General features: G+C 37.2%; 2 protein-coding genes and 2 non-coding genes across 8 annotated transcripts; 1 reads left to right on the top strand and 3 right to left on the bottom strand.

Moving 5' to 3' along the window:
• The first annotated feature begins 24,386 nt into the window (after window positions 1-24,386).
• NET4A (Kinase interacting (KIP1-like) family protein) lies at window positions 24,387-28,822 on the top strand. 5 transcript variants are annotated; one of them, XM_078996835.1, is made up of 5 exons: window positions 24,387-24,599; window positions 24,748-24,836; window positions 26,383-26,440; window positions 26,565-26,676; window positions 27,185-28,822. In XM_078996835.1, exons 3-5 carry the CDS (start codon window positions 26,426-26,428, stop codon window positions 28,582-28,584), a joined length of 1,527 nt encoding a protein of 508 aa, XP_078852961.1. In that variant the 5' UTR covers window positions 24,387-24,599; window positions 24,748-24,836; window positions 26,383-26,425; the 3' UTR covers window positions 28,585-28,822. The 5 variants fall into 5 exon arrangements, with proteins under 5 accessions (XP_078852961.1, XP_078852962.1, XP_078852960.1 ...); XM_078996836.1 differs by lacking the exon at window positions 24,748-24,836 and having other exon boundaries at window positions 24,387-24,603; XM_078996834.1 differs by lacking the exon at window positions 24,748-24,836 and having other exon boundaries at window positions 24,388-24,599.
• Window positions 28,823-30,994: 2,172 nt separating this feature from the next.
• On the bottom strand, window positions 30,995-35,986 carry LOC145048371 (DEAD-box ATP-dependent RNA helicase 20-like). The gene is made up of 14 exons (XM_078996833.1): window positions 35,593-35,986; window positions 34,399-34,491; window positions 34,124-34,288; window positions 33,905-34,000; window positions 33,526-33,600; window positions 33,158-33,319; window positions 32,847-32,927; window positions 32,556-32,654; window positions 32,340-32,435; window positions 32,137-32,268; window positions 31,979-32,053; window positions 31,801-31,890; window positions 31,592-31,666; window positions 30,995-31,502 (listed from the first exon to the last, which is right to left on the bottom strand). The coding sequence occupies exons 1-14, from the start codon at window positions 35,878-35,880 to the stop codon at window positions 31,320-31,322; spliced, it is 1,710 nt and encodes a 569-aa protein (XP_078852959.1). The 5' UTR covers window positions 35,881-35,986; the 3' UTR covers window positions 30,995-31,319.
• A 13,170-nt stretch (window positions 35,987-49,156) lies between these two features.
• Window positions 49,157-49,297, bottom strand: LOC144999316 (small nucleolar RNA snoR74). The gene has a single exon (XR_013660828.1). It is a non-coding gene; the product is annotated as a small nucleolar RNA snoR74 (small nucleolar RNA).
• A 145-nt stretch (window positions 49,298-49,442) lies between these two features.
• Window positions 49,443-49,550, bottom strand: LOC144999313 (small nucleolar RNA snoR100). The gene has a single exon (XR_013660825.1). It is a non-coding gene; the product is annotated as a small nucleolar RNA snoR100 (small nucleolar RNA).
• Between the last annotated feature and the right edge of the window lie 22,539 nt (window positions 49,551-72,089).

The raw sequence follows: 72,089 nt of genomic DNA, 5'->3' as shown, positions 1-72,089 counted from the left end.
CAAAATAAGGGAAATAAACTTCAAGATCCTTGAAGTCTAAAATTAAATCCTAACCTTTTTTAATCCATGTTTTGGGCATGGAATTCCCCTCAGGAATCAAGTCACATCTCACGAAGAAGTATTTTTCCTTCCAAGCGCCATCATTTTGTTTAGATTTCAGAATAAGGTGGGGTTCGTTTGTCTTAGCTCTTAACAGGAAATGGGAAGAACCAAAAGTAGAAAGATCATAAATGAGAGCCAGCTCAGGCGATCCAATGTCCATTTTCTTGGACTGATTCAAGCGATCCATCCAAAATAGGATCCTCCAAACCACAGGCATAGTTTGGATATAAAAAATTTGGGTAGTTGAAAAGAAATCATGAATGATACCAGTAAATGATAAGTTAAACCTAGAGTAAATGGGTATTCAGGAAAATAAACCCACGTCGGAGACACAAAATCAAGTTGAACGGTAGCCTCGAAAGGATGAAAAACTACATCAAAAGGGAAAGCCCCAATGGCTTTCAAAGATTGCATATCCTCATCTTTGAAGTAGCAAACCTCGTCGTAGGTTAAGATTGCCTGATCACTGAAATCATTCTCGGGAGAGGTAACAGCACCAGCTCGAGAACGACTAGTTTTCTTAGCCGGAACAACAAAAAACAAGTAAGAGGAAAAGAGTTGCCCTCATAATAAGATGATGATGACTTGAGAGAATAAAAAATAAGTTACCAAAAGCCCTTATTTGTAGCACAAAAGAGATAAGAAAGATGATTTGACTGCTTCTCGGTTACCTCGATATGGATAAAACTTATTCATTGAGAAGTGATTTTTAAACTTTCCTTTTATCTCTTTAATTTAAGTTATTGCTTTAATATTTTCGAAAAAAAACACTCTATTTTCAAGAATAACTTGGGGGCAATTGTTAGGTCCAAGATCCTTAAAGCCTTTAGGATCCTCAAGACCTCAATCCTCATCAAATATTCAGGATCCTCATCTACCTCAGGATCCCGACTATTACCGTTATCATTATTTACTAATATTTATAACGGTTATATTTTGTTCTTAATTGACAAATGTGTTTTAAATAGTCAGGAGAAGACTTATTCTCAACATAGTTTCATCTCAACTATGCTAAAGACCCCAAAATACTAAGTTAAATAACATTCATGAAGCTAGTCATGGAGGATCCCGGAAATATCCGACATCTTGTTAGCTAGTTTGGACTATAAATTGACACTTGTACTTCATACACAACACACGGTGTTTTACCCTAAGCATACTCTACGAAATTATTCACTTGTTCTTACTAACATATTCTCTGTAATCACCATTTTACATTAATAAAATCATCAAGGCAGATGATAATTATCACCTCCGAAGGTTTTGTGCCGGAGATCCTAGCAAGGATCAAGGGCTTTCCTTGTAAGCCATTGTGTCACTCTCTTTTATCATTTACTATTGCACAATTCGAACATCACAACCTCTCATTCAATTTGGTTGACCAGTACTTGCGTAATTTTTTACCAAAACACTAACGATGTTGGCTACTCGTGTGAAACATCCCAAAAATTTCAACAAATTTTAACTTTCCAAAACAACCCATTCACTATAGAGGTATTTCCAAAAACCATTATTTCCAAAACACTATCAGAATCGTTTACAACAAAGTTTTCATAACATTTTCATTATCAGAGTTTCCCAGACATCATAAGTTCCAAAAACACAAGGATGTGTACGATCATGCCTTTACCTTGCCACGGTCCACTGAAGTACCTGAAACCATAAACCCAAAACTGTAAGCACGAAGCTTAGTGAATTCCCCCAATGTACCAACACACAACAATAAAACATATACAAAACAACATACTATGGGTCCAGTCATCCTCGGGATGGAATACCCCAAGCCCCTCAACCACCGGGTTGGAATGTCAACATACTATGGGTCTATTCAACCACCGGGTTGGAATACCCCAGACCCCTCAACCATTAGGTTGGAATGCCAACGTACTATGGGTCCAATCAACCATCAGGATGGAATACCCTAGCCTGTTGGCTTACGCACAAAGCAGAGAAGCCTCAGCGACCAATCGCACATGTGCACATATAATAAATAACCATATAACAGTCTACAACCAGTCAAACAGATCTAACAGATCACTGAGCATAGTAACATCCTATCTACTAGGATACCGATCTAACAAATCATAACAACAAGCCAACATCCTATTTACCTGGATACCGATCTAACAAATCATAACAACATAACAACATCCAATCTACCAGGATACCGATCTAACAGATCATAATAACATAGCAACATGCATAACGAGATATCAATCCAATGGGCCGCCATTGGTGCCTTCGACACGTAAAACTCACATCTCGATCTGATCCATAGCTGAAGAGGTCCATACTCTTAAGCTCAGCTCGAACCAATACCTATACATCCAAATGACCAATAACCATCAAAATCCCAAAATACCATAATACCTAAAATACCCCTCAAGGTCAAACTTGGTCAAAGTCAAAAGTTAAATTCAACAATCCATGTTGACTCCAACATGCCGTGTTGTCTTGTAAACACACCATTGTAACCCCCAAAAAACCAAGACATTAAAAAAATTATTTTTGGATTGATAAATCGTTAATAAATATCTTTCCTATAAATCCAGAGTAATTAAGTCTCAACTAAACATCATTAAATCAGAGTAATTCATGAGTAAGGAACATGTGGTGGGTGCTCTACAATATTTCTGAGCCCTTCCGTTTGGAAACCAGATTACCTGAAACATAAACTAAAAATCGTAAGCACAAAGATTAGTGAGTTCCCTAAAATACCATATAACATACAACCAACGAATATCATGTAACATACTTGTAATTGCCATGAGCTCCCCCACATGGTATTTATCTAGAATATCATGGGCTTCCCCGATGGTCTTTTCCTGTAATGCCATGTGCACCCTCCATGGTCTGATATTGAAATTCCTCGGGCACCCCCCGAGGTCTTCCATGCAAGTATCACAAAGACAATTAGCATACCACATATCACAGAACAACTAGCATACCACATAACACATAATGGGTCGACATTGGTGCCTTCAACCCATGGATATAGTGAGGAGACTCACCTCGCACTACTGAATCATACAACATCACCCTTGATTGTTGGTTGGCAGATCCATGAACTATCAATAACAAAACAACACCCAATTAACAATTGGGTCCCAACTCATAATCGTAAATCCATGTATGGGGTAAAAGGACCATTTTACCCCTAACCTAGCCTTATCCATAACTATGACCCAACTACAATCTGAAAGGCCCAACGGCTCACAAATCAACCATTAGCCTAATTTTCCAAATTGGGCCCAAACTCCTTACACAACCCATTAATAACTCAAGCCCAAAATACTAGAAACTACTAGATTCGTCAAAGCCCACTAATGGCCCAACTTTCCAAATTAGGCTCATCCCCATACGGGCCTTATACTAAGCCTATAATTCCCTTAATTATAAGTCAAAAGTCAAAGTTAATGGTTCGAGTTGACCTAACTCACCAAGTTGTCCTTCAACCCATCGAGTTTCTCCATTAATTGCATAGATCGGCAAAACTCGCATCAACTCGCCGAGTTCTCCTAATGAATCCTTTCCATCGAATCTAGAAGCTTCCATTATTATATCTCTTCCCAAATGATGACTAGAAGGGTAAAGTTTCCAACTTTACCCTGAAAAATAACTACAATGAATCCTTGACTTAATAGAGTGAGGCTTAACCCATTAAGCCCTTAAACTCTCAGAACATAGTCCAAAAACACAGATCTGGCATCCCAAGGCTGGATTATCACGTAAAGTTTTCAACTTTACGTACATGCATGCAAGAAAGGAACCCCATAGCCCAAAATGGCTTAATAAAGGACTTAATGCATGGATGGGACTTAGGACTTAGCAAAGCTTGCAACTTTATGCCAATAGAGGTCATAAAAGGGTCAGATCTAACATAATAACCCCTAGAACCCTTAACCTTTGGACAACCCAAACATACACCCAAAAATCAAGCTAAAACATCCCATAAAGAGATCTAGAAGATAACAACACAAGTTTTCGACTTTATACCTCAAACTGACTACAACAAATGGAGAGATCCAAAGCCTTCCTTCCAAACTAATGATGGGTTTTAAGCATGCTAACACTCTTATGGTGTACATGCAACCCTATAAACCTTGGATCTATGTTTTTTCTATTATACATGCAAATATTTAATATTCCAAGGTTTTAATCCTAACTAGCATAATATGAAGCAACTATACTACAAAGCCTAGTTAGATGACATACCTTTTTATGAGCTTAAAGTCTTGAACCTTTAAGAGCTTAGTGCCCCAAGTGTTTCACCTCAAATGGAATCACACAACACCAAAAACAACTTAGAATAACTTAAGAATAAAGATACTTAGGTTCACACTTGAAATTGATTCACTCTTGTTTTCTCATACACTCTAGTGTCCATTTCATGAACTAAAAACTACTTTATATAGTGTGGAGGATTAGGGTTACATTCATGTAAACCCTAATACCCATGGCCTTTCATTTCCATAGGATCCATGGGTTAAAAACTCCATGGACTATCCATGAAAGCTTAGCCCAACCTAAATAAACTTGGTCCACCATATATATTAGAGTCCATATTTAATTAGTTCCTTTTGATCACTAAATTAATTCTTGATCAATACTAATTAGGTTGGGCGAGGGTGTTACCATCACTAGGGGAAGAGCTAGGTACAGGGAAGAGTTAGGTCCACTAAATTAATTCTTGAACAAATCAAAGAAACAATGATGCTCGTGGGAGAGGGTGTTACCATCACCAGGGGAAGAGCTAAGTCCAGTACCCGATCCATCACCCTGAGTGTCTTGTCAAAGGTCAGGAATCCTAGCCATATCCAAATCACCTAGGCGAAGATAGCCATCATAGTTTGTCTCAGTAAAACCATTCAGGAAATCTTCCATCTCGTGAACCTTGGTGGCCACATTCACCACCAACTCCGGGCTAAATTCCCCAGTAATCAACGCCTCCTTAGCAACCTTCTTCCTCTGCTCCACCCCCACCGCTACACAAGCTACCTGCACATGCACCAAACCCTGTAGAAACTGGAGGCTCTCAATTACACGGTCCACCACCCGGCCGAGCCCGTCCTTGAAGATCCAAGATATATCCTTTTCCAACGCTACCCTTGGGTCATTCTCAGCAACTAAATTAACCTCCAGTTAATCCGTCCAACAGCTCAGACCGGCATTCTCCAAAGTTAGGACCCCCCACACGATCGTTCAGGCGCCCTACCTCTTCCTTCAGCTTTGACGCTTGATCCACAAAGCTTACCCTCTCGAGCGGCACCGCCTCCTGCCTAGCCTCCAAGCTGCTCTTATTAGCTTCTAACTTTTCCATTTGGGCCTTCATCTCTTTGCACTCAATGCCCCTTCTGTCAAAATTAGACTGAAGGGACTCCATTTCTGAGATATGTTCGGCGGCCGTGACCAAATAAGATAACACTTGGGCAGCAGCGTAGCGCAAGCCGCCGACTATATGCTCGTTGGATATGATAGTCAAGGCCTCATCCGTGGCAGGAGGAAATGCGTGCTGACACCACTCGAGAGTGGTGTCGTGGTCGGAGACAAGATCTTGAGCAGTTAGTCTCTAGGTTGGCTTATAGGCATCCAGATGAGAACTCACCAAAAGGGGGTGGTTGCGGTTTTACCCGAAGAAGTTAAAGAAACAACATAGGGTGGCGGAGACCAAGTCTCCGCCTCCCCCCCCCCCCCAATAGTTGTGGCAGTTGGGTTGGTTTTCTCGCTACCTTTTTCTCCTATATGACAGGGTGGTTCAATTGCCCTAGTTGATTCCCCCTCCCGGCAGTTTTGTAGGACCTTCATCGGGGGCACGGGTGGAATCCTTGGTACCATACAGTAAGAAACTTAGATTGCGTTTCTTACGAAGAGGAGGACCAGCACGAGCTAACTCGGCTCGACCACCGGAAGAAGCTTCCAGGAAAGCAAAATCCCTCTTGACACGGCGAAGACTCCTCGGAGACCCGGAAGGTGTAGGATCCTTTTGAGAAGCACCGGTGACAAAAATATCCTACAAATCTAGGTCATCGACGGCGCCAGTGGAACTGTTAGAACCAACAGTTTCCCTAATTCCTTCTCCAGAAATAGGGAGTGGAAGAGCTTCCACAAGATCAATGTCATGTTACTAAAGATCATCGCCGACCTGACCCTGAAGAGCTCTCTTTAAAGAAACGACTTCCTTCACACCTGGAAACAAAGAAACAAATAACAACGGTAAAACAGAATGCCAATTTAAATGGACTTTGCAAAAAAATTTAAAAAAAAGGGGGGGAGGGGGGGAGGAGCAAGATAAATACCATTTTTCTCAAAGAAAAACTTGGGCATCTTTCTGCATACCCTCCAAGCGGCGCTCATTCCACCGGCAGCCAAGAAGCAGTCAAGCCAATCTTCACCATTGATGTTGATCTTCTCAAGGACGTTGGCCAATTCCTTGTTAGCACCAAAAAGCGTTGGAGCACGGTCGACATACACTTTAGCCCTCAAATAACTGAACACCACGAGATCGTTCTTCACCCACAAGAACTTCTCCTGCCAATTCTTCTTCGATTTCTTATTATGGATAAGAGTAGGGACTCCCCACCATCGGGAGACAGTTCGAGTCCCTGACTGGGTATAGGCATTAAAGAAGTTCTTGAAAGCTGTAATAGTTGGGAGGCGGCCCAAAGCACGGCAGAGTAGTTTGAAGCCCACTATCTTGTTTATAGCGATAGGGGTCAATTCTCTCATTGAAAACCCGTATTCCCAGATGATCAGGTTGAAGAAATCAGTGGTGGGAAAGCACAGACCTGCCATGAACGAGGCGATTGGGATGCCAACTTTGGCCGCATGCGAACTATAGAGAGAAGCATCGAGCAGAGGGATTTACACTCCGTGTTCAGGAATGAACCCGAACCAAAACTCAAAAGACTCCTATTATTCAGTGGTCAAATCTCTCCCCAAAGCACGAGTGGCAGCCATGAAAAATATGAAGAAGGGACTGAAAGGGTATTTTATCAAGAATAAGAAGTCAAAGAGAAACAAGTAGAAGGTAGGAAGGAAATTCCAGGGAGAACAGAGCCTCAAATACCACAAAAGGGGCAGCGAATCGTCTTCATGATGAAATCACCTAACAAATAGCGATTTCGTCTTGCCAGCTATATAAGTTGTTGTTGGCTTTTGAGCAATATAACATCCCTATGGTGCATATACAACCCTAATCCTTTGGATCTAAGTTTTCTCTAGTTATTCATGCAATATTCTTTTTCCAAAGCATGAAGCCTAACTAGCATACAAATTTGATATTTGAATCATAAAAACTAGTTAGATGATTACCTATTGTTGTAGCTTGTAGAAGTTGGCCTTTCAAGAGCTTAGCACCTCAAGTGTGATGCCTCAAATGTTTCACAAAACACCACCAACAATTGGATGACAATGAGAGAGAGCTTGGAGCACCAAAAATCGGCTATATCCTCTTAGAATACTCTTGGTTGTCGATTTTAGGCTATAGGGGTTACATATATAGTGTAGAATTTCAAGAGTCAATTGTAAACCCTAATTCTTACACTAAGGATTATGATACAACAATTGATTTGGTCTAACACTTCATGGACTATCTCATAAGCTTAGCCCATCATAAATCAATCATGAATCATTAACCTAAACCATATGTATCACTGATTTACAATATCAATCCCCGTTAATTTAATCAGTATCTTTTGATCACTAAATTAATTTCAAATTAACTCTTGATCAATACTGATTAAATAATATAATTTATCAATTAATATATTATACTTATAATATATTAATAAATCACAAATAACCTCTTTCTCAAATATCCATCCTATCAAATTGTTCCAGTGAATGCAACCCAAAATGGACCATGCTACTATCGGGTCAAGTACATACCAATTATAATTATGGGCTTAGACACCTAATCCAATAGCTGCCAATAGTAGTCCTCCACGTGCCTATAAATAGCCCATAACAACTCTAGTATGTCACGAATGCAAAAGCCTACTAGTCTAAGGGACTTTTTAACGTTACCATAAATGGTCTCGTTAAATGTAACAAATATCATAAACGAGACGTTATCTCATCTAGACTTTGGCTAAGGCCCAGTCTTGGCCAAGGCAGTCTAACACCGTGGCGACAATTTGTTTCCCTCCACGAAGGATGGATATCCCCTGCAATCTACTCATGCTCTCACGACTAATCAAGACATTACAGAAAGCTTAAGTGACGCTCAGAGCTGACGTCACCAGGCAGTTAGTTAACGTGGGCATTATTCTCCTAGTCAGAGGATGCCACGTTTCACGCTCATCGGACGAGGTCCCCGCGATCCTTAGAGGCATGTATAAAAGGATTTCTTCTACCTCAAGGAAGGGATCCCATCTTTCTCTCAAAAAGATTGCCCTAGAATTACCTATCTCATAAATCTAACTTGATCGTTGGAGCGACGTCCCGGGTGAACACCCGGACGTCCTTTAACGATTCTTCTCTGTGTTATGTTCTCAGGAAAGCTCTAAAGGCAGATCCATCATCCGACATCTAAACCCCCTGTAACATGTCACAACACCAGTCTGTTAGTTGTGGAGCCAATATGCATGTTGTTATATGTTTGTGTGGTGGTACTTTGGGGAAAACTCACTAAGCTTTGGCTTACGGTTTTCATCCGTATGTTTCAAATACTTCAGATAATCGGAGGAAAGCAAAGGTATGGTTGTGCACATCCTGCTGATTTTTATGATTTTGGATTTTGAGATACTCTAATTTGTAATTAACACTTTTGAGAACAATGTTTTGTAAACAATTGTGATCATTTGATTGGTTTTGAAAAATTGAAAATTTTACTTTGGTTTTTATGACGTTACAGAAAGCCCATTACATAAAATTATGATACTCTGAGAGATGAACTAAGGAAAACTGAGTAGGATCTACGTAAGAGTTCAATTTAACCAAAATGTTTGCCGATTGGGATCATATATGGAGACCACATTAACTTTTTGCCTAGTCGATAAGTGAGAACAATGAAACACCTGAAACAAACCGTCGATTAGTTAAATTTACAACAAAATTGTAATTTAGTGACTTAATTGATAAACTATAAAATATGGTATCAAATTCAAAATTTTGTATAAACTTAGGTGCTATTTGTTTTTTCGAAGCAAAAATATCTGAAGTCTGTGGACCACCTCTGCAACCCTCTGTAGCAAAAGAGGTGGAACAAACGGCTGCAACATTTAAAAAATATATGTTTATTTTTTAACGTTTGCAGACTGCTGCAGTAAGTTAAAATAAGACGTGAAGAGGTTTGAAGCAGTTGGTTTGGTGTTGCGCCATGCAGCACACACGGAATAGTTTTTAAGTCAGAAGTCTTCTGAAAAACAAACAGCTGCGAAGGGTCAAGTGTTGCATGTGTGTTGCGTGGTGCAGCAATAAGAGGTCAGAAGAGGTTTTTTTTTTTAAAAACAAACAACACCTTAGTATCTTTTATGCAGTTTTCCTTTATTATTATAATAAAACATAAATATATAATACAATTGATTTCCAAATATGATTATTTTGATGAATATTACTTTGGTAAAAGGGCTTTTAGTTCTATACCAGTAGTATAATAGTATAGATGTTATTTCTTTTTTAAGAAAGTTTAAGTCTCGGACCTAAATATTAGGTGTTAGTTTAAAAGTAAATTATATTTACCAATTAAAAAAAATACATAAATCTTTGCACCGTAAAATCTGTGAATGCACGTTCGGTCTTGTCATGTGATGCTAACTCAAATATCAATTAGGACTAGGCTAATGTTATTTTATTGTCTTTTTTATTAATTTTTATCTATTTCCAAAATCATCCATTAATTTTCCTTTGCATTTAAACGAGTGTGATAATTTGACCTACACTACATGACTATGTTCGGCACCACCACAACTTTAAATCTGGACCGCGTGTAATAAGTTTATATTATAGATGGTTTCTTGGCCCATCAAACCCTAACTACCATGTGGTAGCTTTTTTTCTACGTTTTTCCTAGAGTTATTGTCAAACCAAATTTAATATATTTTCGATTTATTTATGGCCAAAGTTATGGTTTTGTTTTAACGAAGAGATACAGAAATATCAAGTGTTTATAAATTAGAGATCTATAAAGAGAAAAATATCGTTTTTTCTAATAAAATTGAATGTCATTTGAATAAAAATGAATTAAAGATTTTTTCTATAAATGACCATTTTATAATTTTATTTTTGATCTTATTTTATTATTTAGCGTAATTTTAATGACTTCTCTTCAGTTGATCAAAATAATCATATTAAATTTTTACTTTGTTGCGCTCTTTTGTCTATCCTAATAATCCAATCAATCCTAACACCAACATTGAGCACAAGTCCATAAGTCTCACTATTGGTAACAGGTGATGTGCGCCTATTCTCCATGATCAGGTTCAACCTTTCATGCTTCACTTCCTCACTTTCTTTTAGCCCATGCATATCGAAACAAACGTGAAAACCACATCTCATATCAAGGACCCAAAAATGAGATAATTGTGTTATTGATTGGTATAATGTGTATACCTGACAAGGAGCCAGATAGCTTGATATTCCCCTCTTTCAACTCTTGCAGGTATTTCAGGCAACTTCTTATCCAATGCCCCTTTTCACCACAGTGAAAGCAAGTGAACTCCTTTGGATCACTAACAGTAGGAACATCAAAGATAGGCTTCCTCTTTGACCCACTGCTAGACTCTCCAGCATAGGCCTTACCCTTCCAATTTGGTTGGGATGTGGCCTTCCTCTTCCTTCCTCTACTATGACCAATGGTCATAACAACAACACGTGTCACGGAAGGGATGTGATTTTTCTTCATTCCCGACTCAGTAGTTTGCAACAAGTTGTGAGTTTGGGTCAATGCGGTCTCTGTGTTGTTCAAATGATAGGACAAGATAAATTGATCATAACTGGGCGGTCGAGAGTTAAGGACCATATTAATGGCTAACTCCTTATCGAAAGACAAATTTTCCTTCATTTAGCTTACATGCCATAAGGGACTCGACGACTTCATACCTTTATTGTCTTGCTTTCTTGTGAAACTTTTCAGCAAGATTCAAGCATATTGTCCTCATAGAATATTTGTAGCTCAGGTGCCATGTTGCAACCATTATGCAAGCGACATTAGTGTATTTTAAAACTTTTTAAAAACACAAGGTTTACATATTAATTGTAACACCCAACTCAGGTATGACTTTATAGCCCTTGAAGTATCTTGATTTTGGCATAAGAGACCCTTAAGTACACTGGGCGTACTTATGAGTATGCTTAGCATACTTGGTGAGAAGGAACGCAGAGGAGCAACACGTACGCTGGGCGTACGTGCCAGCATGTTTAAACCCTAAAAACCGGACTTGAGACCTATATAAACATCCTTAACTCCTTTAAACCTCACCCTTATCTACCTCCTTCACCTTCAAACGCCTTGAAAAACCCTAATATCATTTGTGAGTGTAGCTTGAGCTTTAAGAGTGCATTTGTGGTTCTCTTAGTGTTCATCCAAGAAGAAGAAGTTACCAAGAGAGTTGGAGTGTCACTTGGCTTCAAGAGTCTGCTTATTTTCGACCTTGAGGAGCTCCTCAAGGTATAAAGCTTGTACCTTTCCATTTCAATCACTAGATCTAGCAAGGTTTATAATCTTGTCCCTTTAGTTGGTTTTGGCCCCTTTTCTTGTGAGTAAGTAACTCCAGAGGATGGAGATGACATATCTGAGGTCCCTTAGTCCTTTTCCAACATAAAAATGGAGTCTTGGTAGGAGTTTTGACCTCATGCATGGGTTAAGAGCTTCAAAATGGTCTTAATGAGGGTGTTGGGATCATTTGGGACATGCAAAGGCATGAAGTTGCGAACTTTATGCCTTGGGTCGTCTAAATAGGCCTAGATCTGACTTCTTGACGTATAATAATCAAGCATTAAGCACTTAATGGAAAAGTGCTTAACATGTTAGTATCTCGGGCGTAGATCTGAGTACGCCGCACGTAAGTCCGCGAGCCCCAGTACGCCGCGCGTACCAGGAGGTACGCTGAGCGTATGTATCTCAGATGGGCTTGGGCCTATTTTGGGCTTTTGGAGCTAGTGAACCTCACTTGGTTATTGGACTTGGTTGCATTCTGTGAATTATGGGTCATTACATCTGTTTTGGGCCTTGGGTATATTTGTTGGGATTTAATGGACCAAGAGGCCCATTAATGAGATTGAACTTAGACTTTGGGCCCATTAGTTAGGAAAGGATAAATAGGTCGCCTGAAAGGGTTGAAGTTTGGGTTTCTTTTGACTACGTAAGATCTTGACTTTAATTTATTGTTATCTCTCAGCACGTGAGGTTTCAAACTGTTAGGAGAGCAGTGTTTGTATTTCAGCAGTTAGAGGTGAGTCTCCTCACCATACCAATGGGTCTAAGGCACTAAGGTCGGCCCATTATGTAACCATGATATATGTGTTAGATATTTTGTGTTTGATATACTATATGATTGTGTGTTTTGCATGAAAGACCATGGGAGAGCCCATGACACTTGGATGTAAGACCATGAGGAGAGCCCATGGCTTTCCTATCAAAGACCATGGGAGAGCCTGTAGCACTTAGGAGTAAGACCCTGGGGACGAGCCCATGGCATCCTGGGTTACCAAGTTTTAATGGTTCAAACTTTAAGGCATTTATAATATAAAGTAAGGAAACTAGAAACCCTAAGAAAACCTTAGGAATTTTTGAAAATAGGCAAGGAGGCTAGGGTTTGAAGAAACCATAGCAATAATCGAAATTTGCAAGAGGCAACGGTTTATTTCCGATAAACCCTACATAGATTGGTTCACCTCATGCACAGTCAATTGTGAGACCAAGTATCTAATACCATTGATAGGTTTTATAAGTTATAAAATTACATGTGAATGCGGAAAAATCACTTAACACTTAAGGGCACATGCAACCTATATGAATCTACGTCTTCACAATTAATAGCAACATAATATGAATATCAAGAACCCTAGAGAACCCTAATATAATTGAAAAATACAAGAGTTAGGGTTTACATACCTTAGATTTATTATAGCAAATAATTCTCTTGATTCATTTCCTTTGATCTTTAAAAAGTTGACACCAAAAGTTTGATGCCTCTAATGGCTTACACCCTAACCCTATAAATTATAAGACAATAGAAGATGGGAGAGGGGATGCAAATTTCGGCTATCCTTCTAGTATATGGTGTGGACGAAAATAGGTTACACAAAGGATCCTATTTATAGTTGATATGAAAACTCTGGAAACCCTAAATTGGAATATGATAATAATATTTCAAATCCAGGTGGTTTCCAATTTCCTTATCTTCATGAGGCTTTTAGAATGCCGTAATAGGACATCCCCAAAACCGTCCACAATGGAAGGTTTTGGAACCCTTCCATTTTTCAACTTTTGAACAATTACAACTTAAGTCCTTGCATCTCTTATCAATTATAATTAATCCAAAAATTAATTCCAATTCATTTTAATTAATTCTTCATTAATTATTAATATATCCAATTAATAGATTAATAAATCATTTATTTCAATTTCCAATTAATTTATTACTCACATAATAAACTAATAAATTGCTTATCTCTAAATGTCATTCTATTCAGTTTCTAGTGTATGAAGGCAACCCAAAAAGGACTTTGTTTTTAATTACAATTATATACCAATTTAGTTATGAGCTTAGACACCTTAGTCCAAAACATTTCACCTCTAACTTTTATACATACTGAATCAGTTATTTTCTGGTTTTCAGTCTAGTTGAAGTCGGTTTTCCCTTGAACCGACTCGGTTGAACTAGGTTAGGGAACCACGTGGTTTTATATTCTAGACTCATCACTATATGAAACGTGTAACGCCCTGAATTTAGAAGGCCGAAAAAGAGAAGAAAACCTCAAATGAGGGAGTGACTCGTCGAGTAAATGGGTGACTCGACGAGTAGGAGCGCGATTTGGTCGCGGGTTTAGTGACCTACTCGATGAGTCGGAAGACTGACTCGGCGAGTTGGCCAGGTTTGGGGAAAACCCTAAATGTGGGCCTTGCACCCTATTTAAGGAACATTATAGCCTTCATCATCCCCCTTGATACTCTCTCAAGTCCAGAACGAAAACCCTAGAGCCTCCCTTGAGTTGTGAGTCATTTTGAGAGTTTTGGAGCATTCTTGAAGCTTGGAGGAACAAGAATAAGGTTGGAGGTTCAAGGAGGAAGGATTAGATCCAGAAGATTCACTCCATTTGTTGCTCATTTTGGTAAACAAGTTCCTTCCTTGACTTCTAGTTTTTTTAATCTCCTTATGTCCCTTTTTATGGAGTTTATGGTCAAGAAGGATGTCTTGTGGGATTTGGACGTCCCTAAGCTAGATCCTTCCACATTTAGAGGTGTTCAGAGTAGTAAAGACATAAAGGTGGGAAAATTATGCCATTATACCTCTCCATGCATAGATTAAGCGGTTGTTATGGCCTTTTGAGCAAAAAGGGTCATGCATGGGTGCAAAGGTTGGAGCTTTGTGTGATATCCCGACCCTAGGAGGCCAGATCTGGGTCTTGGATGACTTGAGCTTATCTGAAATCATCTTAATAGTGTTGGAAATAGAGAGACCCGACGAGTCTGTTGTGGGACTCGGCGAGTCAGGCCAGTTCTTGCCCCAAAACCCTTCTGTTAAGGGTATAAGTTAAGTTTGGAAAGGGACTCAGTCGGCCTGAGTCCATGATGGTCATGAAGTTCATCGTACTTGACGAGTTCAAGGAAGGACTCGGCGAGTCTAAGACAATCTCCTTAGTTTATGGAGATAGACTCGACGAGTTGTTCATACAACTCGGCGAGTCACCGACTAGACACATTCATATGTGGATGATAAACTCGACGAGTTCAAGGATGAACTCAACAAGTCAGTTGAAGATGGTCCCGATAGTATGGTTAAAGGAGGACGCATCGAGTTCTTGCTAGACTCGACGAGTTGAGTCAAGGGATGTATTGGGTTGTAGGGGTATGGGCTCGACGAGTTGGTAGAACAACTCGGCGAGTCAAGTCAACTGGAGGTTGACTTTGACCATTGACTTTGACCAGGGTTGACTTTTGGAGTATTATGGCCTAAATGTTGTTTGGGTACTGATATTTCGGGAAGTCGAAGGGTTAACAGTTCAGAAGTGCTGGTTAGCAGTCAGAAGTGTTCAGTGAATCTTTAGCAGTACGAGGTGAGTCTCCTCACTGTGTGCATGGGTCTACGGACACAATGCCGACCTATCATGTTTATGTTTATGTTTATGCTTATATATAGAAGGAAGACCCAGGGGTTAGCCCTAGGTACTTATTGATATATGTTCCGAGTTATGACCTGATGTCGGGCGAGGCCTGAGAAATGTTAGGATGCTGGAGGTCTTTGTTATTCTTGCATGTATCGGTATGATAGGATCCGGATCGAGAGTCCGATCTTGGGGTAAGCCCGAAGTACGTTAGATAATAGTATGTTTTCGGGTCGAGGTCCGATGTCAGGGTATTCTCGAGAAAGATCCTTATGTAGTGTGTTAGATTATACTTGTTGTCTTCGTGATACTTGTATGTGCCTGGTAGGAAAGTGAGTGTGGGCGAGGTCCCGTATCTCATCACTAGCTGAGTATGGATAGGGTTCCATATCTCGATATTAGCATAACAGGGGCGAGGCCCGTGGTAGGAAGGATGTGAGTGTGGGCGGGGGCCTGTATCTCACTACTAGTAGGAGTGTGGGCGGGGTTCCACTACTTCATTAGCAGACCAGGGGCGGGGCCCAAGTTAGATGAGGGCTTAGATTAGGGTATGGTTAGGGAATGTTTATGTATGTTTTAGTATGTTATTTGATCGTATGTATATGTATGGTGGGCGAGGCCCAGAGACAGGCGGGGCCTAAGAGAAACATATATGTATACCGAGCGGGGTCGATGCTAGGCAGGGCCTGATGACAGGCGGGGTCCGAGGGCAGGCGAGGCCCAATGCAGTGGATGGGGGCCCAGTATGTGATTATGTGCTCACGGTTGTATATGGCATGTTTGGATCAGTAGATATGTATAATATGTGGTAGGTTGGGGAACTCACTAAGCTTCGTGCTTACAGTTTTCAGTTTTGGTTTCAGGTACTTCCGATTACGGAAAGAAGAGCTCGGGATGATCGCATGGCACACACCAAGGAGTTTAGCATGGGATGTTTACTCTGATCAAATGAATTAGTGTTTTGGGAAAAATACTCTAATTTGTCATATAACCCTTTCAGTATGTTTGAAATGATCTAATGCTATGATTTAGTAATATTTTTAAAGAAATTTTTTGTCATGATTTTTGAGATGTTACAAAACGTGAATACGAAATACATGTCATCACGAATAAACACACAAAAAAAAAGAATTATTGTCTGATGTGTGTCTTATAAGAGTTTATACGGATTGTATATCACACAATATTTTTTCCGTTTTTAAATGGGAAAAATTTATGTTTGACATGTGCAATACACAAAACAAGAATTTGAAATATAGGTCGACACAAATAAAAAAATGAATTTTTAAAATGTATACAGAAGAACGTATTTTGTGTTCGTGTTCATGCCGTGTAATGAATTGGCATATCTACCTCATAATATATTCCCGCTTTCATCTAGTCATCCTCTCCTCCCCGTACCCTCAATAGAAACCGACTCCACCCACCTAGTTGTAGTTGCGGTAACCTCCTTTGGACAAATACATGCCACAAAAATCTTTCCTCTTACAGTTTATTAATGATCGAAGCCACTCCCAACAATTTTCTTATAACCATATTCAATATTTTGTTATGTAATGTATTACCGCATATCCACTTTAACATTCTCATTTCCATCACTTCCATCTATCCCCCCCCCCCCCCCCCCACAATACTATTTCTTCATTAGAGAACATTTTGATTCATACTACATAATTGTCTTAAGTAAGACCTTATAAAACTTCCCTTTCGGTTTTAAGGGACCTTCTTGTCGCACAAGACGCATTTAGCTGACCTCCACCTTAACCAGCATGCCTTTATGTGGTGAGTAACATGTAACACAACCCTTCACCTTTATGGATCATAGAACCAAGTAATTACACTCGCATTTTAGGTGGAGGGCTTGTTATTCACAACTTATTTATACTTCTTATTCTTTACACTCTCGATTGAAGTTGCACCATATATACTTTATCTTAACCGTATTTATCTTTCACTCTCTCTTTCTTCCAACATCTTTCTCTAAGTGTCCAACTTGGCATTCAAATCATACCCATTCTTAGCTACAAACACATTGTCATCGTAAAAAAGCAAACACAAGGGCACTTCTCTTTATAAATCTCACAAGATATCTCATCCAAGATCTAGGCGAAGATATATGAGCCAAAAGTTGAACATGATGCCCAATTTCCACCGGGAGATATGTTGTGTCACTAATAGGAATTTGGACACATGTCAATAACCAAAAATTCCTATCATGAATAACCTCACATATTTCCTCATGACATTTTTCGTTTTTCGAGTCTTCAAAATCACCTCTTGCGTTACATTATAATACACATTCTCGAGGTTGATAAAACCATATGACATTCTATATATTTTTCTCTATATTTCTCCATAAGACATCTAAGGAGGTGGATCGTCTCAATACTCGATTCTCCTGTCATGAATCCCAGTTGGTTATCTGATATAGTAGTAACATGTTGCAACCTAGCATGTAGCACTCATCTGCATAGTTTCATATTATGACTATGGAGCTAAATACATATGTAGTTGTCATAACTTTGAGCATCACTAATGTTCTTGAAAATTGGAATGATCGTACTAGATCTTCACTCATCGGGTATCACAACACTCTCTAATATGATGTTAAAGAGGATTGTGAGACATTATACTCCCTCTCCTCCAAAACACACCTATACACTAATATGTATTTTGGTCTAGGCATGTTGCTTTGTTTCTCCCCATCTTCCTCAAAAGTGTTTTCACTTGATCACTACATATATCCATACAAGCATCCTCATTACAAGTTAGTAAAGTCTCTACGGGGCCTTTCATGTTCTCGCCACCCTAGGAAACTATGACATCCCCAAATTCACGTTCATTTTAAAAATTTTATTTATTCTTATTTAAAAATCAGAGTATCCATTTTAAAGAAATATGTTGCGGAATTTGTCCCAGAAAACATGATAAATATATTATCAAAGCATTTCCGAAGAAATGTATTTTTTTTATATTAAAAACATTGGGATTTCATCGTCAATACAGAAACATAAGAATAAACAGACCTTACATTCATTTACACTAATGATCTAGATCTCCGTTAATCTCTCAATGTAATGTGGCTTCGTATCGACACTTGTGATACAAATAAACTGAGTATGTAGGTTGGGAAACCTGGTGAGTACATAGGGTTTTCACCCCACAACAATATAGTTAATTTGTTTCTTCACATAATTTATGTCAAACAATTAACCTTACCCATCCCCATTTTCTTCATTTAAACTTCCCTAAAGACTCATCCTACGGGTCATCTCCTACATCGTTTTTACCTATCATCTCCATACACTGCATTTTCTTATATATTTGTTCCTAAGGACTTTTCCTAAGGATCATCGCCTACATCGCATAGATAGTACTGATTAAGGGGTTACTCCCTCAATACATGTTTGGTAAGGGTTAGAGTATCATCGCATGAATACGTAGTTACAACATCGCCTGAACTCGTAGGTCATAGTAAGGGTTAGAGTATCATCGCATGAATACGTAGTTACAACATCGTCTGAACTCGTAATTCATCGCCTACAGGTTATGAGCCTGTTGGTGTTTCTACATGACTGTCTAGAATAGTCTGTGGTCGCCACCTATACTCTAATAGATGACTACATCGCCACATCGTCGGTCAAGGTTATGGTATCTCCTCTCATCTCACATCACCTATTTATCATCACCCATCTATCATCACCTAATTGTCATAACCATTTTATCATCATCTATCTCTCATCACCCATCGCTACCCAATATATATTTATAAGTATAAAAATGCGTATATAGTTTAAATCACGTAAACATGTATAAATCGTTCATCTAGCATAGATATCAGGAAAAAAGATAATATGCATACATATCACGTAATTTATATCAAATACTTCATATATATGTGTAGGATGAAAGTAACTATGCACTCACTTGTTAAAGCGATGATTCCAAACTCGGACAACTCTTCGCTTCTAACAATTCTATTTTCCTTCGATGAAACCTAGTATCATTACCGCTAGATTTTAGTCAAATATTTATTGCAACAATTTATGAGTGCTATTATTTTATAAGTGTTAAACAATACTTTTCAACCACTATGTACAGACAGGGGCCAGACATGAAACACCGAAGGGCAAGACCATTTTGGCATTATAGCATTTCTGAAATCCAACAACCCTATGCGGCCTTTCAAACCAGGTTCCCCGTACAATGAGTAGTTAAAATATATTATAATAACACTCTGTATCTTATATTTTATAATATATTTATTGTTTATAAGTTCATAATAATGATATTGAACTTAAACATAAGCTATACTTGAAGTAGGGTAAGCATAACTCACTTACCGGGAGGTTTGGCTAGGAACCGAGCTCTGCAGGACAGAACTTCCAAGCCAAAAGCTCTCCTTTTCGGAGCCTTCTAGCGCTCCAGGGATTTCCTATAGCAATTAGGAGTTACTAGGGCTTTGGGAGAGGTTTAGAGAGAAGTTAGAGAGAATGCGAGAGTGAGAGAGAATGGTTATGGTGTGAAAATAGGTAAGCTTTGCATGGTATTTATAGGCTAAAAAAAGGACCAACCTGGTGATTTTGAGCCTCCAAATCATCAAGTTAAGCGTCAAGTGTCACCATCTAGTGGCAAGGCGTGGGAAGGAAGCAATGGTCCTGATTAAGCCACATCACCCTTCTGTCTTCTAAATTACGTAACTTTCATATACGAGCTCCATTTTCGACGTTCTTTATATCCACGTGTAGGTATTGACAAGATCTACAACTCTCCTTTTGACTTCATCGGCTAGTTCTTGACTGATTTTAAATTTAACGGTATGAGAAGTTTACACTGTTTAACAACCGTGTAAAATTCATAACTTCTACATACGGACTCCGTTTTCAACTGACTTTTTATCGTTGAACTATTAATGAGATCTTCAATACTTATTTAGTTTACGTCGGATAAAAATCGATCGATCTAAAATTCGAATTTCGGGTTGTGCATTGTTATGCTAAATCTTAGAAAAATCATAACTTCCTCATATCAAGTCGGATTTGGACGTTCTTTTTATGTACATTCTCGGTTTAACATCTACTACAAATTTTGTTTAGATTGTTAAGGCTAAAAAGTAATTTATCAAAAATTCACTTTTTACGTTATTTGGTGCCGTGTCGATGTAGCCGTAAAACTTCGACGGGTCATAACTTCTTCGTTATAACTCGGATTTCAATGTTGTTTATATGTACAGAACCCTTGTGACATATACTACAACTTGGTTAAGATTATTCATTCTAAATAATCTTATATCAAAAAGTCATTTTTAACGCTTACTGTCTCTAAATTGACTAGCCCGAATCTACGAGCGTTACAGAAACTCACCATCATTATATAAAGAAAGAAAACAACTACCCATTTCCTCATAATATATTCGTCTTTCACTAGAACTCTTCCGATGTCATCTTTAATATATATAACATTACCAAAGTCCTTTTGTCTCCTCCATATGGCTTTAGTTGGCTTGAAGATTCTACTCTCCCTTTCATTGGTATCTTTTTTTTAAACGGCGAATAAATTATATAAAAAGAGAGCCTCAAACAATTAGCAAGTAGTTAAGTTTGAGGGAACAGGAACAACATTATAGAGAGTTAAAATTATAAGAGAAAATTATCAAATGGAGAACAACTCCATTCTACCCAATTACCACACCCATTCCCTCTTATGTTCATACCATTCAAACGTTTAGGCAATTATAAGATCTGCAACTTTTGTCGCAAAAGGTTTAGCCTTTTCAAATATATTTCTATTTCTTGCCATCCATATGTTCTAGGGAGTGGAGTATTGAATCATCTTTAATATTTCTATTTTCCGAAGATAGTTAACCCATGAAGTTGTGAAGTCCAGACAACCTTTTACATTTTTATAAACCCTGTTTTGAATTCCACACCATCTGGATATCCAATATCCAACTGTTATTGTGAACTCACTCCCGACAGGAAGATGGTTTACTGTCTCATTTGAATTTTCACATAATGAACAAACCATATTTTGGACTATTATACCCCTGCTGTGAGAGTATCTGCGACTAGAATTCTACCGAGAACCACCCTCCAAGCAAAACACCTAACTTTTAGAGGGATGGTTTTTGACCAACAGATTGAGGGTCCGGTAGATAGGGTGATTGTTGATTCGATCAATTTTCTCATGATATTTACTGAATACTTTCCATCGGAGTTTGGATTAAATGAGAACCCATATTTTGAGGTGGAGCTGAAGTTTTGTCGACCAAAGAGAATGTAGAACTCCTGTAATTCTAATTGAGAGATTGTTTCCAATGTACCTGATTTCCATTGCCACATGAAACCATTGTTACACGAGGGAGCATCTCTTGATTGATTCCTGTTGGTATACATTGGGGAAACAATTTTGTAAAGTTTTGTCGCCACACCATATGTCTTTCCAAAATAACACGTGAACCTTTAAGTCTGGATTGAGTGAAAACAGTTTTGATGGATTCAAATTGTATTTGTCCAATCATTTAACAGCTTTTGATATATTCCCCCATACCACTATTGCGTTTTTCCTTTCCAGGTATATGGATGGATGGCATCTTAGATTATGTAATCTCACAATGACATCAGCCCACAAACAATCCTGCTCATTTTTCAGTCTCCACCACCATTTTGTTAAAGAGAGACATTATGTGCTTTTAAAGAGCCAACTCCAAGTCCTCCATTTTTTTTCAGCCACCACTTTTGACCATTCCACCCAATGTATTTTCCTTTTCTCATCACAGCCTCCTCATAGAAACCTACGTTTGAGTTTTTCGAGAGTATCCAGGATGCTTTGAGGGGCCTTGAATAGTGATAGGTAGTATGTAGGTAGGCTTCATAAGATAGATTTGATTAGGGTTAGCCTACCTCCGAATGATAAAGTCCTCGCCTTCCACGGGGATAATTTGGATTGGAATTTTTCCAATAAAGGCTTCCAATTACATTTTCGTAGCATGTTTGCTCCAACTGGAACCCATAGGTAGGTGAATGGGAATGAACCATTTAAACAGCCAAGTACCTATGCCATTCTGTTAATTTCCAAATTACTGATGCCAACACCAAACAAGCGAGATTTATGAAAGTTAATTTTCAAGCCCAATGATATTTGAAAGCACTTTAGTACGTGTGATAGATTTTTTATGCTATCTCTATCCCAATTGCATAGAAATATTGCATCGTCAGCGTAGAAAATGTGGGAGGGTATGGGTCCATCGTGTGGTAGTTTTATACCTTGAATTAGAGCCTTTTCACAAGCTCCTTTCATAGCTACGTGCAAGCCCTCCATTGCCAAGACGAAGAGAAAAGGCGAGAGAGAGTCTCTCCCTGTCTAACCCCTCTCGAAATGGCAAATTCCTCGGTAGGTGTCCCATTTACTAGTATTTACGCCCTTGCAGTAGATAGACATCCAAAAATCCATTTTCTCCATTTGCTTCCAAAGGCCACATGTTCCATCACCGATTCTAGGTAACCCTAATTAATCCAGTTAAATGCTTTTTTAAAATCTACTTTGAAAATGAATATCTGCTTTTTTGTTTGTTTTGCCCATGACACTATCTCATTTATAACGAGTGGTCCGTCTAGGATATTCCTTCCTTCTATGTATGAGGATTGAACTTCATCAACAATTGATCCAATGACTCCTTTCAATCTAAATGCTAAGATTTTGGCAAGGATCTTGTAAAGACATCCAATTAGACTAATTGCTTTGTAATGAGCAAGTGAAGTCGGATCAGCGACTTTTGGTACAAGTGTAATGAAGGACGAATTAGTCTCCTATAAATCTCCACATATGCTAAGGCTTTAGCATAAGCCACCCTTTGTATGTATCATTCGCAATGGTGGTTCTCTCCTCGTCCTTAGTAGACAGAGAAAACTCATTCAAATGACTTTATTTGGACCTTAACCTTAGACCTTCTCGCTCCATTATCACGATTCCCCCCAAATTATATTTGGTAACCCTAAAATCAAATTAAAATGCTCGACGAGTCTGGTCAAAGTTGGACTGTTGACTGAGTTGACTTCCGTTGACCTTAGGGTTGGTCAAACTGATTTAAGAGAGGTCAGGGAGGGGTAGAATAGTCTTCTACCCATTCTTAGAGAGGAGGATGTAAGGAGTGTATTGATTAGTGATGTTATCATTTTGATAGGCGGAGGCTAGATCGGGGATTTGAGCACGAGAGTTTTCTAGACATCTTACGAGGCGAGTCTTCTCACTATACATTACCTAGAGTGGTATCTATGTGTAGACCGGAGGGTCTTACGTGTTATGTGCTTGCTTGAGATTATGTGCTTTGTGATTTATGTATGCTATGTGATATTAGACCGGACCGGAGGGTCCAACGACTTACGAGGCCAGAGGGTCCTCAACCAGACCGGACCGGAGGGTCCAACGATTTAGACAGGACCAAAGGGTCCAACGAGTTACGGGGCTGGAGGGTCCTGCTGAGACACATTGGCTGGAGGGTCTTACCGAGTTATAGCCTCGAGTGACTTATGTGTTGTATGTGGTATTTTGGAGAACTCACTAAGCATTTATGCTTACCGTGTTATGTGATATGTGTTTCAGGTACCAGCGATGATCGCGGGAAGACGTCGACATGATCTGTACACACTGATAGAGTATTATGAATTATGTATTTGAGATTATGTGATATGTTTTTACTGAGATAACGTTTGATACATTTGAGTTTTGAAATTACTTTATGAGACATGTTATGTTTTAAAAATGAAAAATTATTTTGAAAATTCAAGTTATTATATTAACAATTTAAAATTCAGGACTGTACCTCTTGGATTTTTTGGTGACTTTCGACTATATAATCCTTGTAACTTTTGTTATGCAATATTACATGATTAGTTCGAAAAAAAAAAAAATAGAATTCAACATTATAAGATATAGTATTTTTGTTCTTTTGGGTATTTTTTTTCAAATGTAATCGGTAGTTGACAAAATGAAGCATGTGAAATACAACATACTGAGATGGTATCTTGACCATATACGCGTCCCTTTTCCCCAAATACCCATTATTAACTATCCTTGAATTTCCTCATTTTCTCTACTCTCCTCTCCAATGGCGAAATTTTGAATCCTCATCCTTTATCTACAGCATCTCGCTGCTTCTTTCAAATTATCCGTCTCTTCGCTTCAGTCTCTGCCTAATTTCATCGTCTTCATCACCAATAGTCAACAACGAGGTAGGTAAAAATCAGATGTATTACTTATATAGTTATATGTATGTATCGATTAAGAGCTGTTCTTTCATTCGTGTATTTTACTCGTCTTCGATTTTAATTTTTGCTTAACTATGACGCCGGTGACTTTATCGATCTATCTTTTTTGTAGAAAATAAGTATCTGAACATCTCTATATCAGTTCTCCACGTTGAACTGGTTCTGATTCCGATTTCATTGTCAGATTCGTGGTTAGAATTGGTATTATTTTAATTTATTAATCTCTATTAGACGTTCCTCTTCTTCACAATTAGCTGGATTCGTTTTATCTTCATTTTGCCATGGAAGCTTCCTGCATCACATGTTTTTTTGTTCGTTTATTATTTTATCTTCAATCTTCAATTCGTTTGTGTTTTTGTAAATTTTGTGTGTTTGCATTTACAATGCATTAGATTAGATTATTCGAATCTCCTGGTTTGTAGCAATTATATTAGATATTATAAAAATCAAGCTTAAAATTTTTTGGAATTATTTACACATTATTATTATGTCGCTTTTTGATATTATTATAATTCGATTTCACTTTTTGGCCTTTTCTTAATTTGTTTTTTGGTTCTTCTAGTTCAAATTCCTGACAACTTGCCGCTTAATTTTTATTTTTTTGCTTTACGAATCTGGAAAATATCTTGCTCTCTTTAATTAACATTTAACATCAATTATTTGTCGTTGCATTTTAACATTTGAAACAAAAACGATGTATTTGCTGTTTAATTAAAAATTAAAACAAATTAAATTAATGCGTTTGTATTATTATGATGTATGAATGCGGGAGAAACGCGTAGCTGGAATCAGCGATTTCCGGCACTTGTTTATTTCAGTCGGCGACCCTCCCCACGTATATTTTGCCGATTATTACTCTTAACTTAATTTTATAAAGCTACTCGCGCTTCAGAGCGCGTGAGTTTTACACCTTCTTCAGAAATGGATCCGTGTTCTTCAGAGTTGAGTGTATTTGTGACACGTTTCATGATACCTGCATTATTAGGTTTGGAAACTTGTAGATGAATATGCCTCATTTACATTTTACATTATAATAATATATAATCCACAGTTTCTTTTTATCTTTTTATGATCCAAAGTTGATGTAACTTTTTTCTATTAAAATAATCTACCAGAGATTTCGTTTTTTTTTTTTTTTTGATAAAAAATATTAGTAACTTTACGTTTGGTCCATAGATATATCTTAAACATGCCGTTAATAATTGGATTATTATAAAACGGATATATGTAATAAGTCTACGAGAACATATAATCAGCATTGGATCTCTCATCTTTTTTATGATCATTATTGTTCTCGTTATAGTTTTATATTGCTGTCAACGTTTTCCAAAATATTCCGTCCTAATTTGGAGTTGAAAAGATTATTTGTTTGATTTTAAAGAGTCAAAGATGGAATATATATATTTTAAATGGACAGACCGATTGTTGATTTCAATAGCTACAAATGGACTATTACTACAACAACAAAGAAAAAGTCTTGGACAGCTGAGAATTCTTATTTTAATATTCAATCACGTTCTTCTTCCTCAATACTTTCTTGTTTCTTAATTATAATAAATAATAATATTATTTCCAAATTTCATCATGACGCTAAACATGAAGAAGAATTGTCCATAATTTGAAGCCAAAATCAACCATGATTTTGGAACATAAGTTATTTTGAGATAAGTAAGTTGCAAAAAATCTTCCTGTCACTGCTTATAGATCCTAAATTCCTAATTCTGGTTTTTTGTATTTTTAAATTCAGGTTTAAGTATTAGCTAGCTCTCAAAAAGCACGAAACAAGCAACATGGACTCATATGTGGTAAGCAGGCTGACTCCCATATAATCATATTATTAAATAATCTTTAATTTATTGATTGTTTAGTTTTATGTATGTGTGATACTTATAATCTTATATATCATGTTGTATATTTTTGTGTTTCCAGGGTAAGTCGCATAAAGGTTATAGGAGGACTGAATCAAGAAATAAACATTCCTGGTGGTGGGATAGCCACATCAGCCCCAAAAACTCCAAATGGCTTGCTGAAAATGTTGAGGGTAAGCAATTTAAATTCCAATTCTTTATACCATTTTTCACTTTTCCCAACATTTTTAACCAACAAATTAAAATATTTGCATAAACTACCCCGTTGTGTATTGAAATATGATATCAATCGTATAAAGCTCCTTGAAAGTATCCCATGTTCATTCATAATACCCTCAAACAGGAAAAAGCTTTTTGCCTTTTTTTTATTCTCTTTCTTAGGAAAAAAGTTGGATTTGAACCACGAAAATGTAGGTATCAACACGTAATAGTCAAATGCCACTAAAACTAAATACTTTTTTCTACATTAAAGGCAACTCCTTCTCATGGAAGTTGATGTCATGTCCCCACTTTTGGTTCCTTAGTGGCTGTCATAGTTGTTCCTGTAAATCTCCACACTTTCTAGTGATCTAATCTATCTGGGCCCCTCAAATAAACCATCTTTAATTTAAACAACCTATCACATTCCCAAACGCCCAAAATCTTAAATCATACTCTCACAAAAACAATTGTTGATTTCAGAAATGGACCAAAGCGTAAAACGCATGTTAAAGCTAATTGAAGAAGAAGGAGACTCGTTCGCCAAAAAAGCCGAAATGTATTACCAAAAAAGACCCCAACTTGTATCTCACGTCGAAGAATTTTACCGCATGTATCGATCGTTAGCAGAACGATACGATAATGTCACCGGTGAGTTACGTAAAAACATCCCTTCAGATCTCCAGTCCCAAGGATCCGGAGTCTCAGACGTGAGCTCCGAACCACCTCTGGGTTCGAATTCGAATTCGAACCCCCAGCGCGGGTCCCGGTCTGGTACCAGGACCCGAGCTGCAGGGTTTGATGTGTTTCTCAAAAGCGGTGGGAGTAGTTCCGATTTGGGAACCAAAGAAGGCGACGAGACGTCGACTTTGGATTCAGAATCAGAATCCGACGACTCGTCGGTTAACAACTACCCGATTCCGTTGGAATCCGAGGTCAGGAATAAGAACGATCACGTCGAAGAGGAACTCCGAGTTGCAAACGAGAAGATTCGTGAGTTGACAACCGAGCTTCAAAAATACGAATCGTTGCCGCCACCACCACCACCACCACCACCACCTCAGCATTCCGATTCCGTAGGTGGAATTGTGAATGCCGGTTTGGAAGAGCAAGAACGCAAGATCAAATCACTCGAGATTGATTTGAAAGTAACAAAACAAAAGGTTTTGGAATCAGAGGAGGAAGTGAAAAGATTGAGACACGAGCTCCAGAACAATGCGGCTCAGAAGGAGATTTCGAGTTGGAAATTGAAATTCGAGAAAGAGAAACGGGAAGTGGCGAAGATGAACGGTCGGGTAACGCGGTACAAAGAGAATTTGTCGGAACGGGATCGGGAAATCCGGGCAATGAGGGAAACGTTATCGAATGCAAATAAAACATTGTCAGAAGAGAATTTTCAACTTGAAGAACAAGTGACCAAGTTGTTGAAAGAACGTGCGCTTTTGGAAGATGTCATCAAAGAATGGGATTTACGGTGTCAGTGTTCCGAAGAGGAGCTTCGAAGACTTAAGATTGTGAACACCGGAATGGAATCCGAGATTGAGGAGTTGAAGTCTAAAGTGTCGGAACTCGATGAATTAGTGGTTTCTAAAGATGCGGAAATAGAGGGTTTGTGTGGGCATTTGAGGGAGTTGCATTTGGAGCATGTGGAGTTGGTTGATGGAATTGAGAAGTCAAAGAAGTCAATAGAGGAGTTGAGGTGTAGAGGAATGGAATTGGAGAGAGAAATTGAGAGGCAAAGGGAATTGATTGAGGAAGGAGGTGAGGAGAAACGGGAGGTGATACGACAGCTGTGTTTTTCACTTGAGCATTATAGAGATGGATATCAGATGTTGAGACAAGCGTTTACGAGTCAAAATAAGCGACACCTGGTGATGACATAGTAAGTAAGTAAGTAAGTAAGTAATTATTAATTATATGATGCTGTAATTAATTTACAGTTGGGGTTGATTTTGCAAATTTTGAGTTTATATGGGACTAGTGTGTAACTAAGTAAAGGCTTGAAACCTCGTATTATGGACTATTTCTGTCATGTATCATCTTTAATATATATATATATCTTCCATTTCAAAAAAGATATATATTTGATTGTGAAAATATAGCTTGTATCTTATGCTCAAATGTGCAGCTTAATAAAACTTAACAAAAAAAAAAAAAAAGATAAAATAAGAATCGAGTTCAAAGCTTCCCAAAATGTATTTTATTCATACGACTCTTAAATAGTTCTACATTCTAGAATTGGATTATAAATGTGGGAAGAGGTCGATATGAGAACGACAAAAAAGTTAAAAGAACCATAAAGAGCTAAATTTAATTATTTTTGATTTCTAATTCAAAAGCCATGGCCCATGATCAAAAGAAGTTGTTGGCGGATTTTGTTGAACATGAGGCATTAAAGGGTAAATTGGTATTTAAGCATTCGAATCCAATAACTACATTCATTAAATTTTCTTTAATATACCCTTAAAACACCTACTTCTTTTTTTCCTTTTAATTTTATCGTCTAAAAAACCAAATATATCAAAATGCATAATTATTCATTTTTTAGGACGAAATATTAATATCAATATATTTTTACATTGCAGGAGAATGATTAACATATCATTTATATTAACCATTCACATGAGAATAAATATGGTGTACAATGAAAAATAATTAGATATTATAGGTTCACTAGTATACGCCATCATCATTTTCATGTAAATACTAAATATCCAGGATTGTCATGTGTATGTTCTCATGTTAATTAATGATTACAGTGTGCAATGAAATTATGATATCTAATGGTTTCTCGTTGTACATTATTGTTTTTTAAATGAACTTATAATGTCTAATGGTTTCTCGTTGTACATTGTTGTCTTTCTAAGTGAAGGGTGATGATGGACGATTGTATGTATATAATCATTGTTTACCGTGAATCTCACAATGTCTAACAATTTTTTGTTGTACGTTGTGAAAAATGAATATCAACATGGACCATGGTCCAAGGCCATCAAATTTTTAGGGTCTATTTTTTTTGTATTTATATATATATATATATATATATTGTTATAAAAAAATGTTTGGTATCAAGTGGTCATGCAGTAAAAAAGAAAAAACAAGATTGAAGCCAAAATTGGTGTTGAAGACAGAAATTTCAACCGATTATTCATGAATCTAAACAATTAATCATTTTTTAATTTAAAAAAGTTATTGTTAAGAGTTTCATTTTATTTTGTCTGGAACCTCAAATCAACTTGAATTGGCCAATATAACGATCTCATGTGAACGATCATCATAATCCTATGATATTTAAAAAAAAAATGTTGTATGTTAGCTTTTTCGCATGAGAATAATAAATATAAACATATCTTGATCTGTGAAAAAATTATAAATTGTACAAAAGTTGGTATGTTTTCACAAAAATTTGATTTTGATATTGCATTAATTTTGTTACCATTTAGTATTAAGTTTTCCGATTTTTGCAATGTTTGACCAATTAACAGGTCAACGTGGTTTCACTAACGTGACAATCTTTGGTGACATGACGCTAACATGACATACTTATGTTTTATTTTTTTGTGACACCACATCCCGGAATTTCAATTTTTATGACAATTATAACATTTAAATAAAAATCATTATGGTCATGTTCAACACAGAACGGTAAAGAGCATTTGAGAGCTTCTGACAAAATGTTTCGTTTCGAACAAAAAATATCGTTTAACACTACAAACTTTTAACGTTTAATTTAAACAAAATGTTCCAAATCCAAAAACTATCTCATATACACAAAATACTACCAGTTATCATCTACCCGCTAATTACCACAAGTCACTATATTTTAGTTTTTTTTTTCAATTTTGATACAAAACGTAATGCCACCAAAAAGATAATACATCAGTATACCATGCTAGCATCATATCATCAAAGACTTATATTAACGAAAAACTAAGTTGACCAATTAAGTGGTTAACATCGCAAAAATTGGAGCAATATTAATACAACATCAAAATCAATTTTTTGTGAAAACAAAGTGATTTTTGTCAGATTTGTGCAATTCCACCTATGTCCCTCCCTAACTTCTAATTCCAGCTAGAAGCCCTTGATTCTTGATCAATAGTTGAACTTGAAATCAGTTTGTAAGTGTCTCGGCCTGAGGTCCTTACTGAACCTTTCCCAACAGATGTAATAGTATAGTTTTGTGGTGTAACTGAGCCTAATACACTAGTTATATATAAATAAAATTCAAAAAATGTTTCTGGCAACCACATTTCACCCTTACAAAAAAAAAAAAAATAATAAGTAAATAAATAGTCACCAAAAAGCATGGATGAGAAAGCAAAGTACATGTACATGAGACAAAATTGGAGGGATTTTGTTTTGTAGTTTATAAGTAGTAATAAAGCAAGTCCACGTCCTAAAAAAAAAAAACCAAGTTTGAAATGCAGATGCATCAGATTATACACAGCAGAGCAGCAGCCTATGGTATCTACCAACCTCTCTCTCTCAACCTACTTCACCTTCTTATTGCAATGCTATCACATTTCAATAATGAGATATCTTTTTTTTTCTTTTTCTTGTTTAAAACTCTAGTGGTACCGCAGAGTCATGGAAAAGTAGTAGAGACTTTACCACCTTAATCGTCCCATGCATCATCTGCAGAACCCTCATTCTTGATCATGGCATTGGGAGCCGGGGAAATCATGTACTTGTACTTGTCTTCCACATTTATGGATGATATTGTTGCTGGCAGCTTTGATTGTGCCATCCGAGCCTCTTTCTGTGCTGCTGCTGCTTCTCTCTCCTTCCTCCGTGCAACCTACATACACATCACCATCTCTTTATCATTATTATTATTCTATTCTCTTAAAATAAAAAGTGCATTTATTTATGTATGTATGTATGTACCTTGCCAGTGGCAAAAGCTACAGTGTTCCCAGATTGAACATCTGCTATTGCTTTCCTTATTTGCGATACAAGAAACTGAAATAAACACATGGTAATTTTTTTTAACCACATTTATTTACCACTATTAAAATTTCATTTGCTCAAAAGCAAATGTTGCGATTTCCAAAAGAAAAAAAAAAAAAAAGAAAAGAAAAGGGTAAAGGTAAAACCATATCACGGTCTGTATAGAATGAAGTAGCTCTTCCTGTTGATCCTGCACGCCCTGTCCTTCCAATTCGGTGCACATAGTCCTCCATTGTCTGAACTCAAACACAACCCAACACAGATAAATGCTGCTTACTTTTCCTTCCAATAACTATATTATAGTAATAGTAAGAAATACCATACCTTTGGGAGGTCCAGGTTTACTACATGAGCAACTCCTGTAACATCTAGACCCCTAGAGGCAACATCAGTAGCAACCTGCAGTGCAAATCCCAAACACACAAACAAAACTTATTAGTTATTGATTATTACTATTTATGAAATTGTGAGTTGTGACATACCAAGATGTTAGTGGGACCATGTCTAAAATCACGGAGAGCACCCTCTCTTTCGCTCTGAGTTCGGCCTCCATGAAGAGCAACAGCATTTAAACCCTGAGCTACCAAAGCTTCAGCTACTTCATCACACCTCGTCTACATCCACATCCAAACAATAAATAACCAATTTTCAATAATCATCAATCAGCAAAATACAAATACTTTACCTTCCGTTCAACAAATACAATTGTTAAGGGAAATGGGTGGCCTAATTTTTCAGCCAGTGCAGCCTCCTCAACAAGCAAAGATAGCAACCGATCAATCTGCAATTACAAGTACAAAATGTACATTAATTCCAAATGCTGCAGAGATTGGTATCAAAAGTAACTGAAATATATTATTATAAGTATGATTTAATGAACCTAAAATCAAAATTGGCATACCTTTTCACTTTCGGAAATCTTCTCCAATGTTTGGGATACATTCTCTGTTGGGCTGCTCACTTTTCCAACCTTCACTTGTACTGGATTTGTCAAATATTCCTGAAATTCATACCACACAAGGGAAGTTTAATTCATGAAACAATTTCACATAATATTAGGATCTACTACCAATATAAAGCTTCATTGTGCTGTGGAGATGATTTGTCATAAAATGCAATGGCTTTTTTTTATCATGATTAATAAAACATATAATTCAAAATGACCCAAAAGAGAATATAATATCAGATAAACCTGTGCTAATGCTTCAATCTCCACTGGCATAGTTGCACTGAACAGCAGTGTCTGATGCTTTTCTGGAAGATTATGCATCACCTAAAAATAAAACAAATTAAACCTTCTTCTGTTTATCATCAAATTACAAGACCCTATATGTGGGTGTGTGTATATATATGTATGTATATGTATATACATTACATACATACATTTGAAACGCACTTGGAATTTTAAATGCTACATATATAAAAGATATTTCAACAGCGCTTATTTTCCAAAAAGCAACTCTATGAAGTTGGCAATGGCATTGACATTAAAACACAATTTACCTCTCTTATTTGAGGTTCAAACCCCATATCAAGCATTCTATCTGCTTCATCAAGAACAACATATGAAATCCGTGTGAGAGATGTGTTTCCCTGTTGTAAATGATCAATAAATCTTCCAGGAGTAGCAACCACAATTTCCACTCCTGCCCTTAGCTCAGACCTCTATTAAACATCCACAAAACAAAATGCAAAAATATAAACTTCTGATGCATCTATAAAAACCCACAAGATAGTATATTGAAAGTTGTATAAAGCGACTCAAACAATTAACCACTAGTCAAAAAAAACATGAAAATTTGCTTCTTGCAACAGTTGTTTAGATAAAGAGTCATATAATCCACATAAAACACCAATGCAAAATCAGTCACCTGGTCAGCAATGTTTGTTCCACCCACAACGATTGCAGTTCTGAAAGACTCCACTGATTGACTGAAAGCTTTCACCTGTAACAACCCCATGAAACATGTAAACCTTCTATATTGGACATGCATATAATATAATCAAATCAAAAACACAAGTCAAAAGCAGTTTCAAGATTCACAATAAATTTATACTAATCACTAAAGCCCTCTTCAACATATAGATAATAGCTCAGAGTTTATGAAAAAGTAGTACAGTGTATGCAATAAGCAAAAAGGAATCTTTGATGAAGTCACTAGTTGTAATATTAAACACTTGAACTTTAACAAGTGTAGTGTTTATGAAGCTATGTAGAAGTGCATATAAATCAACCATAAGATACCTTACCTCTTTCTCTATCTGCTGTGCAAGCTCTCTGGTGGGAGCCAGCACTAGTGCTAAAGGACCATCTCCCCTCCGAACAGGAGGCTGAGCTATACAATGCTGCAAATGTGAAAGAAATAAACAGAAATGAAAAAACCACAAGTTATCACAAAAATAGTAGCTTATTGTATAAAATAATTTATTATAGCACAAGTATACTTGATGATTTTCATTAAGTGTTACCTGTATCATGGGTATTGTGAAAGCAGCAGTTTTACCACTGCCTGTTTCTGCACAGCCTAAAAGATCCCTTCCACTTAGAGCAACAGGCATTGCCTGGGCCTGTATAGAAGTAGGTGTTGTGTATTCATGAATAGCAATATCCTTCATGATGCTTGAGGCCAGACACTGCAGATGTTAGAGAAAATGCATTACATCAGTCATCAATTAGTGGAAATTAATCAAATAACATATTGTATGAGACAGAAAAGGCATGTCAAATATATTAATTTGGTTACCATATCTGTAAAGGATTCAATTGGTGCAGGTGCTGCAGGGGAGTCAGGAGTGACAGTAACATCAACATTGAGTCGTAATCTGACCTCTTCTATCTGTAGAATTATAAAAATAAAGAAAAAAAAAACATATTGTATATCTTAGCAAAATTAATAAAAACAAACTCCATAAAAGCTAGTGAAACATCAATGACAAGTAAACAGCCAACTGATCATCTTTCAATGAAAGTCATGCTTTATTGTGAAAAGTAATCATAAAACTATGACAGTAGTGAGCCCTCCATGTTTAACATATTTAACATGGAGGGGCTACTTGATTGACATAAGAGGTCCACAGTTTCAAATAGATACCACATAAACAAGATTTTATAAATGCACTTCTTTATCTCTGTTAACCATCATTTAAATTGTCATAGAAAATTTGACATTAACCATGCCCAACTTTTAGTTTTAAATCTCCTTTGAGTAAACCAAGTTGCCACCGAGTCTAGCTAACATAATGAGATAACATATTCTTCAAAGTGCATAACTTGGTTGTATGAAATCTCAAAACGAGTAAACATGTTATACTGTTTAAGGCACGCTTTAGTTCATTTTGTATAAGCACATAAGAGATTAAGATCCCTACCCTAACTCCTAAAGTCGACAATTAGCTGTCCTAGATCATAGATTGTGTACTAGCGTATTATCTTAATTGATTCTCCCTCTATGTACCAAAATCATAGATGTATCTGTTCATTTGGAGGAAACTTGGAGATTTTAAATCTCAAATTTATAGCATATATATGATAGAACCTAATAAATTTGTACATTTGGTGAGAATGCTAGAATTTTAGAGGATAACTTAAAAGGTTGAAACTCAACATGTGTCCCAAACTTCAAAACTGAGGAAGTAGTACTTATTATTTTTATTCTATGAAAAAATTATCACGTCTTTTGATAAACCAGATAATCGGAGACTCCAAATATGCTTCGTATGAATACAATCATTTCACGATTCAACTATAGAGACGCTTAAAAACTCTAAAAATGCCCTAAAACTGAAATTAAAACCAAAACAAGAAACAGTTATGCCGTAAGGATCATTTCATCTTTAACTAAGAGCGTTAGTTCTCAATCAATCTCATAACAGAAACAGTTATCACGCACAGTTGAAAAATAAACAAGTTTTCCTAAAAACAACGTCGAATACGTAACCTGCTCGGGTTTAAGACGTAGAACGCGTTCAGAAGGCTTCCATTGAGGAAGCACTACGTTAGGAACAGCGAGGGCTCTCGACGGTTGGATGTGGTTGTTGGCTGAGCTCCGTCTAGGAGTTGAATTAGAAAAGGCATTGTTGTTGGATTTAGAGTTAAGTTTGTGGTTTGTGGTGATGTTATCTACGTTTGTGGGGGTGGCGGTTGTGGTGGTGGTGGTGGTGGCTGTTGCTGTGGCGGTGACGGTGGCGGCGACTGACTTACGGAGGTGAGGAGGCACATAAGACATTGTTTGGATGGATGAGTGTGGAGAGTGTGTGTGTGTGTGTGTGTGTGTGTGAGAATTGGTCTGCTGCGGTTGATGTTCAATCTTAAGTCCGAATCTCAGCGAAGTACACATGCCATTAGGATTATCTCGGAACAGTATCTTGAAATTAGGGTTTATTTTTCAAAACTAAAAATATTTGGGGTATTTCAATCTCATTCTAAATTTCTAATCAACGAAAAAAAAAGTAAATAGCATAAAATTCATTATGTTTTACAAAAAAAATGAATTTGACACTTTTTATTATTATTTGTTTCAATTTAGTTATTAAGTTTCTTAACTTTTTGCAATGTTAATAGTTAATTATTTAACCGGTCAACCTAATTACACATTAACCATTTGACCGTACAATCCAATTTGATATGGTGTGTTAGACTTTGGCGACGTGATATCATGACATGATATTATTTTGTTATGTGGCGTTTAGTTGGTATGATCTGTCAAATTTTTAAAAAAAAAAAATAACAAAAGATACTAAATTTTTATTTTTTTCAATTTTAACACTAAGTTTTTTTTTTAATTTTGACACTTAATTTTTTAATTTTGACACTTAATTTTCGTTCAATATTGACTATTTTCCATTTGAAATCATATAAATATTTTTTTTACATTTGAAATTGTATAAATACATCTTTTTACATTTAAAAACCCTATTTTTAGTATAGATACAAGGTTATTACATGTAAACCATAATCTTATGTATAAATATGTATCATTCATATTATAATCGTATTTTTCATTAAATACGTAATTTTAATATGATCTTGGAGGTGCAGAGTGCACAGTCATGTAAGTTAATGCGATATCATGAACACGATGGTTTATGGTTGCTTTAATTACCAAGGGGTCGTTCTCGTTCTCTCTCTCTCTCTCTCTCTCTCTCTCTCTATATATATATATATATATATATATATATATATATGTGTGTGTGTGTGTGTGTGTGATTTTTGGTTCTTATAGATATATTTCTTCATTTAATGTTACTATGCAAAAATCTCGTTTCAAAGAACGTCAAACAAAGCAAGGTATTATGTGTTTCTGAATTTTAGATTTTGCATTAAATCGAAATTAAGTTTTTTTGGATCATCCCAAATATGGTTTTCGTGTTACTCCATGCATTATGGTCGAAAAGACAAATTTTGGAAGATGTTTTCACACACTAGGCATTCACAATGTCTAATCTACTACTTTTAACTAGGGGTGACAATTCTCAACTCAACCCCGACACGAAAATAGACAGGTTTGGGTTGAGATTTCCGACCTACCAACCCTTTTATTTCATGGGTCGGGATAGGTTACATGTTTTGATTCGCAAGTTAACCCAACTATATACATTATATTTAGGAAGGACTCTAAGCATATGAACTCGGCGAGTCAGTAGGCTGACTCAGCGAGTATGGTTGACCTGGGAGGTTGAATTTTGACCAGGACTTTGACTTTGACCAGCGTTGACTGTATTGACTTTCGGGGGTCAATTAGACTAAGGGTTGCATTGATATTGGTAGCTCGGAGAGCTAGTGGAGCAGGAGTTCAGAGAGTTATCGAGCAACAGCTAGAGGGGTTATCAGCAAGTTCAGCAAGAGCAGGTGAGTTTCCCTTTGTGTGAATGGGTCTAAGGCCACAATGCTGGCCCATGTAGATACAAGTAGGAAGACCCGGGGGTTAGCCCTAAGCACAGTATGCTAGTATGATATTCAGGACGAGGTCCAATGATAGCGGGCGGGTGCCCAAGGAATGGTTTATATGTTAGTTTATACTTGTTGTCTGTGTGATACATGTATGTGCCTAGTAGGGAGGTGAGTGTGGGCGAGGTCTCGTATCTCACCAATAGCAGAGTGTGGATGGTGTTCCACATCTCATTAGCAACAGAACAGGGGCGAGGCCCAAGTTAGGGAAAGAGTGAGTGTGGGTTGGGCCCGTATCTTACTATCAGTAAGGGCATGGACGGGGTTCCATGACTCATCAGTAGCAGGACAAGGGCGAGGCCCAAGATAGGCGAGGCCTCAGGACAGGATTTGTGAGTATATGTTAGCTTATGTGTTGTTATATGCTTATGTGCTATTATATGTTAGCGGGCGGGGCCCAGTGACAGACGAGGCCTAAGTTAGACAGATTTGTATCCGAGCGGGGCTCGAAGCCAGGCGAGGCCTGGAGCGGCGGGGCCGTTGTAGCGGGCGAGGCCCGAGGTAGGGGGCGAGGCCCAGAATAGCGGTCGTGGCCCAGCATGTGCAGTATGTGGTTATGCATGGTATGTGGTAGGGTGGGGAACTCACTAAGCTTCGTGCTTACGGTTTTCAGTTTTGGTTTCAGGTACTTCCGGTAGCGGAGGGAAGAGCTAGGGGTGATCGCATGGCACACACCATTGATTAGACAGCCTGGGAGTGTTTTACTTGATAACGAACATGTGTTTTGGAAATTAATACTCTGTTTATGTTTTGGATTGATGATTTTGCTTTAAGTAATGTTTTATTAAAAGAAATTTTTAGTCTTGGATTTTGGGACGTTACAAGTTGGTATAAGAGCCTTGGTTTGAGGGATTCGGACATGCTCTCGGGTGTGTCTGAACTCAAACTGAGGAATTGGTATAAAAGTTTTCAAAATGAAAAGACAGATTGTAAAAAAGAAAGTTTTGAGAAAGAAAACAATTTTTGAAAAGCAAAAAGAATTTTGAAAGAAAATAATTTTGATAAGAGAAAAGGGTGTGGTGCATGCAATCAGCCGAGCTCAAGTAAATACCCCAAAACACACATACAAGTTTATGTTATGAATATCGGTTAATAGAACAACATGCTAGATTAGGACTAAGGATCTAGGGAGGATGCCTTATGTGCCTATTATATGTGCCTTGAGTTGCATGATAGTGCTGATTAGATAGTAGTATGATAGCCTGTTTAGGTTATGCCTGATATTATGAGTTTGTTTTGCATGCTAGTACAGATTCTTGGTATGATATTATGATTGCTTGAGTATGTTATGGTTAGATTTTTCCCATTGTCTGAATGCTGCTTGCTTTGTGCATTGTGGGATTCCGAGTGATGGGAGTTAGTCATTAGGTGGATACGTCACGTCACATGTTATCAGGGTTGAATAATCTCAGAGTACTGGATTTGGCCCTATTGCGCAGCTCTTGTTTGAGTCCAACCGTTGTAGGGACGAGTCTTTTACTCGAAGGATTATCTGAGCCTCGTCACATATGATGGTATCCAAGTAATGGCTAATTGGCATCACAAGGAGTCCTTCAGCAGTTGAGGACTGGTTTGGTTTGAGTCAGAGGTTTCCCTAAGGCAAGCCTAGGATGAGGTAGTGTTGGGAGCAATAGTAGTAGAAAAGGGGCCTGGTGGAGTCGAAGCAGTTCTTGAGGCAAGTACGGATAGATGTGGAAGGTAGTATGAGCCCGTACTACTGAAAGCAGAGGATTCGTACTCGATTCGGGAGAGGCCGAGACAAGACCGGGAACCTAGTAGTGTGTGTGTTCGGTCTCGCAGCAGTGATAAGTATTCTGATAGTGGTTGTGTTATATTTTCAGCATGATGACATTGCGAGAGAGACCAGTAGGCAGATCAGGCGCCGGAGAGGGATCAGGCTCGGGTTCAGGAGCCGAGCCGCTTGAGGAGCGAATGAGGGAGTTGATATCAGTGGAGGTTACGCGCAGTATTCTAGACCAGACTCCTGTGATATTTGGCACGGTCAAGGAGGGTATATTGGAGATTTTGGATGAGAGGCTGGGAGCCTTCCGTACCGAGATGATGGCTTTGATGGGAGCACGTACTTTGACATTTCGAGAGTTCAGGGCTTGTGGGGCACCAGATTATCATGGGGCTAGGGACCCCATCACTAGCAGCAGATGGTTAGCTGATGTTGCCAACGCATTCCGTACGAGTCGGTGTCCCGAGGGGGACAAGGTCATATTCCCTTCCTATCTTCTGAAGGACAAAGCGAGGGATTGGTGGGAAGAGATTGGTCATGCTTTGGGTGATGATGTCGCGTTGGACGCGATGAGATGGGGTGATTTTTCAGCCAGGTTCAGGGCGGAGTTTTCGCCAATTATTGAGGTGCAGCAGTTGGCATGGGAGTTTCAGGATTTGACGCAGACCACTGAGACTGTGGTGGAGATCACTGTCAAGTTCAGGGAGAGGGCCCTTCTTGTTCCGCGGTATGTCGCGGATGAGGAGATGAAGAAGGCCCGATATCATGAGATGTTGAGGGCTGACATCAGGGAGTTCGTGAGCAGGTCCGGCTGTAAGACGCTGGAAGATATGATCTTTCCGGCTAGAGAGAGGGAGATTGACTTGGAGCATATTCGGAAGAGGAAGTCGGATGAGGTTCAGGTAGGCGCAGGCTCGGGCAAAAGGCCCAAAGGATCGGATTCGAGACCGAGGGATTATCAGGACCGCAACTGGTGCAAGAAGTGTGGCAGGGTGCACGGGGCACGTGCAGGAGTGGTAGTGGTGGTGAGTCTGGCTGCTTCAAGTGCGGCCAGACTGGTCATTTTAGCAGGGATTGTACTGCTACCACCACACATGGATCAGACTTGATATGTTTTCACTGTAATCAGCGGGGCATTAAGAAGGCCCAGTGCCCCAGTTTGTTTTTGGCAGGACGGGTGATGGCACCTGCCCCTGCAACTTTAAGGATCACAGACGGCCGTCAGGGCTGCACGGAGGCGCCTGCAGTAGGAGGCAGGGCTTTTCAGATGACTACCCTGGAGACGCAAGTAGTGCCGGACATTGCAGGTATGCGACTTCCGTTTTCAGTTCTTTTAATTGTGCATGATTATATTGTTATGGTTCTTCATCATTATCGGTATGGGTATTTTATTTTGTGCGGTTTTCTTGTGAACGAGTTATATGTCGTTTGCATACCTTGGATATTTGAATAGTAGTTAAGGGATGGGTTCTATTGTAGAAGGTTACTTAGGGTGCAGTAACTGTAGCATGCCTTGGAGGGACTTTGTATGTCTCGCTAGTTTGGAGCCGTATAAGTTTTAGAAATGGACTAGTTATATCCCTAGCTATGGTAAGCTTGGGGTCCCTCAACAGATTGATTATGGAATAGTAGCAAGGATCGGGGATTCTTTCGAGCATTGAGCAGTGAGGAGTAAGCAGGATTGAAGTGGGGGAGAACCCTCCGAGAGTACAAGGGCAAGAGCACGCAGATCCAGGATGAGTACGCAACCTCTAAGAAGGAAAAGAAGTAGTACAACGTTCGATGGATTGAAGAGTTCAGGGATGGGAGTTTGAGAAGCTCCCCATCAGTTAGTGCATGAATTGGTGATGGTTAGTACGTGGTTGAGAATTCAGGATGAAGGATTGCATGTAGGACTCGAGTGAGTCGGAAGGAGGATCTTGAGAACTGATAGCATGGGATGCTTTAGTGTTAGTAGTCGGTAGCAGAGGCAGCATGTAGAACATGGTAGAGCGGAGGGGGAGCCGCAGCTTCCTCCAGCAGCGGTCTGTGGTGGAAGGTGTTGTGAAACTGTGGGGCAGCCGTAGCATTCACCAGCATTCAGAGATGGAAGGTGATGTAAGACTGCGGGTAAGCCGTAGCATTCCATAGTAGCTTCGTTAGCGGAGTTAGGGCGAGGCCCTTATCTCCTAGTGATTAGATAGGGATCAGGAATGGGTAGTGGATGAGAATAGTAGGGAGTTGCATGTATCGCCCTAGAGAGGTGAGACCTTGGGAGAGGCCGCTTCAGGATGTAGTTGGGTGAGACCCGTGGGTGAGGCCCGTATGAGAGTAGCAGTATAGGTGAGACCTGAGAGCAGGGTTGCTCAGTAGTATGGTTGGGTGAGACCCGTGGGCGAGGCCCGTGAGAGAGTGCTTAGACAAGTGAGACTAGAAGGATAGAGGCGGGTGAGACCCGTGGGCGAGGCCCGTGAGTTTTAGTAGCATGGGTGAGACCTGGTAGGGATCGTAGTGTCGGATGGGGGATCGAGGATCACAGGATTGTAGTGCCTGAATAGCATAATAGATTGAGTAGTTATAGGTAGTCGCAGTTCTTCAAAAGTCGCTGGGAGCGACTAGGAGTTGTGTTGGGGATAGCAACCGGTGGGAGCCGGTAATCCAAATATTGATAGATTGATAGAGACCAGGATGGTCTTAGTTCATCCGGAAGGCAGATAAGGAATTGCAGAATTTTTTTGTTAGAAGCAGTGTTGATAGGCAGTCTATGGTGGAATTCAGTTAGTTGATCGAGGGGCGCTCAACACCAAGTTATGGTTGTAAGAAGGGTCCAGCGGACACTGGCGGTATAGACCCGTACTGGAGGTAGCGGGAGTAACAAATTGGGTGAAGGATAGGACCTTCACAGTGGCAAAGGAAATAGTTGGTTATGGAGATTCGCTTTGGGAAGGTAAGAAAACGCACAAGGAAAAAGGGGGTGAACCCCTATGGGTTCAATTGCGGTACTTGAAGAGTACCAGAAGGATTGTCGGTTGGGTAAATTGTGTTTCCAGAATGTGCAAGGTCAAGGTTGACCCGAGATTATTATCCGCAAGGATTAATGGTCTTCAGGAGGACCGGGAGAAAGGCAAACGAAGGTAGGCAGCGGGTGTTGGATTAATAGTAGGGTATTGGAAGCAGATCGCAGGCGGTGGGCCATAGCAAACTTCGAGGACGAAGTTTAGTTTAAGTGGGGGAGAGTTGTAAAACCCAAAGTCAGGAAGTCCAAGAAAGGAAAGGAAACCCTAAGTTTAAGGGACGACTGGTCGAGTCCAAGGAGGAACTCGGCGAGTCCGAGCGGGATCCCGGTCAAGGGGTAAGTGACCGACTCGGTGAGTCGGCCAAGGAGACTCGGCGAGTCTGGTCTGAACGAGGAAAACCCTAAATTCGGGACTTGGAGCCTATTTAAATGTCCCATTCCCTCCCCTAGGGTTCCTTTACTACCTCTTTCACCCAGAAAACCGAATCCTAAGCCCCATTGTTGCTCATTCAAGCTTCCACGCCATTTTTGGGTGATTTGAATGAAGAAGAAATAAGGGAATCATTGAAGCTTCAATGATTGGCCGTAGATATGGAGTTTGTGGAACCTTTCTGAGTTATTAAAGGTACTAAGTCGTTTCCTTCAGGTAGATCTATTCTAGTTGAGAGTTTTGGGGCTCTTTTAGCCATGATTAGTTATCTATTTGAGTTGGAAGCCAGATCTGAAGTTGCTACTTCGGATCTAAGCATACTTTGGCTTTGTGCAGCATAACGTATATGTCCTTGAGTTGATTATAGAGCCTCCTTGCCTTAAACCTTAGTTTATGGTGTGTTTAGCCTAGATCTCCTTCTCTACACGTAAAGTTTGCAACTTTACGTGAGGAATAGGCTTGGGAAGGGTAGATCTACAGTTTGGAGTCCATGCATGACTCAAAATCCCTCTGCATGTTTGAGGATCTGAATGGACTCGGCGAGTAGCATGAGGATTAGGAGCAACTCGACGAGTGGGGTGAACAGCTCGTCGAGTCAGATGAAGATTACCTTATACTCGGCGAGTCTGCTCTTGGACTCGGCGAGTTAGGTCGCGAAACCCCAAACCCTTCAAGTTAGGACTCGAATCAGTGAGTCGAGTGGAGACTCGGTGAGTCGGACAGGTCAGGACTCGGAAATCGGTAGACTCGACGATTCATGGACTGAATCGGCGAGTCAAGTCGCGAAAGGAAGGACTTTAAGCATATGAACTCGGCGAGTCAGTAGGCTGACTCGGCGAGTAGGGTTGACCTGGGAGGTTGACCTTGACCAGGACTTTGACTTTGACCAGCGTTGACTGTATTGACTTTCGGGGGTCAATTAGACTAAGGGTTGCATTGATATTGGTAGCTCGGAGAGCTAGTGGAGTAGGAGTTCAGAGAGTTGCCGAGTAGCAGCTAGAGGGGTTATCAGCAAGTTCAGCAAGAGCAGGTAAGTTTCCTTTTGTGTGAATGGGTCTAAGGCCACAATGTTGGCCCATATAGATACAAGTAGGAAGTTCAGCAAGAGCAGCAGCTAGAGGGGTTATCAGCAAGTTCAGCAAGAGCAGGTAAGTTTCCTTTTGTGTGAATGGGTCTAAGGCCACAATGTTGGCCCATATAGATACAAGTAGGAAGACCCGAGGGTTAGCCCTAAGCACAGTATGCTAGTATGATATTCAGGACGAGGTCCAATGATAGCGGGCGGGTGCCCAAGGAATGGTTTATATGTTAGTTTATACTTGTTGTCTGTGTGATACATATATGTGCCTGGTAGGGAGGTGAGCGTGGGCGAGGTCTCGTATCTCACCAATAGCAGAGTGTGGATGGTGTTCCACATCTCATTAGCAGGAGAACAGGGGCGAGGCCCAAGTTAGGGAAAGAGTGGGTGTGGGTTGGGCCCGTATATTACTATCAGTAAGGGCATGTATGGGGTTCCATGACTCATCAGTAGCAGGACAAGGGCGAGGCACAAGATAGGCGAGGCCTCATGACAAGATTTGTGAGTATATGTTAGCTTATGTGTTGTTATATGCTTATGTGCTATTATATGTTAGCGGGCAGGGCCCAGTGACAGGCGAGGCCTAAGTTAGACAGATCTGTATCCGAGCGGGGCTCGAAGCCAGGCGAGGCCTGGAGCGGCGAGGCCGTTGTAGCGGGTGAGACCCGAGGTAGGGGGCGAGGCCCAGAATAGCGGGCGTGGCCCAGCATGTGCAGTATGTGGTTGTGCATGGTATGTGGTAGGGTGGGGAACTCACTAAGCTTCATGCTTACAGTTTTCAGTTTTGGTTTCAAGTACTTCCAGTAGCGGAGGAAAGAGCTCTGGGTGATCGCATGGCACACACAGTTGATTAGACAGTCTGTGAGTGTTTTACTCTGATAACGAACATGTGTTTTGGAAATTAATACTCTATTTATGTTTTGGATAATGATTTTGCTTTAAGCAATGTTTTATTAAAAGAAATTTTTAGTCTTGAATTTTGGGACGTTACAACATTGTTATCTCGATTTAGCTTCATGGGTTGCTTTGATTCGATATCTTCTTAGTGTGATTTCAACTTCAACTTCACCATCATGGGTCGCTTTGACTCGAGACTGAGATGCCCTATGTTTCCTATGCACATTTCTTCTCATTTGTACATATTCAAATCGCAACCCCTTATTCCTTATGTTCTCGAATTAGAAATTTGTATGTAACTGAGCTTCAACATTTGGGTGATGAGGATTATTTAAAATGAAATTTTCTATCAATTAGTAGATACAACTATTAATCCTTCCTTGTGCACTCTAGCTTTCAGAAATTCCATGGGCTGATAGGAAAAAAAATCAGAGAAAGGGATAAACGTTGTTCTGTTTTTTTTAACCGGTAAAAGGACGAACTTATTCAATGGAGGAAAAGCTAGATCTTAGCTTACAACAAACGAAGATTCAACGCAAGCCCTTAAGCAAACGTTGTTGTGTTGTTTATTGGAAGAGAAGATTCAACCGAGTTCAAGGAAGTCTCCACAACATCTGAATAGAAACCTTCATGTGCGAAAGAATTAAGTGCCTTCATCACAAAACGTTCTTCAGGTTTGTTGTATTTAGAAACATCCTTCGATCCAGGCTGAATAACTTCCTGAAGATGTGCTTTATCTAATCGAGTCTTGAAAGAAAATAGGATTTCAAATTTAACACAATGAGCAAGGATCGTGTCAAAGGCAAGCCAATCTTACGTGTGTTAGGAGGAAGCTTCTGTTGTGTGTGTGTGTGTGTGTGAGAGAGAGAGAGAGAGTGAGTGAGTGAGAGAGAGAGTGTGTGTGAGAGAGATAGAGTGAGAGAGAGAGAGGCCCATTTGTATATTATTTTATTCTTATTTTTTTTTAAAATAAGTGAAAACATCATAAATGGTGTATGTGGTAGTGAAATGACGAAAATAACTTTCAGGTAACGGACAAAACTTAACAAAGTTAGCAATAAGGATCAATCGACAAAAGTTTTGAAAGCACATGGACCGACTATGACGTTTCTAAACCACGAGGACTAAACTTCAGATTTGGAAAAACCACAGGGACCATTTATGATGTTTTTTCTATTTAAATTGTTAACCCTTAAATACTTGAACTCTTTTTGTTAATACTCTAAAGACTTGTTAGACCGAATTCCACAAACAAAGATATTTGCTTTCAAAGTGATTAAAATGGTTTTAAAAATATAAATTCAAAAGAATGTGTTTCAATTGTATTGATTTACTTAACAATAGCTTAATTAGCTATTAGAAAGTTTCATATCAACCATTAATTAGAAAAAAAAAATGTTCGATTTGGAGCAAAAATAAAATAAAGTGTCAAAATTAAAAAATAAAATAAAAATAAGACTTGGTATCAAAATTGTAAAAAGTAACAAGTTAGTATCTTTTGTGCCACTTGTTTTCAAATTGTTACACTCATAGTGTCATATAACCAAATATTATCATGTCAAAATATCATGTCATCAAAAACCGACACATCATCATGACATGTCAGCAGGTAACCGGATTGACCGGTCAAATGGTCCACATTGCAAAAAATTTAAAAACTTAATGAGTAAATTGAAAAAAATGTGCAGTGTCAAAATTGATTTTTTATGAAAAAATTGTGACATTTGTGCAATTTAACCCCCCCCCCCCCTAAAAAAAACAAAAAACAAAAGAAAACTTTAAAAATGGTTCTTATGTTTTTTCTTTTAATCTAAAAATTGTTTAAAGTTAAACTTTTTATGGTTTTGGTCCCTCAATATAACAGACGTAAAAAAATGTGTTAAAGTACATCACATGCATCAAAGAATAGGGACAAGTTTGTTCGTTATCTATCCTTTCACATTGGATGTCTAAATAAATATGTTAGGTCTTTATTGTCTTCATTTTTCACCCTGCACATAGTTCATAACGTCTGGATCTACTCCATCTTCCTACTTACTATGCTTGTTCGATTAAAAAAAGTTCATATGGTGTTGTGTTTTTATGGCAGAGTAGCAATTATGTGTACATTATGGACATCAAACCAATGGTGGTAGCAAATTTCATGTTTTCCCTAATGAGGTAAATTTTTTAAAAAGAAATAAAGAGTAAAATTTTAAATTTAATTTTCCTATTTCTTATTTTGAAGGCTTCCAAATGTTGTTTTGTAGGATAGATTGATCATCCAATATGTATAAGGTAGGTTTTGATCATACCAGGTTTATTAAGAAACATTTGTTGGTTTTTATTCAAAAATTAGTTTTAAAAACTCAAAGATAAGAACAAAAGCGTTTATAATTTGAATAACATGACGGAATTAATAAAAAATATGATGGATTATACATTAATAATGTGTCAGAATGTATTGATGATGTATTGTTTAGATTAATTATATGTATGGGTTGGATACAACTCTACTATTCAGAAATAAATAAACTATTTCAACAGAGAACTCTACTATTCAGAAATAGACAAACTATTTCAACAGACAAAGATCTTTAAGATTCAACTAAGTCTTAAAACACTCAAAACATATTGTTTATTACATACATACTAATGCCCTATAGGCTCAAAAGAACCGATTACATAATTGAATTATAATCGTATGATTGCAAGACCACAAACATATTTATTTTATTTGTAATATTTCTATTTATCGTTATCGGTAGTATATATGTTATGTGTTGATAACGTTATATGTCATGTATTAATAGATAAAGTGTCATATATAGAATGTAACAGTAAGATGTCACATAAAGTGTCTACTCCTCTATGGTATAGGGGACTATGTTATAAATATGTTTGCAATCATACAATCGCGGATTGCAATTCAATAATCATACAATTGCGGATTGCAATTCAATTGCTCTTTTGAGCCTATAAATAAGATTTTTGCCCATATGGAATAAATAAAAGTTTTTTTAATGTTTAAAACTTGAATTGATCTCAAAGTTCTTCATCTATTGATTCTATTTCTGAATACCAGAACATCTATCCCAATTATCCAAAACCATACATATAATCATCCATATACCCAATATAATTCATCATCAAGATCATTATAAGTCAGGTATACTTCATCATAAATTTTATTAATCCCGTGTTGTGGAAATTTTGGTTTCAGAGCATGTGCCCAATACAGACCCACCTAACCAAGATACGAGAGTTTTTATGACAACACATTATAGAATCCTTCTAGTTCTTTGTCCGTTACAATCAGTATTACCGTAAATGATCTTTCCAAAATGTTTTCCATGTTCATAACAGTCTAGAGGGCAAAATTCGTTTTCATAGTGGTAAGTGCAAGGAGTTGTATATTTGAATCTTTCTTTTCATGTTTCAAGATGTTCTTCCTAATGAAGAGGGAAACAATAGAAGCTGAAACCAGCTTGCTGCAGCTAGCTGAGGTTAAGTGGTCCAGTTCCTTTTTATCTATGTCTTCTTTTTTTAATTGACCACCCCCAATCTTTCTGTTAACAAAATTATTAGGTCACCTGAGTTTCAGATTATAATTTCTATGTTGATCAGGAACTCGATGCCTAATTTATTCGAGGGCAATATCCCAAATGAAATCGAAATGTTAGGCAATTTGCAAAAAGTTCAATTATTCATAAACAATTTGAGTGTAGATCATATCTGTTTGTTTTTGTTTGTGTAAAAAATAAAAAGTAGTTTTCATAGTCTTCCGACTTATATGTATGATTTAGTTTTATTAATTTGAGTCTACACAGTTTGAGAGCAGATTCACACACAACATCAAAGATGCAGCAGATCATTCAACTGAAAACAAATATTAAAAGTGTTTAATTAAAATTATGGTTAATTTTATTCAATCTTAACTTTGGAAAACGTAAGAAATTGATCGAAAGACATAATCATCAGGGAAAGAAAAAAGGTTCAAGAGTGAGATTTTTAGATAGAAAAATAATACGATTCATTTGAATTTTTATTATCGATAAAGTCATCAGGATTTGCTCCATCGTCAACAAACACCATATAACCTCAACACCACTTCAAGCAAGCTCTTCCCACCAGAATCACAACCACAAACTTGTTCCCCTCTTATCTTCAAAAGAGTACCATAGTAAAACCTAAACTAACTTTGTTATGTAATTCGTTATTAACTTTTTCTGTGACATAGTATTACAAAACAAACAGGTATTATCATTCTTTTAACTTATTATTATTGTGGATTTTAAATTTCAAATCCTACGATTTCTGTAAATTACTAAAAAAAATTTACAAATAAAAAAAACCACTCAATATACGGTTAAACAATCTAACACCATAAGGCGTATATGGTAAATTATATGATGTATATAGATATTTTACAAAAAAATATAGCTTCGTTTACTGAACCTTGTCCATCATGTAAGAATTCAAGAGGTTCACCCAATAACGATGCCCAGCTCTATTTCCCTGATGTTTACGAGAGATCGATTCACAATATAATTTGGCAATAGATCCCTGCTTTTATACATCAGGTTAAAACACTTTTAATTTTAGCAAAAAGTTATAATAACTACTGTTTAATTTACACAAATCTAACATTAGAGAATAGGAATCAATAGGTAATTTGAAGATTGTAGAAGACATAAACGGCAGAAGCAGTTTATTTATAAAAATGTAGGTTTAATCCAGGCCCCCAAATCAGAAAAAATCAGTGGGAGCAGACATGACGACCTAAAAGTTACTTAATCTCCGTGCACATTACCATGCTACCTTCATCACATATATCCAGAGCATCGGCTTATTTGTACACGGATCCATTGATTCCTTGACGTAAGAAAATTGAAGAGGCAAACATCAAAAGAAAAAAAAAAAAAAAAAAAAAAAAACATATGAATCAAAAATCGAAATTCAATGATCTGTGAAGAAACAAAAACAAAATAATAGCGGCCAGAAATGAAGAAAGGATAATTAAATATGAAATCGCCCAAGAAGATGAAAGAAATCTGACATACAAACATCGGCCGTCGATGCTTGTATATATAAGCATAATATATACGATAGATGGGTTAGGGTTTCTAATATCAAGCCCAAAATACCCCCCTCGGGCCTTAAATGGAAGTTAGATGCATTTTTATCACACACAAAAAGGGTGTCCCTTAGGCTTACATTAGTTTTTATATTTTTATAATTTTCATTTTTGGATTAAGATGTGGTAAATGGTTTATTATGAGTTTTTTTTTTTAATTTAAATTTCAATAAAAAAAAATTGTAATATTCATACTAAATTTAAAAATAGCACAAAATTAAAAATCACATTATAGACATTCTAAAAAAAAGGACATGAAATTAAAAATTATATTAAAAAAAAAAAAAAACAGTGCAATTTGCGGTTTACCTTATATTTTTCATGAATCGACTGTTTCGCCGTTTTAGCCATCTCTTGATATTCGGGGTCGAGGTGTCTCACATCTTACATTGACAACATTCTATGAGACGGATGGTTTCAGTCATATGCCTCTCGAAAGTTGAATTCAACTATGTTATTTGTGTCATCATTTCCTTTTATCTAGCTGAACGCTTGGTTCCAACTGACGAACTTGAAGATGTCGCTTTCCTTTTTCCTTTTACTCGAGCTTTTGTTTTGTCATCTCCCATTGGAGGAGGAAGCGGGCGTATTTCTTCGGTGTCATCGTTATCATTATTAAGATTAACCCTTACGTGACCATCCAATGAGACTTGTTGTGATCTCGAATATGAAGATGTCCGGCTTCTTTTTGACTGATTAACAATTTCTTCATGTGTTGCAAGGTCTCAACACATAATGCTTCTTTTGATACCCTCCCACACATGAATAAACTAAAAAGGCTTTAGCATATAATCTAGGAACGTAGCGTGTGTTTTTTTTTTCAACAAACTCGCTTCACTTTCTCCGCTATCCCATTGTTTTTCAAGGTTTGTATAAATTCCATTCCAATGTGTCACGAGTTTGTTCATAAGATTTCATTTCGAGTTACATTGGTCGGAGGTCCGATGATCTAGATCTCGACACATTCCCTTACGAAATCGCTCCGTGATACGTAACCAAAATTGATCACGATATTTACCATTTCCCATGTCACCATATTCTGATATGTCGACCCATGCATTTGCTAACTTAACTTCTTCTTTTTGTGTCCATTTTCTCGTATCGGCTTTCCCTTTCTTTTGTTGTTGAGGTGGTGGTTGTTGTTGTTGTTGTTGTTCGTTTTCGGAATAAAAAACAATTTCGGTTGAAGGTTTGAAAGGCGATTGTGATGGAAATTAGGTTTCAGGTGGTTGGGTTTGGGGTTGAGAATGGAAATGGAATTGTTAGGGCATTTGGAATTGTGAATAATAGTTAGGAACACCATCGATTTGGGGCCGGTACGGTGGTGGTGATGTGGATCGTAGTCGAAAAGTGTGAAAGAATTGTTAACATTTTAGTTTGGAGCATTTTGTTTAGAATAATTTGGATTGTTGGAAGACATTTTCATTGAAAAATGTCTGTAAATAGTGTATAGTGTAAGTTAAATTTTAGAAAAATGAATTGTATATATAGTAGAGTTGTTTTTTTAATAAAGAAATAAAATATGTCATATAGTCATTGCCAACTCTTTAGCAATGTTCACTTCTCCAAACGGTCACAATTTCAATTTTGCAGTCGATAGAAAGCCATCGCCGGTATTACACTTGCGGTAAACTGAAGTCACACCCCGGTGTTCACCGGGGGATAATTAAGCCACGTTGCGGCTCGCTGTTCACCAGGGGATAATTAAGCCACGTTGGATACAACTGGTATTTCAGGTACAACACCGTTACGCCTTATTAGTGATTAGGCCGACAGCATGTTAATTTTCGAGAAAATTATACATAAGTTTTAAAAATCGGTCTTTTAGTTGAACTGGTATAATGATCAGTTTCTAGTTCGACTGTCGGGTCAACCGGCTTCTATAATTTTCATTTTTTTTCTTATCTACTACAGATACATACATAAATTAAAATTTTGATTTTTTCTTATCTACTATACATACACACATAAATTAAAATTTTGATGTCTACAAATTCAAACATTAAAAATACACATATAAACAGGTTGTAGATCAACTTAAATACAGTAAAATAACACATAATTATAAGTTTTACATTTGTTCACATATACAAAAAAAATAATAATAAAGTATATATAACCGACACAAAATATATTTTTAGACAAATACCAATACATCAAAAAACTTCAAAAAATTTACTATATGTTTTATCTAAACATATGTGAAAATATCACATAAGTTCATTGTGCATAATGGTTATTTTCCATGTGTTTTTATTCAGTTTAATCGGTTCAACCAGATTTTTGTAGAAATTGGTTGGTTCGTTCGGGTTCAAAAATAGTCATAAAACCTAGGGATGAGCATCGGAACCGGGTACCCGCTTTTGGAACCGAAACCGCCTCGGAACTGCCGGTTTTGGGACGGAAACCGCCTTAGGCGGTTCCGGTTCCGGTTCCGGTTCCTAAAGTTATGGAACCGCCTTAAGCGGTTCCGGTTCCGGTTCTCGTTTTTTCGGAACCGCTACCCGCTGGGTACCCGCTGGAACCGGTTTATATATATATATATATATACTAGGTTAAAACCCGTGGAACCCACGGGTGCTGTTTTTGAATTGAATTTAAAAATTAATTATTTAATAAAATATTATATCAATAATCCTGATAACTTATAAATTGTAATATTGAATATTTAAATAATTTTTTTATTGGTAATTATTTAATTACTAACTAAATGGGAAGTATTTAATTAGGAATGAAGATTTTTGAAAACTATTTTTTTTATTCATCATTCTAATTGGACATATGCAGATGATACAATACCAATGTGTGTAATGAAATTAACATAAAATACAACAATACGTAATTATAAAAAAATACAGTAATATGATGGATTAAGTGTGATTTCCTAAAATTGAATAAAACGACGTTACAAAAAAGTTGGCTACAAATTTCGAAAAACTTCCTTATAAACAACATTGGAAGTTTTATTTCTGAGTTTGCCATCTTTATCTAAAATTAATAATTTTAATCCCTCTCTACTCTGAACTCTAGATAAGGCAACATACAATTGTCCATGTGAAAAAACTGGATCTTTCAGAAACAGACCAACTTTTGACAACGATTGTCCTTGACTTTTGTTAATAGTCATTGCAAAACATACAGCCAAAGGAAACTGTCTTATTGTGAATTTGAAGGGAATCTTTTTTTCTGATGGAGTTAAAGACATTCTTGGAATAAAAGTCCGATTTCCAATATTAGTTCCAGTTATTATACGTGCCTCAATAACACGTTTGCCCAATGATAACACCTGTAATCTTGTGCCGTTACATAAGCCGTTTTTCTGATCAATATTTCTCAGTAACATTACTGGAACACCAATTTTTAAAACTAATTTATGATTTGGTAAACCAGATACTTTGAGTCCATTTAATACATCAGGAGAGTATAGATTTGCATCAAATTGATCATGGAGAAATTCGGATTCACATATGCAGTCTGAACTTAAATATTCAACTTGATCTCCTGGAAACTTCTTAAGTAACTTAAATTATATATATATATATATATATATATATATATATATATATATATATATATATATATATATATATAATTTCATATAAAGGTGTGTTACTTAGACCGGTTTAAAATATATTGGTATGATTTTGTCCGTCTTTGGTCCGAATTGATTTGATTTAGATCAAACTAAATTGTGGTTTTGTCAAAAAAAGTTAACAAAATTAATGCGACCGCGTTACCCGCTCCCGGAACCGGAACTGCCGGTTCTGGGACTGGTTCCAAACATTTAAGAACTGCCTAGAGCGGTTCCGGTTCCGGTTCTAACTTTCTAGGAACCGCCGGTTCCAGTTCCGGTTTCGGTTTTCGCCAAATGAGGCGGGTACCCGCCTACGCTCATCCCTAATAAAACCTGTGATAGTTGCACTGCTATCTTTCCTGGTTTCCGGTCCAATCAGTCTGACCGGCTGACCCAAACTGTTATGATAGAACTTGTAAAAAACCGTTGTGATAGAACTTGTAAAAAACCGTTTGTACCAGTTTATTGGTTGTGGATAATTGAATTTCACTTAACCCATTAAAAACAATTCATTCCCAAAGCAAAATTGAAAAACTTGATTGATCAGGTTATCCGAATTATACATAACTTCGAAGGTCGACGCACACCACAATCATATGTAAGAAAATCCCCAGTTGTATACTAGGTTATAACTTATATACTATATGGTTAATAAAACTAAAAACAACATTAAAAGTTTAAAAAAAAACATAATATTAACAATGGATTTGCAAACATATACAGACGATTGAAATTACAAATGAATATGTAATTTAAGCAATGTTCTAAATAACGTGAAACGTGGCTTGACGGCAATGTCAAACCTAAGTCTTGGCGAGCCATGCCGTTTTTCAAAACGTGATAATTTTACATATATTAAAAAAAGATAAATCATATAGTTATAGGATTATGTCAAATATATCAGGTTTCTAGAAGTGTTATATTATCGTTTAATATAAAAAAATTAACAAACAAATCAATTGTTTTAGGCCCAATTAGAAAAAAAAAAAAAAAACATTGCGATTTGGAAAAAAAACTCACATCATAACGCGATAGTGCGTTTTGACACGTTATTTGGTCGACACGCTTAACAAAACCGTCTTAGACGTTTTCATAGCAGCTATACCACGTCTCGCACCATAACACGCGTTTTAGAACCATAAATTTAAGTAATAAATCAATAATATTCAAAATGATAAGAAATATTAAATAGGAATTAATAAAAAGAAGATATAAAATAAAAGTAAGTAAACATTAAATTTTTCTAAAAACATAGATATTTCCAATAGAATGCTAAAAGTTTTCCAATAGAATATGAATAAATGGGTGCTTAAATAAAACAATATTATTCAAAATAACAAACATAAACTGACATAAATCATATATTTTCAAATATTTAATGGAATTTAGATAAATATATATTTAAGTAGTAAAACAATATTGTTCAAATTAACAAACAGAACGTATATAAATCATACAATTCAAAAGTTTATTTCATTTTTTTTTGTATACAACATACGATGGAATTTAGATAAATTAACTTTGGGAAGTAGTCTTTTGATGTAAATCCAAATCGCTAGTTGAGTAATACAAAAAAGATTTCTCTATGTCAATTGTCATAATGTTATGTGAATCGGAAGTATGTTGTAATAGTATAAGTATCTATATCCTTTTTAATGAATGAAATAATTTTGTTGCTTATCATTCTTTTACTATCATTCGTTTACATATTATGATACATGTTATTTTTTGGTAAATTTATATTAAATTATATCCATGTGTTATTTATTGTTTTATTTTATTTTATTAAACTAGGTGTGAAATCAATGTATTACATGAGTTTATTTAAAAAAATAAATATGAAATTTTAACAATTAGAGAAATTTGAATTTATAAGAAAAATGAGAAAATTTTTGAACAATTAAAATTAATGAGACTTTAATATATTGAATACGTTACATATATAAATTCTTTCTAATAAATATCTTACTTATATATTACCTTATATATTAAATATGAAATTTTTATTTAATAAAATGAAAAATACAATAAAATGACAAATGAAAAATATAAAATATAAAATTCAAAAATGATAGAAAATGACATGTGTCAAAATGAGAGAGAAGAGGACATGTGACAAAACAATTTTGATTTATTAGGGATGATTTCATATAGTAGTTAAATAAATTTAATAAATATATATTCAATTCATTAATGCTTATAATATTTAAATTTCTAAATTGAATCAGATTATTTTGATTGTTTATTTATTATAATTATTAGTTTAAATTTAAAAGTTAAGTAAACACTTCAATTTTAATAATTAAATATTTTTTTCTTATAAGTTTAAACTTTATAAATTGTTAGATTTTCATTTTTATTTATTTATTTTTAATAAACTTATGTAATATATGAGTCTCACAACTAGTATGGTATAATTATGATTACAATTGAAATTACTTAACCAATTATTTGCATTTCCCATGATGGTAAGTAAAAAAAAAAAAAAAAAAGAGGGACGGGAGGGGGATAATGCAACGATCCTACTATGTATTTCGATTTTACCATTTGAGTTTCTAAAGTTTTTTTTTATTGTCTTTTAAGGAAACGAATTGTTTTTTGTCGGCTCGATTTGATCACTTTTGACAAAATGAATGGATAACGAGATTACCATTTGCCACATAGCCATTGAGTTTTATTTTTTTGGTTCATAGTCATTATTTTTCTATATCTATATTAATTCCTTTTCACTTTAAAAATAAAATAAATAAATAAATATGGGTCATCTCTCTCTCTCTCTCTCTCTCTCTCTCTCTCTCTCTCTCTCTCTTGGATCATCACAAAAAAATCATCTTCACGCCTCCATCACCTGCAACATCATCAACTCACTATTGTCAAATACATAAGAATCAAGATTATTTGGAGATCGGTTGAACGTGACTAAAGCAAAAGGTTTTTTTTTTTTTTTCAAAATATAAAATTTCTCTTAGTATACTCATACAAAACCAAGTTTACTTATAACAAAAATCAACCCACACATTCCATACATGAAGTTATAATGAACACAAACTTGTTGAAGAAAATATTTGATTCAAGCGTTTCATCTAACACTTGGTGTGCATGTAAACTTAGAGTTTAGTGCCAAAAAATAAAGCTTGTGCAAATGGTGTTAGATAGTGTTTGAAATCAAATGACAAAGAAATTTAGGAACATACATACGTTTCAGTTTATATCCACTTCATATTGTTGTTGAGCACCTTAAAAATTAAGCAATGCAATGATGATAATTTGGTGCTTATACTGTTTGTACTATCAAAACCAAAATGTCTTTGGAAACAACTCAACATCAATCGGTGAACTCTTCCCTGTTTTTTCTTTTACTCGTCACTGACTCCTTCCTTATCAATCGTATGTGATTGAGCTTTTGTCGACAACGGGTGATTGAAGGTTTGAGGAATTAGACGGGGTGATGTATGTTTGCAAGAGAGAAAGATAAATGGATAACATATATGAGTTTTTTCTTTATTTTTGAGTTGCATGGTGTTGTAAGAAATATGATGATGTTGGTTGAATTAAAATGGATTTTATGAGAGGGAGAGAGAGAGAGTGAGTGAGAGAGAGAGAGAGAGAGATTGGTGGACTCTAAGGTAGTGTTTGTTTTTTGTCTGCAGATCTGCGAGACCTCTTCTGTCTGCGCCGTGCAGACCACGCGCAGACATTAGTCTTCGCAGACTGTTTGTTTTTTTGAAGACTGCAGACCTAAAAATGTCTGCGCACCCTCTTCTTGGCGCAGATGTGGACCGGAGTCTTCTAACATCTTCAGACATCTTCTAGCCTAAAAAACATATATATCTTTATTTTTTTAAGTTTTTTTTTCAATTTATATTTTTTCCAACTTTATTAATGATAAACAATTTGAAAAAAAAAATTACAAAACTTAAAAAAAACATTTGACGATACAAACATGATATTTTTAACAAATTTATAAATAAAAATTTATTATAATAATAGTCGTTGAAGTTGTTTATATAAATATGAACAAAAAATCATAATATATTCTTATATTTTTTTGCCAAAATTTTGTAAAACTTTATTTAATAGAGTATCATCAGTTTCTCGAGAAAATATTTATCGTACGTTTTTAATAGATTTTAATTGAAAAAATCGAAGTTTATTTCCATCTATTTATGTATCAAATTCTTTGATCACTAATTATAATGTTTAGTTATAATTTTACAATCAAAGTTGTTCGTTTTAATCAAATATGTATGTGAATTAATACCATTTAATACATAAAAGTTGATCTAGATTCGTTATATATTTATAATAAAGTCGTAAAAATATATAAAAAAATCGCTTTGAAGTTTTAAAAAATCAGTTTATTTAGATTTCAGTTTATTTTAATAGCCCGCAGATGTTAAAAAAACAAACAGTCTTCTTTTTTCAGACTGCAGACGTTTGGTCCACCTCTTCTACTGCAGAGGTCTACAGATGTGGTCCGCAGACTGCAGACATTTTGTCACAGAAAAAACAAACAACACCTAAATTTTATTATGTAATGTGATATATGAGGTTGCAGTGACAAAAAAAAATGCGACATCAACTTTGTTCTTTTAAATGACAAAAAAATAATTTTAAGAACTGAAAAGAGTAGAATCAAAATACATAATAAGTCCCTTAGGTCATATTCCAAAAAAAAAAAAAAAAGGTATTCCATATATTGTTGCGACCGACCATACATAGCTTGGAAATTCAAATTAATTTTGAGATTTGATTGATTTGAGGCTTCAATTTGTTTATTAAGATGAAGACATGTCAAATGTTTCAATTTTGACTTAACTTTGTTAAAACAAACTTTATCGTGTTTAGTTAAAATAAAAGAAACTTTGTAACTTTAGCTGAAAAATGAACTTACATTGCTTTTTAACGCGGACAAATATTAAGAAGATAAAGATTCATTAAAAGTATGAGAGCTGATTTTTCCACGTTATCTTTTGATTCATCCTCTTGAAGTTTAATGATGGACACTTCTACCCCTCAAAATCAATTTTTTAGTTGTAATTTATGATACTGAAGAAAGAGAAAATAAATTGTTTCCAAATGGCTCAATGATTTACAGTTGAATCTCCTATTCAATAAACTCATCGATCAATGCGTCTTCATCTTTGATTCGAACAGTAAGTGAACTAGGCGAAAATGAAGTACGCTCATGCTCGGGTACGAAGTCACGGTATCACTGGAACGAAAATAAAGACCTAGGAAAGCAGAATAATCACTTGAATTTAGTGTAAAAACCGAATATCGGCCATGTAAAAATTCAAAGGTGCATTAAAAATTGGATTCTTGGCTTTCATAATTGTGTTATTCTCATGTGTGACACCAGAATGATTGGAACCTGATATGAATTCTTGTTTCGTTTTGGCATGGAGCATGATACTTTTTGGTTTCTTGTTTCGATTTAGTGACCAATACCAATAGCGATTTTACTGCTTCTTCTTGAACTCCCCAAACTCCAAAGGCATATGATTGTAAGGGTGTGTGTGTGTGCATCATTATGTGTGGGTGTGTTCAATATCGATTTTCAAGTGTGTATGTGTGTGTTCAATATCGATTTTCAAGTGTGTGTGTGTGTGTTCAATATCGATTTGCAGTTGTGTGTGTGTGTGTGTTCAATATGGATTTGCAGGTGTGTGTGTTCATAATCTGTGTTCTTAGTCTGGACAATAATAATTATAAGGCACAAAATGAGGTGTATAATATGGGTTATTCATCTGGGTGGTTCAGCAACGCTTCTTGTTCACATGTTGAATCCTCGTTTAATAATCAGGTTTCCAATGAAAAATGAAATCTAATGCGAACACTCAAAAATTACATAAGTATTGCAAAATCTAAAAAAACAATACAAATAGAATACTTTGACAGTTGATTTAGATGCAAAATAACATGTTGATTTGCATATCAAGTAAACAGATTGAGAAATGAAGATGATCCTCATTAAATACACAAATCTGCATTTTATGAAGATGAAAATGAGTTGGGGTTATAATTGTCCATGCATTAAACTTTCAGTGGATCAATGAAAATGTGCCGTGGAAAAATCAATTCCCTAAAAATATATTACCTGATAAACTCATAAAAAAATATCATTTTTTTTATTCTTTTTAAAATATATTTGAAATGTTGAAGTGGTAAAAGCTTCTAGAAAATATATATTTTTGTAAAAACTGTTGCTCTTATAAAATACTAAGTGAGTTTATCAATATATATTGTACAAGGAAACATAGGTACCTTTTTTCTAAAAATATATATGTTTTCTTTTAATTTTTAAAACAAAATACAAATTTCTAATCTGCTTTGAAAAATAAAAACATGAATTAGAATTCTGACAAGGTTATGAAACAAGAAATGTTGTTCAGCCTAGTGGTAAGGGCCTTGTTCTGTGATTTAGATGTTGTGGGTTCGAATCCCACCCACTTTATTCACCCACATGTATTAGAATTTTTGTATTAAATGAATAAAGCCAGTCAGCGCATATGTGGCTGACACATCAGCAATTTCAGCACACTCAGCGCACACGTGGCTTGCCACATAAGCAGGTGACCGACTTAACTTGTAAAAAGGGTAAAATCGAAAAAAAACTTGTAAGTTTGCGGTATAAACGAACCTAAATTATGACAAAGGGTAAAATCGCAAATTTCTGAAAAACATGAGGTTTTTTATGACATTATCCCTTATTATTATTATTATTATTATTATTATTATTATTATTATTATTTAGGGGTGTCAGTTTATGACACGACACGACAAAAATACACGACACGAAATGAAATCGGGATGAAATAAAAATTCGAATTCGTTTTCATGTCGTGTTCGTGTGAAGTATAAAAAACACGATGTGTGTCGTGTCGTGTTTTCAAATCCACACGAAATTGACACGATTGAACATGTGTTTGTCGTGTTTGTCGTTTTTATCGTATTATATATGATTAAATATGAATTAAACAAAATAATAGTTATGTAATATTATATTTGTCGTATCGTGTCGTGTTGTCGTTTTTTAATTTGTTCGTTTTCGTGTTTACATCGTGTTGTGTCGTGTGTGTTACAAAAAAACATTGTCGTGTCGTGTCGTGTCAGACAAAAACACGACACGACGGTCCGATTTGACAGGCCTATTATTATTATTATTATTATTATTATTATTATTATTATTATTAAAACAATAGAATGGTAACTATATAAAATCAGAACATATTCATGAATCATGAGAGAAACCACCCGATAAAGGCGTAACTAAAAAACTATATAATTTTAAGAATTTAGAATACATCCGATGGGAGCTACATCACACATAATTTAGATATCCAACAGGAATACACCATATTTTCATTTACTTTTTTAAACTACGAATCATACACTATGAGACATGATCCCTATCTCGCAATTTTTTAGTAAAAAAAATCATGTAAAAATCTGTTATAAAGCTTATTGACAATTTTAATATCACCAATAACCACGTCTTTTGTTGCTTATCATTTATAACAGCCATTCGTTATGGGAAAAAATAACTCTCGAAGATGATATGGTCACAACTTGAAGGTATGTCCAAAATCCTAAAAGAGAAAACCAAGATCAAAGTAAAGGATGTGTAGAAGGGAAAAAATAACTCTCGGAGATGATAGGGTCACAACTTTTATTTTCCATGATTAATTAGGTGTTATTATGGCTTGGTTTTAATTTCAGGTTTAAGATTTGATTTTGGTTTAGCTTCATTTGATTTGGTTTGGTGTTTCAGGTTTAAATGCAAGGGTATTCATTCTGGTTATCATAACCATTGCTTAGAATCATCATTGTCATTACCAAAGCATCCTAAACATCAAAATTTGAGACAAACATAATTGACTAGATTCAATATAATAACCTCTGGAAGTATATAACCCCTTAAGTTTAGAATATATTAGACTATTAGTTACTTATTCGATTAATTCATTTTAATTAGGTTATTAGTTAATTATATTTTATATTACAAGGGAAGATAATCTTAAATGTTTGTGGTTTTATATTATTTTAGGGATTATCCACCGAGGGTAAGGACCCAGTCCTTATTCCTCCGCAGGTACTTAATAATATTCTTAACCGCAGTCCAATGAGTTTTACCAGGGTTCCCTTGATATCTGTTGACCATGCTCAAAGCGAAGGCCACATCAGAGCAAATACAAGTCATAACATACATGATTGAACCAATGCGGAAGCATACGGTATATGGCTCGTTTCTGCTATCTCAGCCTCTGTACTTAGACTATGTGTCTTACTTAGTTTGGTATTGCCTTGGATAGGTAAGTCACCTTTCTTGGAGTTCTCCATGCTGAAACGTTTCAACACCTTGTCTAAGTATGTACTTTGACTAAGTCCTATTAGTCTTTTACTTCTGTTTCTCACTATCCTTATCCCTAGGATATAAGCAACTTCTTCGAGGTCCTTCATAGTGAAACACTTCCCAAGCCAGGATTTGACCTCCTGCAAGGTTGGGATGTTATTTCCTATGAGCAATATGTCATCTACATACAACACCATAAATGTAACTATACTCCCTCTAGCTTTGACATAAACACATGACTCATCCTCGCTTCTCGAAAATCCGAACTCTTTGACTTTCTCATCGAAACAAAGATTTCATTTGCGAGATGCTTGTTTCAATCCATATATGAATTTCTCAATCTTACACACTCTATTAAGGTACTTTGCATTAACAAAACCCTCTGGCTGAATCATGTAAACATCTTCAGCCAACTTTCTATTAAGGAAAGCAGTTTTGACATCCATTTGCCATATTTCGTAATCATGAAATGCAACTATGGCTAGCATAACCCTTATAGATTTAATCTTCGCTACTGGTGAGAAGGTCTCATTATAGTCAGCTCCCAGAGTTTGAGTAAAGCCCTTCGCAACCAACCACGCCTTATATGTGTGTACAATCACATCCATATCGGTCTTCTTATTGAAGATGCATTTGCACCCGACTGTCTTACGACCTGGTACATTGTCAACCAAGTTCCAAACTTGATTGTCATACATTGACTGATTCTCGCTGTCCATTTCCTCTTTCCATTTAGTAGACTCGGGGCCTGCCATGGCTTCCTTGTAGTTGTTAGGTTCATCCAAATTTATCAGTGTTCTATCACTGATAAATGTGCCACCCTCAGATATTATATGAAATCCATATAACACAAGCGGAACACTAACTCTACTGGAACACCTCAGAGGTACGACTTGTCAATTGGTTCAACCAGAGTTTCCTCCTCAGGTTGAGTGCTAGTGTTTGAGGTTCCTTCATCACTTAAATCTTGAAGCTCTCCAAGGTCAATTTGCCTCCCACTATCCCCTTGGCATATGAGTTCTCTCTCACGATAGACTTCTCTCTTCGCGACGAAGACAAAATTGTCACTCGGTCCATAAAAGAGATATCCAACGGACTTTTATGAGTAGCCGATGAAAATACATCGCTCACCCCAAGGTTCGAGCTTGTTGTGTGTCTCGCGTCTTACGAAGCCTCACAACCCCAAACCTTGATGTGGTCTAATATGGGAACCTTCTCAGTCCACATTTTGTGAGGTGTTTTGGAACCCTTTTTGGTAGGGACTAGATTAAGGATATGGGCGGTAGTCTCTAAGGCATACCCCCCATAATGAGATAGGTAACATAGCTCGACAAACCATGTAGGTTCTATTGCGCCTCTCAGCCATACCATTAAGTCATGGTGTCATGGGTGCGTCGATTTTGAAACAATTTCACATTCCTTAAGATAGTTAAAGAACTCGATACAAAGATACTCTACTCCTCAATCGGATCATCGTATCTTTATCTTCCTGCCCAATTGATTCTTCACTTCTTGCTTAAACTCTTTGAACTTTTCAAAAGTTTTTGACTTATGCTTGATTAAGTAGATATAACCATACCTACTATAATCATCAGTAAAAGTCACATAGAAGCGATTAGCATCCCCTGTGGCGGTTCTAAATGGTCCACACACATTAGTGTGTATGAGGTCCAATAAACCTTCACCCCTTTCACAAGTACCAGTTAAGGGTTACTTGGTCATCTTTCCAATTAAACAAGATTCTCAAGTATCATCCGACCTTAAGTCGAATGACTCCAAAACTCCATCCTTTTGGAGTTGGGCTATGCGCTTCTTGTTGACATGTCCAAGACGACAATGCCACAAGCATGCTTTATCCAAATCATTGGAAGAATCAATGTGTAACACATTATTTCCAAGGTTATCTACAACATTCACAGTTTCATATACACCATTGCAAGGTAATGCTTCAAAATAAAATATAGCATTACAAAAAGCATTAATAGTACCAACTTCATTATTAAACGAAAAGGTAAAACCTTGTTTGTATAAATTGTGAAAGGAAATAATATTTCTCACCATATCGGCCGAGTAACAACAATTGGTAAAATCTAAACCTAAACCATTACTAACCAATAAAGAAGAAACTTCAGTCTTGGTCACAGGCGACATTTTCCTATTTCCCATGATTAAGTTTATCTTTCCGTGCTCCACATCCCTACTTATTTTTAGTCTCCGCAAATCATAAAAAATGTGAAATCCACAACCTGTATCAAGGACCCAAGAATTAGCATGTGATGTGATATTAGATTAAATAGTGTAAATACCTGTAAAGGAGGGTTTGATCTTTCCATCCTTTATATCCTGCAAGTATTTGGGGCAACCTCGTTTCCAGTTCCCTTTTTCATGGCAATGGAAGCAGACAACATCCTTCAGATTGGAAGAGGGATTAGCATAACCAACCTTGGTCCCACTAGAAGAGGATCCATCAAGAGACGTTCCCTTGTGGCTCTTGGAGGGAGCCTTCCTCTTTTTCCCTTTCCATGTCCTATTACCAGAACAATGGCAGAAGTAGTAGTAGGAGTAGACACAACCGACTTGCCTTTAAGGTTGCTTCTTGCAGTCCTTAAAAGACATTGAAGCTTGCTAAGAGTGACCTCCTCCTTGTTCATATGATAAGTCATATGAAACTGATCATAACAAGAGGGTAAAGAGTGTAGAATAATATTTATGTCCAACTCTTCATCAAAATTGACATTCAATTTAAGCAAGCGGTCCACGAATCTCTGCATCTTTTGCAAGCGGGCTGTGATGGGTTCACCATCCTACATTTTGGTTGTGATCATCGAGGCAATGATCTCATACCTATCCTGCTGAGCACTTTGATGGTATCTTTACATCAAATCATGATACATTTCATAAGGATAGTAGTCCTTATATGACTTTTGTAGCTCTGCAGTCATGGTACCAATCATAAGACTCGACACCTCTGTCGTATCCCTCTCATGAGTAATGTGTTCAGCGATTTGTTCAGGAGTAGCAGTGGTCACATCAATATCCTTTAGCTCTTTACCAAGGATATATTCTTTGTCCTCATAATGAATAGCCATTCTAATGTTATAAATTCAGTCATTGAAATTCGAGCCATAAAAAATGACTACCCCCCCCCCCCCCCCCCCCCCGCACATAGGTTCATGAGGGAGAAAGAGCTTGAAGGAATTGGTGTTGAAGCATTGTTTGGGATAGACATCTGAAAAAGAAGAAGATAAAAGTTTAGATTAGATGAAAATCCTTAATATTACACCCAACATGAAATATTAAGAGTAGGACCCAACACAATATTCTACAATTGCGAAGAGGGATGGCGTAATCCAATTGTAAAATATCTGAAGGTAGGTAAATGATGATTTACCAATTTCCACCATGAAAAATGAAATAGTTTATTAAGTTTTAATTGGTTTGAAATTCCTAGATCTTTAAAATTCATTTAACTTTTCAATGGCATGCTTAAATCTCGATTGTGCTCTTCAAGGTTGTGACTGGGATGCCGAGGATCACAAATAAGGTGTGAATAACCATGCAAATTAACTTGGTACACCCAATGTTACAAATCACATAATAAATGTACCGGTTAACCACACAAGCTCCATTGATCAATGATTAACATCAAGTTACCCTTTTCCAGACATTATCAGTTCCAAATTAGTGTGTCGGTTAACCACACACGCTCCACTAACGACTTAAAAAGGTGCGAAGTGCAATTTCATGGATTAGCACCATTTTCACATTTTTCCTAAAGTAACTAAGATTGAGAATTTAATAAAAGTTTAGTTACTTTATATTTATCATTATACTTTTAATGAGGGAGAATTAGTGTCCTATCCTAACCGTTCGGCTAACGACCATCCACCAGTCAAGGAAGCGGTGGGTGAGAGTGGACACCCATTAAACCACCATTTTATAGGCAGTAACCTTATACCCCCCCCCCCCCTCATATGGTCAGCTTCGTGAATGAGGCCTACTAACGGTAAGATTGATTTTTTCTTATATATATATATATATATATATATATATATATATATATATATATATATCAGGGTTGAATTTTAACTTTTAAAACTCTAGGGTTTGGAATTAAAGTTTCATTTATGATGCTTTACATATTCCAAAACTTGAGGGAAAGTTTTGAAACTTGTCAAAACTATTCACATTCATAACCTATGAGTTCAATTTGATTTTAATGATGAGACCTTTCATTTTTTATAACTTGAGGACAAGTTATGGAGGTCATTAAACATCAATCAGATCATTTTTTCTAACAACTAAATTATCACATAATTCATGACACAACTAAACTCATAAACAAGACAATTATAAATCAACAATTTTAAAATCAGCTTGGTTTATCATATAAATCAACAATTATTTTAAAAACCTTGACAATTATCTTGTGGTTGGATGAGTGTTACATTTCTAATGATCCAAAACATTTAATGTGGAGTTCCTGAGGTAATCGGAGTTTGTAAGCCACCGGACCGATCCTGGCAAGGATCTCGAATGGTCCGATGTACTTTGGGTTCAGTTTCCCACGCTTTCTAAAACGTATTAACCCTTTCCAGGGCGAGACTTTTAGTATGACTCTGTCTCTAACCTAGAATTCCAAGGGTTTTCGTCGTTTATCCGCATAACTATTTTGTCTGTCCCTTGAAGCCTTCAGTCATTCCCGGATCTGAACAATCTTCTCCGTAGTTTCTCTTATGATTTCTGGCCTAGTAAGAGTGTTGTCCGTTGCTTGTCCTCTTCCTAGCTGCGTGTCACCCACTTCAGCCTAGCATAGAGGTGATCTGCACTTACGGACGTAGAGGGCTTCGAACGGGGCAACCTTGATGCTAGTGTGGTAGCTATTGTTGTACGAAAACTCGACCAATGGTAAATGGGTGTCCCAAGCATTGCCAAAATCGATTACGCAAGCAATCAACATATCTTCTAGGGTTTGTATGGTTCTTTCACTCTGGTTGTCGGTTTGTAGGTGATACGCGATACTCATATCTAGTCTCGTTCCTAGAGATCTTTGCAGCGACTGCCTGAACCTTGAGGTGAATCTACTATCTCTGTCCGAGATGATGGATATTGGCACACCATGCAATCGTACAATCTCCCTGAGGTATGTTCTAGTTAGCTTCTCCAATTTATCTGTTTCTTTGATTGGTAGGAAGTGCGCGGATTTAGTTAACCTGTCGACGATCACCCAGATGGTGTCGAGTCCGCTTGCCGTATTGGGTAACTTGGTTATGAAATCCATGGTTATCCGCTCCCACTTCCGTTCGGATATTTCCGGCTGTGGTAACAATCCTGAGGGCTTTTGGTATTCCACCTTGACTTTGGCGCACGTCAGACATTTGCTCACGTAGGTAGCAATTTCGGCTTTTATGTTTGGCCACCAATACAATTTCTTGAGGTCCAAATACATCTTATCGGAACCGGGATGTATGGAGTATCATGTCTTATGGGCTTCGTTCATGATGACTTCTCTGAATCCGCCAAACTTCGGTGTCCAGATCCGATTCATGAAGTAACGAACTCCATCATTATTGACTTCAGGATTCTTATCCATTCCCCTTAAGGCTTCCCCGCCACATTTTCGGAATTCAAGGCTTCTATTTGGGCTTCCTTGATTTGTGTGGACATGTGTGAATGGATTGTCATAGTTAGAGACTTCACTCGGCGGCCCGAGTATTACTTTCGGATGAGTGCATCAGCCGCCACGTTAGCCTTTCCGGGATGATATCGAATTTCGCATTCGTAATCGTTTAGTAGTTCTACCCACCGTCTTTGTCTCATATTGAGTTCCTTCTGGTTGAGGATATGCTGGAGGCTTTTATGATCGGTGAAGATTGTACATTTTGTGTCGTAGAGATAGTGCCTCCGTATCTTTAGAGCGAAAACGACTGCTCCTAGCTCGAGATCGTGCGTCGTGTAGTTTACTTCATGTGTCTTTAGTTGTCTTGAGGCATATGCGATGACCTTCCCTCGCTGCATCAGAACACACCTAAGTCCTTGGTTTGACGCATCACAATAGACCACAAAGTCTTCTGTTCCTTCTGGTAATGTTAAGATGGGCGCACTGCATAAGGCTTGCTTTAGTGTTTGAAATGCGATGTCTTGTTTTCTCCCCAGTCGAAGGTCACACTCTTCTGAGTTAGGGTGGTAAGCGGCTTAGCAATATTCGAGAAGTTTTGTATGAACATTCGGTAATACCCAGCGAGTCCCAAGAATTGTCGGATTTCAGTTGGGGTCCCTGGAGTCGTCCAATTCTCGATTGCTTTGATCTTGGAAGGATCCACGTGTATCCCCTCTTTTCTTACTACGTGACCTAGGAAATCTACTTCTCGAATCCAAAATTTGCACTTTGAAAATTTTGCGTATAGCTTTTCTGCCCTCAATGTTTCCAAAACTTGGCGGAGGTGTTGGTTGTGTTCTTCCTTGCTTCTTGAATAGATGAGTATATCATCTATGAACACGATCACAAATTTATCCAGGAAGGGACGACATACTCGGTTCATCAAGTCCATGAACACCGTTGGTGCATTTGTCAATCCAAAGGGCATCACTACAAACTCGTAGTGACCATAGCGTGTTCGGAATGCCGTTTTGGGGATGTCTCCTTCCAGCACTTGCAGTTGGTGATAACCATATCTTAGATCAATCTTTGAGAAGTAGCTTGCTCCTTGTAGTTGATCGAACAAATCGTCTATGCGTGGTAGGGGATATTGGTTCTTGATCGTGAGTTTGTTCAGTTCCCGGTAATCGATGCACATGCGAAAGGATCCATCCTTCTTCTTTACGAATAGGACCGGTGCTCCCCAAGGTGAGAAGCTCGGTCTGATGAAGCCTTTTCTCTGCAGCTCGTTTAGTTGACTGGACAGTTCCTGCATCTCAGCTGGGGCTAGACGGTACGACGATTTTGCTATTGGGGTAGCTCCGCGAATTAAGTCGATCCTGAACTCGACTTGGCATTCTGGTGGGACTCCCAGAGGATCTTATGGGAAGACGTCTGGGAAGTTGCAGACTTCCGGAATGTCTTTAATGTCCTTCGATTCTCGTTTCTTGTCTACCACGTGGGCTAGAAAGGCATGATATTCCTTGCGAAGATATTTTTGTGCTTTGACGCAGGAGATGATTTGTAAATTTGTACTGGGTTTGTCACCATAAATGACAAGAGTTTCGCCGCTTGGCAGATTGAGGCGAACGACCCTTTCGTGACAAAGTATATCAGCATGGTGAAGGCTTAACCAATCCATACCGATGATGACATCAAAACTTCTTATTGAAATCGGCATAAGATTGATTTGAAACAAGTGCTCATTTAAATTTAATGTACATCCTATGTACATATCGCTTACGCTTTCTGTTTTACTGTTTGTCATTTCTACAATGAATATTTTATTGAGTGGTTGGGGTTTTTAATTAAGTAAGTGTTTGAATTTATGACTCACAAAAGTTCTCTCCGCACCGCAGTCAAAGAGTATGCATGCATAAATGTTGTCGAGGAGAAACGTACCCCTAACCACCGTGGGGTCAGCTATTGCTTCATTCTGTCCTATCGCCAGCACTCTTCCTACACCGCCAGTATTATTTTCCTTGGGGTAATCCCTCTTGAAGTTCCCAGTTTCTCCACACCCATAACATGCCTGGCTTATTCCATTACCAGAAACTTGGGTGATTGGTCGCACCGGTGCCTTACAGAAACGGGTAGTGTGCCCTTTCCTGTCGTAGTTTTTACAGTGCATTTCCCGCCAACTACCTTGGTGATGGTAATTGCATTTGTTTCACTTTCGCAGGTTCCCAACATATTGCTTCGTTGGCGCGGGGGTAGTGGGAATTGTAGTGGGGGCAGTAGCGGCATGGACCAGCCACCATTTGTTTCTTTGAAGGTTCTTGCAAAGTTTGACCTTTTCTCTTGTTACATAACTTCTTCTTGCTGCTGTTGTTGGCATTGTTGTCGTTGTTGTTGCTTCCTTCGGTTGGTTCGGCGACGACGGTTATGACACTTTGACAGACCCCATGGTCAACGAGATATTGTGCTAGTTGCTTGGCGCTGGCGAACGTTGTGGGTTTGGAGGATAGCACACTTCCTCGAAGCTGGGGTGACAGTCCCCAAATATACCTTTCCACCTTTTGGCTTTCCAGAATCATCATTCTTGGGCAAAGTATTATCAATTCACTGAATCTATTTGTATAGCCTGTGATATCCGAGCCTACCATCGTAAGGCCCCACAACTCCTGTTCGAGTTTCTGAATCTCGCCTCTTGGGTAGTACTCTCGTAGTAGCATTCGTTTCAGGTTTTCCTATCCCACGGAGTTTGCCACCACCAGGGTTAGTGACTTGACGTGGCCGTTCCACCACGTTAGGGCCAGTTCGAAGAAAGTACATGCGGCAAATTTTACTTTGCTTTCTTCGGGGCACACGCATATTTCGAACACAACTTCCGTTTTCTCTATCCATTGGGATAGAGCCATCACTCCCTATTCCCATTAAAGGGAATGGGTTTGCCGTTGGTGAAGTCTTTGTAAGTACATTCCCGGAACGACCTTGGCTTTGGCCATTTGTAAAGCTGTTTATTCCTTCTCCTGACCCGTTGTTACTCATTTGTGCCATCGCTGCGGTTACAGTGGCTGTTACAGCAGCCTGGAACATAGTTGCATCCATAGTTGGAGGGGATGGTGGAGGTGGTGTTGGAGCTGTGTTTCTGCGTGATGATCTACGAGGAGGCATGTTCTGGTAAAGACATAATAATGAAGACTATAAGTTTTTAATGATTTGACAATCATGCACTAGAGGGTTAGTTATATATGTAATTTGTTTTGACTTTAGTTAATGGTTTCGAAGTGGATATAGTAATTTAGATAATCCGATGAATTTCGAGAGTATGTAAAGAAATACTTCAAATATATATATATATATATATATATATATATGTGTGTGTGTGTGTGTGTGTGTGTGTGTGTGTGTATATATATATATATATTTATGTATATATATATGTCAAACATACGGTGCGTTACATTTTTCTTTGTGGTTAGGAAAATTTGACCTATCTAAAGGTCTCCGATTACAAGTTTAAGGAAGGTAAAAACTTTATCCGAGGTCCTATTCTATATCAAAATTGTTGGAGTTGGGCAAGTCCTACTTGCGGTGTGTTGTGCGTTGGAGCTAGACTCTGCATCCGATTGTTTGACTCCCATTAAACGCCTCTCAAAGACCGCTTGTTGTTCGTTCATCTCTCTTATTTCTGAAAGTGCTGCCTCCATTTGGCTTTGAAGCGTCCCTGTGTGGAGTTGGGTATCTTCGTGTAGTCCGTCCAGACGATAGATGTCTGTGGCGTTACCCTGTACAGCAACATTGATCTCACGAATTCAGACTGCTTGAACTCCCGATTGGTAGGTCTGGTTGGCTATTTTGCCCACAAGGACGAGAAGCTCTCGATCTGCTGAACCTCCACCACTGACGTCGTAGAACTCCTGGTACATGCCAAAGGGAGGGCGTACACCCTGTTGCTGGCTCCAATGGTGGATATGGCTTCCCCAAACGGGAGTGGGACCTTGGTAGCCATTCTAATTGCGGGAGAACAGGGAGCTGGTGGGCTGATTATTTCTGGCTCGGAGTCTGTTCCATCTGTACTTTCCTCTTCCTCCTCCATAGGCTCCTCTTCCTCTTTAACTTCCTCTTCGACTTCCTCTTCGATTTCCTATGGGTCTTCTTCCGAATCTTCTTCTATCCATCCACCGTTACCTTGGTTCGGGTAGTAGGGATCTCCCGATATATGGAATCCGATCATTTTGTCTGTACTAGAATAGAGGTATGAGACTTTTATGAAATTTTTTGGGAGAAAAGAAATTTTTATTCGACGACATCCTAAGTTTAACCAAATCTTGAGGTGTGCACGATTTTATTTATTGTCCTTATTTTTATAAAACACTCCTATAGTATTTCAAATTTGCAAGTTTAGTATTTTTATTTGGTAAGTTTTTGACTTGTTGTCCACTACGACCATTCCTCGACGTACGTTGGTCAAATCCAGGATAAATATAGTTGATCAGGCTATATTTATTCTCGATTTGATTACATACCCCGATGCCGAGTCGTAGTGTTGCAACTTGCCTTAATACTTTTTATAAAACTTTTCTATGATACGAGACCGATGCATGCGTGTAAAAATGTATATTTTAATTTATTAAAAAAAAATATTGTTTATGAAAACGTTTTCTCAGAGGGTTTTTGGTCCCTTTTGTATTTATAGTTTGTATATTTTATGTGGTTC

This window comes from Lactuca saligna, chromosome 5 (genome assembly GCF_052625555.1).
Source record: "Lactuca saligna cultivar CGN05327 chromosome 5, ASM5262555v1, whole genome shotgun sequence".
Lineage (NCBI taxonomy): Eukaryota > Viridiplantae > Streptophyta > Magnoliopsida > Asterales > Asteraceae > Lactuca > Lactuca saligna.
Note: the sequence above shows the minus strand (reverse complement) of the source record. Positions and strands in the feature narration are given on the sequence as shown.

Bases quoted from the DNA above. Each gene is read 5' to 3' on its own strand.
- NET4A (XM_078996835.1), top strand. The intron at 26,677-27,184 runs GTAAGCAATTTA...TGTTGATTTCAG, and splicing joins GCTTGCTGAAAATGTTGAGG to AAATGGACCAAAGCGTAAAA.
- LOC145048371 (XM_078996833.1), bottom strand. From the start codon at position 35,880: ATGTCTTATGTGCCTCCTCACCTCCGTAAGTCAGTCGCCGCCACCGTC. The intron at 34,492-35,592 runs GTTACGTATTCG...ATAATTCTACAG, and splicing joins TACGTCTTAAACCCGAGCAG to ATAGAAGAGGTCAGATTACG. The intron at 32,436-32,555 runs GTATGCCAATTT...TTGTAATTGCAG, and splicing joins AGATTTCCGAAAGTGAAAAG to ATTGATCGGTTGCTATCTTT.